Here is a 72,089-nt window from a genome sequence, read left to right as displayed (position 1 = left end):
AACGCTTTGTTTCTTGTATCGAACCATCTCAGAATGACAGGTCGTTTCTTATTTGTGGACGGACGACCTCATCTATGTATTCGTTCAATAGCTATCGGGTTCAGTTTGAGAAGTTCTTGGAAGATACTTTTATATACGGCTGTTTCCGGTGATTCGCCGTTTTCACTCTCTGGTTCTGTAAGGCCAAAAATAATCAAATTTGTTCTTCTACTGTGGTTCTCCAATTCGTCTATTTTCTTTTCAAGGGTCAGAGCAACTTCGTTATTATGTGAAAGACGATTTTGGCATAAAGTGACCTCGTCTTCAAGTTTCGATTGAGAGTGTAGATCTTTTTTCAATTTCTATCAGGCGGTTTTCTTTGATATTCCTAATGTCAGCGGAGACTTCCTCAAATTGTTTCAAGATTTGAGCAACTTCGGGCCCGCGGTTAATTTCAATGTCCCCTCGTAAAAGCAGTAAATTCCGGAGGCAAAAAACATCAAGCAAGCAACACAGCGATGGGCACGGCAGCACTAGTAGAAACGGATCCCTTGAATGGTAACACATGCCGTAATCCTTTATCACCTGCACAAGGAACAGCAGAATGTTCAACCGCATTCTTTCGGTGCCACTGTGCCCAGTGGTCGCGTATTCCAATGGGTGGCCCTTTATACTGGTTCCGCACGGTGTCGCCACTTGCATAAGCTACGTGGCGCCCTCTGCGCTTGCTGTCCTTGTATAATGAGGTGGTCTGATGGGTGGCAACAGAAGTTGATCAGCAGGTTGATGGCAGATGATATCGCCGCGCTCGTACATAGCCGCCGTGACCACGTTGTGCTCCAGGCAGTGTGTAGTGCGCAGGAGGCAGAACTGCACAAAGAACAGCAGAGGGTTTAACCGCATTCGTTCGGTGCCACCGTGCCCAGTTAGTGTACAGATATCCTAGGCCTTGTTTTCAAGACTGCAGTGTCCATAAATAAAAAAAAACTTAATTTCAAAATCCTTATGTCATTGTCGCCATGCCTTCGTTGTCACACTGCGTTTGTCGTTCTACATTAGTCACTGCGTCGTAGTCCCGCTCACGGGCGACCTTAGCAAGCGACTGCCACATAAAGGGGGCCGCTACCACTGGCAGTGTCCCTTACATGTTTCCAGGGCAACGGAAACCTCGGTATATCTATTGTGCTTCACATGTAGCTGAAGCAAGGGAATTCTTTTGAGGACCCCTACTGATTCTAAGAAACGTGACCTAAAGAACACACTGCTACCCCATTATATTCTTACTATATATTCTTATCAGTAGTTCATCCAGTTCTACGGATTTAAATCTACTCCTCTTAGTCGTGCCTGAAGGAAAATGATTTCATGTCTAGCTTTTTATCGTGTTCGCCGAAATACAGTGAAGTGATGCATGGCTCAGGTCACTGCCGCTACAGGAATAGACGTGCAGTTTTATCACATCTCCAAATGTAATATTGTCTACAGCGTTCCTGACACCTGTCATTTTGTCATCCGCATATTAAACCGTTGACTTTTGTATATGTCTAAAAACAGAGCCTTGTTGGCCACCTCCACTGCAGGAAATGAGGTCAATCACCGTGTATATATTGAGCTGGGAAAAACATAAAAGCACGTAGTCAATGCTTTGCTGTCATGAAGCTGTTGCCGTTAGGTACAATCCTCGGCGGCGGCCCACCGTTCCTTTCTTCAAACTGCGGACGAACCCACTGGTATGCACGCAGAATTAAACACCCGGTCAGCGTGTGCTCGAAGGTGCGCCGCCATCGCGCGCTCATACTTGCACGCAGAGGCTGAATCCCTGTGCAGAAGCAAGCACACTCTCCGCGAAACGATAGAAACCACACCTCGGGTCAGCTTGCCATTGACCTAATGAATTTATATGCCGCATTGTTTTTCGCGCTCTTCATCGTGGCATCCGGTATTTTAAGGTGACATCGTTAATCTTCAATGGAAGCGTTTTTTAAAATAATTTGTTGCGCTTAATGAAGCCACATAACTTTTCTGCCTTTGAATCTTATACGTATTTCTCGAGAATGTGGCCAAACGAACACTGAGCACGCCGAAGGTTTTAGTATGAGCACCTTGATCTATCACGATCATGTGGTGTACTTTATTGGCTTCGTCAGGTTCTTACGGACAAGATTCGATTATTTTTATAAAGCTCCGCTTGCACCTGCCAATAAGTTGTGCGCTCTTACATGGGGAGCTGTTTTATGTAGGAACATTCACAAGTTTCTACAGGAAATGACACTACGTCGTATAGCGAATGCAAAACATGATGCGCAAAAAAATTTGTTTTTTTTAACATGGCATAATTCCTCGAACTTATTTATGACTAGAGTGTACTAATAAAATACATGAACAGCTTAAGGAATAGGAAAAGAAATCTTCATTACATTGCGTGTCGTGGCACAATCATCCGACATTTCTTATACACTTAGAAATTGAAGCACCTGACTGACTCCCGTTTCCGGAATTGGTTGCGGAAGAAAGAGGTTAAAATAGCGCAGAGCTACACCTTTACGTTACCTGGTAAATGAAAACACTGACATGAAATACTTGCCCCCGGAGAAATGGGAGACAATTGCAAAACAGTTGCTGCTCTTAGACATACAAAGGCTGCTAAATATTGAAAAATTATTGCATCGCATTAAAATATTTATGCTATATTTTTTTAGATTTGTTAGTAGACACGTTTATTGTTCCTGTAATGATGTTTTTGAGTATTTGATATGATGTGCTTTGCGTTTTCCCTAGGCTACTGTTCTGTGGGCTAAAGTTCATGGTAGTCTATAGTGGCTTACTATAGCAGAACAGTAGGTTACAGGTTCTTGAGTATTTTACATGTGCCGCGCGTTCCTTTTCTCTGTGACATGACCATCTAAAATATTTAAATATTTCTTTTGCTAGTCACTGAAATTTATTTTCCTATGTCTTTGTTTCTGCCAATTAATGGAGCAAGAGGCCACTCAAGCACTAGCTCTGGAGCTTTTACTTCCTCCCCTTGCACTACTCCACCGACCCAGCAAACGAGCTAGGCCTCTGATGACCCAGTCGAGGCGTGAAATACGAACAAGGCACCTGCAAGGACGGGCATCCAGCGCTCCCAGGACGCAATCAATACAACACCGGCGCCGCAGGTGACGAAAGAGCAACGCGGTTTTCAGGACCCCGCCAAAATGGAGAAGCAAAGGTCATGCGCGCAGACAAGGGTACATGAATAAAATTTGCATTACCTCTTAACTCACAGAACACACATTCACTACAATGGGCATGCAGAATGGAATACGAGGACACTTATCCGTGGTCCATTGACACAACTGAATTATTATCTTGATATGCGCCAAAGACGTTCTGTTTCCAGGAGAGACATATAAATTCGAGACAAATGAATTTTCCCCGGCAGTGCGCAATATTTAACAAAGTCCACGACAACGCTGCTGCCTCGTCTGGTGGGAGGCCAATTATTGTCAACAGGTCTGTCGCTTGCAAACATATAGCTTTTCAAACGCGTCTTGAGGCTGTGTCCGAGCGAGCAGGATTATTTAGAAAGGTCCTAACAACTTGCTCCATTCCCGTGCCGCCCAATTATGAACTTGCTAAAACAAAATTTCACAGTCTCATTCACCAGCTCCCAGAACAATACGTGATCACCGGCACCGTTAATGCTCATAACACAATATGGGGATACTTTCACTACGACACCAGAGGCCGCCTTATAGAAAATATTCTCGGCCCGTCTGGTATGTGTCTCTAACAAAGAAGAGCACGCGTATTATAATACAGAAGATAATTCTTATTCCTCAATAGATTTTGCACTAAACTCTGCAAGCATCTTTCTGTACTTAGAATGGAGTATAAAGAAAAATTTATCTGAAAAAAAAATCCATTGCGGAGTGATCACTGCCTTATACCACTGAAGCTGATACAGGAACACGAATGCTCTCCAAATCACCTTTGCTGAAACTTTTCATCGGCCGGCTCGTTTTATATTATAAAAACAGGCTATTGACCACATCATTTTTACTACACTTAATATAGACGACTCGTATAGTATTTTACATCGTTTATAATTGACGCAGCAGGAAAATACATCCCATAGAATAATGGTCACTGATGCAAAAGATCAGTTACTTGGTGGATTGATGACTGTGGACAGGCGTGTAAGAAACAGAAAGCATGGGGAATTCTCCATCGATATCCTAATGCGGAGAACCTTACTGCTTTTAAACGTAATAATTCGCAGGAAAGTGGACGCGAAGGCAAGCTAGGAGAGCAAGGCGTGAAAGGTTTATTTGCGGTAATAATTCTTACACACAGGTAGTGAAAGCCTGGGATACGCTGAGAAGGCTGAACGGGCAGCGAATACATTCGCCGTCTTTGGTAAATAAACAAAAAAATATTCTGAAGGACCAGGCCGACGATCTTCGTGACCACTTTGTATGCATTCCTAGCTATTGCGTTTTCTGAAATTCATAGAAATAAAGGAAGGGAAATCACTCGACCGTAAATGTAGCCCGAACGAACCTTTTAACTATCCTTGCTGCGTTGCCAAAAGACGTCATAGCTCTGGTCTGTGTCCCGACAAAGTTATGCACGAGATGAATAAACACCTTCACCGAGACACAAAAATTACCCTACTCGCACTTTTTAATGCTCTTCGGACAGCTGGACGTCTTCGACCCTCTTTGAAAGAAGCTATTGTGATCCCTGCGTTGAAATAGGCTTACGATCCCGGCTCAGTTACAAACGATCACCCGATAGCGCTAACAAGTTGTCCCTGCAAGTTGTTAAAAAGATGATAAAGCATCGCCTTCTACATCACCTTGAATCAAACAAAATGCTTGATATGCGCCAATTCGGACTTAGGGAAGCTCGGTCAACAACCCAGCACTTCGCGCCTTTCGAGGCTAATATTCGTGATGCATTTGTCAATAAACAGTTCATTTTATATATTCTTTATGGCATGGAAAAGACTTGAGACACCACGTCGCACTACAGAATCTTCGGAGAGCTGTCACGAACGGCCATCAGGTGGGAACATGCTAAATCTTACTGCGAGCTACCTCTCTAAACGTTCTTCTGGCGTAAAAATAGGGAACACAGTCTCGCATTCATTCAAGCCGGAATCTGGGGTATCTCAGAGAGGTGTCATGAGGTGTACGTTTTTATTTGGAAGAGGAACACGATTCTTTATTGGTGACCTCCAGCCGTTTTCTACTAAATTTACGTAGGCGACGTACATATAGGTTTTATATGCTATAGCCTTGCAATCAGCGAGAGGCACCTTTAGCTCGCGCTGAAGAAAGTACCCAAATGGGTCGACGAAAAGTGGTTTACTAATTTGTTTATTTATTTATAGTACCCTCCAGGCACACGCAAAGGATTACAGAGGGGAAGGGCTAATAGATAAAGATAACTATATAAAAAACAAAGCTATAACATTATAACAGTGCCTAAACCAATGTGAAAACAACGCAAGTTAGAGCGACACATAAGCATACCATAAAAATACATAGACAATATTATACAGGCAGCTAAAACAGATGAACTATAAATGCGTGGTACACATACTGGTAGAGAATACAAAGTGTACTGTTTTTAGATTAGGTAGGTAGTACAATGGAAATAATTTATAAGCCCTACTGGTCAGAAGAAAACTGAAGCTACTCTACAGGTGTAAATATGTTAAAGTCAAGGTATACTAGATCACGTTAGTAAGTGCCTTACGTAAGTCGTCGGTGTTAGTAATACAGACTGAGTGTATCCGGTAAGTGATTACATTCCTGGCATGTTTTTCGATGAAACGGTTTACCATAGGTCGACGTTCTGTGGGATGGGATGTTCATTTAAGACGATGGTCCAAGCGTGCAGAAGGAAAAGTGATATAGCGTGATTTGAGCGTGGGAATCATATCATATATTTATGGAACGAACAAAGGCGAGCGATTTTTCCGTGTTTTATGAGGGGATATATATTGAGGGCATGTTTCCTGCTAGTTACGCTTGCTGTGCACTGGTAATTAATAAGAATAAAGCGAACGGAACGATTTTGTATAGTTTCTAAGGTGTTAGTGTTAATTGGTGAGGGCCCCATATTGAGGATGCGTATTCTAGGTTAGGTCGATTGTTGGTAACGTATAGCTGTTGTTTCAGAGAAGGAGGTACCAGCGGGAACTTGCGCTTCAGGTAGCCCAACATGCGATGAGCTTTGGATGTAATAATTTCAATATGTCGCATCCATGAAAGGTTATTTTTAATGTGCGCTTCCAGGTACTTATGCCCTAATACTGACTTCAGTAAGATGTTCTTAACGTAGTAATTAGGAGAAGTTACTTGGTTACGCGAGGTTCTCATGATTTACGTTTTGAGGCGTTAAAATTCATGTGCCAGAGGGAGTACCAGCTCGCTGCGTTATCTAAATCTGATTGTACTGTAACCATGTCAGAATCATTAGTTATCTTCCGGTAACTTACGCAATCTACGGCAAATAAACAGACAAAACTGGTGATTTGATTAGGCAGGTAATTAATATAAATGAGGAAAAGTAAGGGTGCCAACACAGTCTTGATGTACACCCGATGGCACTTGAACCTCTGTTGAGTCATTGTCATCAATAGTTACATATTTAATACGACTAGAAAGAAAGCTAGAAATCAATTTGAATATTAAAACGGCAATATTTAGAAGGCTTAGCTTATAGCTAACTAGCTTGATTGACTTTGTCGAAAGCTTTAGAAAAGTCTAAAATGATAGTACGTCGCAAAACCAGAATGCAAAAACCCATCCAAATCATTAGTAAATCTTAATAGTTGTGTTTCACAAGAACTTGATTTCCTCTAACCGCGTTCACGACAGCTGAAAAAATTAACTGGTTGAAGGAAGTTTGCATGGTGGGTGAAAATTATATGTTGAAAGATTTTTCAGCGTACCGATGTTAACGACATTACTCTGTAATTCAGTAGATTGTTGGTTCCTCGATTTAAAAAGCGCCATGTGCTTACAGGTTTTCCAGTCAATGAGTAGGGCACTGTGGTTAACTGATATACTAAAAATGAGGGTAAGTATGATGGAGGCTTTATTCTGTAGTGCTCTGGAGTAGCTTCAAAGTCAAAGTCAAAGGGTTTATTCAGACAACGTATGGTACAGTTGCATAGGGCGCATACCAGAAGACAAGTGGAGGCCAGACAAGGAGTCTGCGCCCTTCTTGCTCCCATTCGAGAGCGCAAGCCATTCAGTGCGTAAAATAAACATTAAACGAAATGAAAATACAGAGTGGTTGGCTAACATTGAAACTGGAGTTGTTTCATATTGAACATTTATGCACAATTGGAAAAATACTGTAAGAAACAACAGAAAAAGAACAAAAGGTGTGGTCCTGCCTGCACTGACAACAGCTACATAGTGATGCTATTATTGAAAGCTTTGAATGAGTTACTTTCCTGGATAATGTTTACAGCAGGATGTAATCGTTTAAAACACTGGAAATTCTGTAGCTAAGTTTCTGGGAGCCGTAGTTCGTACGTATATTTTCCTTGTTATAACATATGTGCCGGGTATTGAAGTTGTGTGTTTTCGTTAGATACTGATGAGAAAAAGCCGTAGGATCAGAATGCATTCGTACGTATCTAGCTAGCACTGTCTTTTTGATCATAACATTCTACAGTTTAAGCATTTGATGTTTTCTAAACAATGGGGCACTGTGGCTAAGGTATGGTGCATTATTTATTAGGCGCAAAAATTTCTTTTGTAATAAATACATGTTTCCTATGCTTGTTTTAGGTGCTGTGCCTCAGACAAGAAGACAATAGTGGAAACGTGAATGTATCAGTGTGTACTATAGTTGTTTCTTTAGCCAGATAAGCAAAAGGTCCTTTGTTTTATACAGGATACCAATGGGCCTAGAGATACCAGTGCGAACTTTTTTAATGTAGGTGACCAGTCAAGATGTTCGTGAAATATGACACCAAGAAATTTATGTGTTGCTACACGTTCGATAGATTCACCGCGAAATTGGATAAGTATTTCTTGTTTTATACACTTGTTACGAATTCGAAATATAATGTACTTAGTTATTTTAGCATTTAGGTCTAGTTCATTACCCTGCAGCCACGTGGACAAACTTTCCAGCCATACATTGGTTTCTATCTGCAGGACTTCCAGATCTTGTCCGCAGATGAATACTTTGCTATCGTCAGCGTACAGTATTATTTGTGGTGTAGTGGGCACACTAATTATATCATCTATACAAAGCAGAAATAACAGCGGCCGAGGATTGATCCTTGTGGAACTCCATAACGTATCTGACCTAAGCTGGACTTTGCATTCGTAATATTGGAATTGGAATCAACTTGGAATTAGTAACTTGGAATTGATACCATCAATGCCACTTGAATTGACGCCAACTTGGGACTGTTGCCATCAATGCCTCACGACGATGACTGCTTTATCTTCGAAATTCTGGCACGGATGCCTGCTGGGTGGCGGGTAATGGGATCCATCGCCAGAAAGTTTACTGATGGCAAAGGTGGATAGTCAGTTATCTTTGCTGTGCAGAATGATTGGGAAAACGTGCTGTTAAGAAGGGAAGCGCAAAGATGATTCGGAACTTGAGCCCCTGAATTCGTTTCAAGTCAATCTACATAGAAGGTCCTGCGTCCTTTTAAGAAGAGGACTGCTCAATGATCTCACTACCGCACTGCCAGGAGGGCACATCCATCTGAACAAAGAACTCATATTCTTGGGTGTCATTGTGTAGCACACAAATTGGGGTAGTGACAGAAGATGCTTAATGAATCTCTAGAAAACTTTGATAAGATCGCCTTTAGACTCCGGTACTATGGTGTATCAGTTTACTACAATGAGTGAGCTAAGAATGATTGATCTCATTCATCATTCACCCATACGCCTGGCCAAAAGAGCTCTGCGAACTAGCCCGGTACAAAGTGCCTATGTATATTTCAATGAGTCGTCAATCCACCTGCAAAGCTCGTTGGCTAATATTATGTATTTCCTGAAGGCACACTTTAACAGTGAACATCCTTGTAACAAAACCGTAAACTATATGACTTGGGCCCCAATTTTTCACAGCCGTCCCGCAGTCAAAAAACTCACTTCACTGCGTTTGACAAACCTCAGCAAACCAATAACTGTTTCACTTATTGAAAGCCCTCTTATGGCTCCAGCCATGCCAGTACCAACGTGGATGCGGCAGCCGGCAGATTGTGACACGTCGTTTGTAAAAGTCAGATAGAACGCCCTAGAAATGCGTATAAATGCACTTCCTAGACATTCAGTCAATGTACTCGTGCCCAGAATTTTACACTGATGCTTCAAGGTCGCATGTCGGTGCTGCTTATACTGCAGTTAGCCCATCCTCACCGGAAATCGGTTGCTCGCATCCGGAAAGAAGCATATATATGACGGAAGTCTACACGCTATTGTCGGCTGTTAGACACGTCAATGAAATAAAACTAGAGAAGAGAATAACATGTACAAGTTCCTTAAGCATCCTGAAAAGCTAAATTTTTATTCTCTGAAGAATAAATATTTCTTCATTACTGAACTTTATTCAATGTCCTCTGGGCTTTGTACGCATCTCAACATATGATAATATGCTGGGTACCTAGACACACGGCATCGATGGTAAAAAGCTCGCCGAATGTATAGCCACATCAGTAAATACAAAAAATTCTTAAATTCTTCTATAACTATCCCTTTTATGGATTTAAATCCCTTCCTTCGAGTGCCATCACGTGCTCATTCGACTTTTCAAAAAATGCTAGCAGTCATGTTTCGTTGTGTTAATACTTGCTCACCAAAATGTGTGTACCCACCCCTTATGTATTACCCCTCGTGGGTATTTAAGGTAATGAAATGAAATGAAATAAAAGGAACTGAGGGGCCATCAGCAACGTACCTGGGACACTGATAAATTATTAAACTCTGGGTTATTAAGCCAAGCGTCGCAATCTGGCCACCAATAATGTAAACACGAGAAACTATGTTCAGAATATAAGCACGACAAACTATGGTTGTTTTCTGCCGTCTTAGAATAGGCCACACCTACCGCAAGGACTCCTATTTTGTGACCGGTAATGATCCTGCTGAGCTAAATGTGGCGAGACGCTAATGGTTGTTCACGTTTCTTAGAGTGTCGGGAAGTAAAAGATCAAAAAAGCACTTTGCCCTGGCATGTAGAAAACACATTCCCCTCCACCAGTTAAGCTTTCTTCACTCTCTGGCAATAAGCTACTTTTCAGGTTTTTACGAGACATTGGTAGATTGCATGTTATCAGCCCAAGATATACGACGCACATCCTCTCATTTGAGGCCGTTTTTGCGATCGCATTTCGCTAAATAACGTGCCTCCCAGCACCTGCGTTCAAATTCTCACTGGAAAGGCAGGAATGCTACCATTACTCACACGTTTGATCATAATTCCTTTGTAATAGATGTTTTAGGCTCATAGTATGCATCACTAGTTGTTCTCAGTATATGAGCTCCTGTACATTTTACGGACTTTACAGCAACTAAATTTCAAGTCTCTCTAAAGTCAAGTTACATCTGCGATTCGCTATTGAGAATCAGAACTCAGAGATTTATCACGTTTTACTATTGAGAAATAATTCATTGTCTTTTCAATGGCTCACTTTGGCTGCAGCTGACCCTTGTGCCAATAAAATACATCCATTTTTGTCTAACTTCGTGCCATCGTCGTCACATCATCGTCGTCACAAAACCGTCGTCACGTGATTGTCGTCATGACGTCATCGTCACGTTGTCGTCGTACCATCATTACCATTTCAGAAATGGGCACCCCATTGTCATCATGCTATTGTCGTCATACCGCATTTGTCGTTCCGTCGACGACGTTGCATCTTCGTGGCTCTACCGTAATTATGTCATCATCATTCATTCGGAACAATGCAACTGTTGCAGTGGCATCTCCGACATCGAGTCGTCGTCATACAGCCACTGTCGTGCATCCATCTCATACAGTCGTTATGCCATCGTCGTCTTGCCATGGCCATCATTCCAGCTTCGTCGTCTGGTTTTCGGCACGCCGTCGTCGTCCTGAATATTCGTCATACACTTATTGTCATCCCGTTGTTTTGAACCCGTGATCGTCATGATGTCGCTATACCATCATCATCAGCCGTTAACAGCATGGTATTACTGATCACCCACTTTCCAGAGTCATATGCTGCGGGCATCTGGGCCTCTGAATTTCTAATTACGTTTCTTGGAGTAAACGTATTGATATCGCTTCCGCTAATTCTCCTAGTAAAGTGTTATCTTTAAGGCGGCCATTACAGCGTCCTACCCCTGAAGCTCACCTAATTGCTTACAAAGCTGTTGCGCGACCACTCTTAGAATAGGCTGCGATAATCTTGGAGCCCTTCTCTAACGCTAACATTTACAAATTAAGACAGGATAAAAAAACAGTGAGATTTATCCGTAATTCCTATGAACATACGTCCACCACGGTCTGTCTACCAAGAAGCGGTCTACTGTTAGTTACTCAGAGGAATCGTATTTGTCGCTTGAAATTGTTCTTCATTTAGGTGAACGGGCACTAAAATATTGACACTTCGCAGAGAATTAGTTATTCCAGTAGTTACGCTACACGCATGCGACATTCTTTGTCACTAAAACCATTATTAGTAAGAAATAACTGTTACAAATATTGCTATTTTCCTAGAACCAAAACCGACAGGAACAACCTTGCTGATAGTGTAGTAACACAATAAGCAAGTGTTAATTAGTGCTTTTATTTTGTGTGTGCGTGTTGAGCCAGATTTGGTACTTGTAAATCCTTTTGTGAAATTGATATTCTGCTACAATCTTGCGCGCGATAATATTGCTGAACAATTTTCAGCTATGTATATGTGTTGTTGAAGCCTTTGCCTAAATGTATTTCATTTCTGTATCAATTTATTACTGTACAAATATGTACACCCACCTGCACAGACATTTATCTATTTATTTAGTTAGTTAGTTAGTTAGTCAGTTACAAACACTGCAGCCCAGTATAAGGCCATAGCAACAGTGGGAACAATGTGCATTAAATTACGGAGTACCTTACAAAGAAATATTTCGGTATACAATATGAACCGGCACACTTTTTAGTATGGGGATTCAATATTAGGTTTAATACACCATCAAAACATATTACCATAGCGGCTAATTTATTAGTTCGCGCATCATAACTCACTTTTGGAACTACATGGTTATCGAAGGTGAAAACAGATTGGAAATACTAGTTAGAGTATTCGAAACTACGGTGGGATCGTTAGTAATATCGTCCTTAATCTTGAAAGAGGTACTGCACATTGGGCTAGGTAAATTTGATGTCCGAAATCTGTGAGGATTAGATTGAAGTAGTATAGGTAGCTGATTTAAGTACTATAGGTAGTTGCACTGAAAAATGGAAATCTTTAGCATTTATAGTACGTGTACAAAAGTCATCCTTGGCTTTTTCAAAAGGAATGCAAAGCGTAGAATTAGAATGCTTTTATTCACGCAGGGTACCTACACGGCGTGACTTGTTCAAGATAACCTGGTTATTCCAAGGAAGTTTATCATTTATCTTTTTTGTTTTAAATAAAACGTAATTACTAGTGCAATATTTCACTAATGTCTCTAAACAATCAACAAGACTGTCAACATGACATCCGGTACTGAGTAAAAAATAATGGTCAAAGTTATCTGCCAGAGTATCAGTCATAGACATATTGTCAGCCTTCTTTAGATTATGAAATGTGCAATGGCTAAAAAGTTTACGTGGAATAGGACAGTTGATGTGTATGAGAACTGCGTTATGATCTGAGAATAATTCCAGGATATCATATTTAAAGCCTAAGGGAACAACACTGTCACTGATAAACACTAAGTGAAGTACGGAGTTCTGCCGCGTATTCTTATCAACTAATTGTATCAGTTTAAGGGACTAAGAAAACGTTATTAAATATCTACAAATAGAGGCACTAGTGACGCAATATGTAAAGGAAGGCCAGTGAATGCCGGGAACGATAACGTCACCATGAGCGATTAACTCAGAACAGTCAAGGCTATGGTCATGTATAAAATGCGAAATGTTATCGAACAAATCACTAGGGCTATCAGGGGAGGGGGGAGCTATAAAGATAACCAATTGTTAAATTCTGCTTATACATTAGTAACTTGCACCAAACGTATTATGCATTGGGAGGACTTGGTAGATATTTACAGGTAGAATTTGAGCGTAAGAGCAGCAGTGTAACCAGGAGGTGAGAATAATGAGCCGTGAATATCTTCATGGCGCCACGTTTCTGTGATGCATATAACATGAGAAGAACATGATGAAACCAGCGAAAGAATCTATTTAACTTTTTTAGTTATGCTTCTTGTAGAAGCGGTAATCTGTGGCAGAGTGATCAGATTGTCAACATAGTGAAGATGATACGTTTGAAAATATTGCGCTAGAATCAAAACCAGGAGTTGTTACTAAACTGTTTGAGGCACTGTCCCAGTTGTAACGAACGTTACCTATAAATAAATGATCGAACCTCATTTTATTATCTGAACTGTCGTTCCGCTGTACAACCAAAGCGTCCCTAAGCTTTTTACGTAGTGGATGAAAGATATTATGAAAGATATTAGGATCTGGATGAAAGAAATAGGAAAGTTTAAGGCTGGAATTTTGAATCTTAGAAGCGTTTTTCAGCGGCACTAGCTTATCGCTGAAGTAAAACATTTCCAAAATGATAGGCGAGAACTTCCAGGGCGCAATCTGCATAAGCTATCGAAGCGTTCAATAGGTGGACTGTCAAGGAAAAGCTTACTGAAAACGTTCGCAACCTTGGAGAGCAGTGTCTTACGATTCTCGTTTGTATCCTCTGTATGCCTTAAGGATTACGGGATTTCTTCGTGAGCGGTTTTCAAGATCCTCATATTTAGCAGTTAGTTCAACAACGGTGCGCTTTCGGCAAACCGCCTCATAACTGAAGCTCAGCAGGGTCTTGATCAGACAGTGCCTTCGAACATGAGGTATTGAGAGCAGCCAAAGGAATTCGAAGGCATCGAAACGTGTATTCACAGCATTTTTTTGTTTGAGGTAAGTCTTGTGACATATTTTTCTGGCAAGCAACTCAATCGGAAAGAATCTTCAAAGAGAAGGGTTATGGGTTAAGAATACATTGGCAGCTCAGCCGAGTCTCAAGGCCGTTAAAGAGGCTTCCTTGGGATTCGTCAGGTTTGCCAGTTTTAGACGCCGGTCTCCTGGGATCAGCGTTAAGCTCCATGTCACCGCTGAAGATAAGACGAATAAGGTAACCGACGACATAGCAAAACTTGCTCATGAGTCTGCTACCCCAATAACTGTGTGGTCAACACAGCGTTCAAGACCGCAGTATTCATAAATAAAAAATGCAGAATTTAAAAATTGTTATGTCATTGTCGTCATGCCTTCGCTGTCGCACCGCGTCTGTCGTTCTGTATTAGTTACTGCGTTGTAGTTACCCTCATAGGCGACCTTAGCAAGCGACTGCTTCATCAAAAGGCATGGGTACCGCTGATGGCCTACGTTACACGTAGCCAGGGCAACGAAGCCTCGGAATATCTACTGTACGTCACATGTAGCTGAAGCAACGGAATTGTCGTAAGGACTGATTCTAAGAAACGTGACTTAAAGAACACACTGCTACCCCAGTATATTCTTAGTATATTCTTATCGGCAGTTCATCTAGTTCTACGGATTGATATCTGCTCTTCTTAGTCTAACATGATGGCAAGGGATGCTAAGTCAAATTTTTTATCGTTTTCACAGACGTACGGTGAAAAAATGCATGCCTCAGGTCACAGACACTATAGGTGAATAGACGTGCCGTTTTTATTACACCGCCAAGTGTAATCCTGTCGACTCCGTTCCTGACACCTGTCATGTCGTTATCCGCATACTAGGCCGTTGACTTTTGTTTATGTCTAAAAACAGCGCCTTGTTGACCCCTCCACTCTAGGAAGTGACGTCAATCGTCATTTATACATTGGGCCGCGAGAAGCATAAAAGCGCGTAGTCAACACCTTGCCTGTCGTGGAGCTGTTGCCGATAGGTGGAAGCTTCCGTGCCGCTCTGCCGTCCACTTTTTCCAAGCAGCGAACGAAGCCAGTGCCATCTTCGCTGACCTAAGCGCCTGCCAAGCGTCTGTCTAATAGCGCGCCACCTTAGCGCGCTCATACTAGCATACAGAGGCTCAACAACTTCGCACAAGCAGGTATAGTCTCCGTGAAACGAAATCTACCAGATCTTGGAGCAGCTTTTCATTGACGCAATGAATTTCTTTGCCGTAACGTTCCTCGCGCTCTTCAGCGCGGCATCTGGTGATACGAGGTAAGTTGCCTAACTTTCAATTGAAGCTGTCTTCCATAAATTACTGCGTTTCGTTAAACCACAGCACTGTTCTGCTTTTAATCACGTACGCATTTCTCGTGACTGCGGCCAAACAAACGTCAAGCATGCTGAAGGTTCTTGCATGAGCTTCTTGGTCTATCACGTACATGTGGTGTGCTTTATTGACTTCGTCGTGTTCTGACAGGCGAGATTAAATTAATTCTTCACAAAGCTCTGCTTGCACGTCCCATTAAATAATAGCTATAAATTATAACTGTTTCATGTAGGAACATTTCAAAAAATGCAGCAACATTCAGAAGTTTCTACACAATATGACAGTACGTCATACAACGATTGTATGGGGGCGAAATGCGAAAATATCCGTGGTATTTAGAATTAGGTGCGCGTTAAGAACCCCAGGTGGCCGAAATTTCCGAGTCCTCCACCACGGCGTACCTCACGATCAGAAAGTGGTTTCGGCACGTAACGCTTCATAATTTAAGTTTAATATAGCGAATGTGACCTACCTGCCAATATACGGCGATAAGCGCAAACGTCTTATTTCCGAAGCGTTCCACATTCATGTTAGCGGAGAAGCGGGTGTAAGCCTTCCCTCTATCGCTCTTTCCGAAAGAGATTGCCTTCCTTTCGCATTAATTGTATTTTTCTCCCCTGTGCATGCTGAATTCTGTTGATTCTGTGCTTTGAGATAGCGATGAAGTATTTATATGCTGACCTAAAGAATAAAGACACTTGGTTGTTAGTCATCGCTGGTGTCCCTCTCCCCGTCCTGTTGTTTAGCGCTGTTTTACTGGTCGTAATGCGAGACGTCTCATCCATGCTTTTATTGCTTTGTCTTGTGTGACGACATTGTCGCTCTCAGTTATATGAAAGGTCGGGCCGGCACAACACAAGAAGTCTCGAAGAAACTTCTTTAGCAGCTTGTAATGCTGACGGCTGCAGATTTCGAGTATGCCTCTAATCAGACTTAAAATTTCGCTCCCTTCACACTACGTACCATTCGTTATTCCACCTCAGCCACCATTTGGTAACGATGAAATGTTTGCGGAACCAATTATGCCGTTTTGATTCACGACACGGTTGCCGATCGTTCCCAGCAACCGACTCACCTCTTCTTCGTTCTTATCTATTCGCCCAGCCATATGTCCCGTTACACACACACACACACACACAGACAAAAACACACACACGCAAGCGCGCGCGCGCACGCACGCACACACGCGCACGCACACACGTACGCGCACACACACGCACACACGCATGCACGCACGCACAACACACATACTTTTATATCTAGAAGTTTCTCGTGAGTTAGAGCGCCATCCGAACCCAACCCCGTGATACGTATATGCGATTATGTGAGGTGCTCCAAGATGTTCTTCTGGGTGGTTTATCTCTCCTTTGTGGTCATTGGGCCAATTTTCTGCTTTCCTTATGTTTAACCACAAGCTGTCATTTCTCATAAGTTACAATCGAAAACAAACGAAAGAAGTATCTAAATAATGAAACAAATGATAAATAATGACCCCTTCTTATTCCACAGTTCTGCTTGACATCGCCTCCGATAAACTTTGTATTTGACATAACAGCATTTGTATAGTACAGTGAAAGCTCGTTAATTCGAACTTCAATAATTCGAATTTATGGATAATTCGAACTGTACGATTTGGTCCGGCCAAGCTCCACAGAAGTCTATGTATAAAGAAGTCCGTTAATTCGAACACGAGAAGGTTCCCTCACGGATAATTCGAACTACGTTCGCCTGGCACACGGCCAGAGAAACGCCCCTACTGCCTACACAGAAGGCTGTATTGCCTCCGAAACGGAGAGAACGGCGAGAGAAGGCAAAATCGGAAAAAAATCTAACCGACGCGGGGTCAGCTAGAAGGCAGCAGCGGCTGCCGCCTCTCCGTTCTACGTAACCTCCGAGACTTCTTGCCCGCTGCGAATCTCGGAGGCTTCGCAAATCTTGTACAGCTGCTAATGCTGTGCGCAGATGGCACGGCAAGCGCCAAAACACAGCGAATCAAGTACGTCGCAGCTGCGCTTGCAATCAAGAACCAACGAATCAGGGCCTTCGCCACCTTCACATGTTCAGCGTCTTTGTCTCGGCAGCCTTCATCGGTTGTGCACCTCTGTTTTCAGCTTGGGAGGCATCGGCCGTCGCGATTCATTGTGATGGTGTTACCCTCGGGTAGCATTCGTTTCATTGGACATCGGTGGTGTGGCACAGTCGGACCCAGAGCTTCGACTCGAAGATGGCGTGTGCCCGCGGCACACGCCAGCACTTTTTGACTCGCCAAATTTCTGACATGCCCTACTGCTTCCAAATCGCAGTAAACTGTTGCTCTCCTTCACTTTCGTTAGTTCGAACTTTCGTTAATTAGAACTGAAGCGGCTTCCGCTTGCGGTTCGAATTAACGAGCTTTTACTGTATTTGCCTTCGTCCCCAGGCCTCGACAGAGCAACGAAGTAATAATCAGTGGACATAACTACAGCGCGAACCAATGGGACGGTGGTGCCGTCGTGACTATACCTCTGAAAAGGAGCAATGTGAGTATACATAAAGTGCTCTTCACAAACGCGCTACTCAGATTTACTTTGTTTCTTGTGTTGCACGGTTTACATGCACAAAGGCAAATTGATGAAAGGGCCTCACAAGCCAGTCTGAACCCAAGCGAGCACGAGCTTCATCCTTGCGCGTAGCGCCCACAAACTTGGTTCCGCCGCTTTCTTCTCTACACTGGCACACGGGGAAAAGAAGAACCATCCTGTTGGATCAACGCGTAGTTAGTGTAGCTGGGTCGTAGTCTGGTTTAATGCGACTGACGTATCTATTTCCTCGAAGAAATAGATCAGGGCTTGGTGTCATAGGCTGGACATTCCATTTCACGGACGAGGAGAGGGTGACTATGCGGTAAGGCTTCAATATTGGCCAAGCAGTTTACTAGAAAGCGCATCACTGTTCGGTTAAACCTGAAGCTAACCGAGGGCACAGGTAGAGAAAGCAGGATGAAGCCGGTCACCGTCGTGTCACAGTTCTTGTCGACCATTGTTGTGTGTCGTTAATCAACGGGTGAGATGTACACAGAACTCCGCTTACTTGGAGACACAGCAACAGGTGTGCATATGATGTGGAGCAAGGCCTGTACGAAAGCAAAGTGTTCAGCAGGCACGATTGCTCGCCTTCATACAATGCGAAAAAAGCAAGGAGCGGCTGGTCGCTTGCGTAAGGGGGTTCTACACGTATGCAACGAAAGGGAGGACGGTTTGTCAGTTCGTCTGGTCATATGCAGTGCACATTGTCAAGTGTGAGGATTGAAGCGTTCCGGTAAACAACTAGCTTGTTGACGGGTGTATGGTCGACGTGCCATGAAATATGTGGTAGACGTACAGTGCTTGCATACGGTATACGTTCAATGCTTGAATACCATAGTACAAGAACGCAGATTCTGTGTAGCTCAAAAGTTTAGGGGGAACATCCTGCCGAAAAACTAAGTTGCATAGCATGAAGAAAGCAACTTCTCTTGCGGTTGATGCGATTAGAGCTGCACTCTGGGCGTGGCGCGTGAGCTGGCTGAGGCTAACGGAGAATCTCCTGCTCTGAGGAGCGGTGGAAGGAAGCCGTCCATAGAGGTCAATAGCGACCTGGTCTGAAGTACGGCAAGTGCAACGTCCACGCAGACATCCGCCGGTAGCCCGTCGCGTGGAGCCTTCCATTATTGGCAAGTGAGACAAACACGAACTTGCACACGAAGTCATAGTTATTTTTTTAAAAGTTATTTTGCAATATCGTCGATGTTTTCCCAGTAGTTTTAAGCACAGAATCATCAAAAACGTTGAATTTTATCAATATCTTCAAACATGTAATATATGTCGAAGGGGACTAATGCGAAGGCAATGTATAACCATTTAGACTTTAATATTGGGTCACCTATATAATTGAAAAGTTGCTTTGCCACACTTTACAGAATCAATACTACGGGGTCATCAGTATCGGAACACCACCGCAAACTTTCAATGTTGTCTTCGACACAAATTCTAATGTAACATGGCTGCCTTCAGTTGGTTGCAGCAAGGCACAATGTGGTAAGTATATTTTCCTGCAGCGTTAAAACAATACGCTTAAACAAATATTTTGACAGAGCTTTTTTTATAATGGCCTCTTTCTTTCACATAAGACCGGTTGTAGCTGAACTGTACAAGAACGCTTAGGGTGCTATATGAATTCGCGGCGCTCGTACTGCTTAAATCTTCTTCAACAAAATAGCTTGTCGAAAGAAAGAGCAACCTTCTTTCCGGAGCTCGAGATCATACAATGAGCAATGCTGCTTCTCTAACAGTTATCCTGGCGCAGTTGTCGTTGCCACGGATATTTATTTTTTAATAAAGCAACTCTCGGTGGCCAGCAGATGCGAATAAATTGTTTGTGCACAATATTGTGCGCTCTCGCAAATTGTTGCACCTTGATAAGCAAAAAAACTGGCGGAACCCATCTCCCGATGAATGTCGGCGTCACTGCAGTTGGCGTTGAGACAATGTAACGATACGCTCTATTGCAACCGCCATAACGCACCGAGCATAATGCGTGTATTGACCGGGATGCACTCCGAAGCTTCCTTCTATAATGTCTGGGCAGAAATGTGCGCGCCTGTTTAGAACAGAGAACGATGCGACAGGTGCGTTTCGTCTGCCATGTGCTGTTGGTCGGAACCATGGCGAGCGCTGAAGTTACCTTCCAATCACGCAGCTCGGCCCTGAGATCAAAGCCTGCCACTACTCGTCGACTATCCGGGTGTTCATGCCAAACTGCGTTGTGACGCTATCTGACGCCGCAGGCGATTATTGTCGAGATATTGCATTCCGCATACGTGTCCATTAGGGACCCTGTGCCTGTCAATACACCCCTGACTTAAGGACAACAGGTGCGGCGCTAAGCAGACGAAGATGCAATGCGAGAAACACAAGGTATACGGGTACCAACTTCCAAATGTTTATTCGTCATAAACCACGCCATTTCATACATGACACAAGGTGCAAATTAATCATAGTAAAAATCAGCTAATAAGGGTGGTAGGAGCTAACATCCACTCTTTAGCCTGTGATCACCAGTGTGGATAACAACGTAACTGCAGTGACCTGAACTTAACTACCAAGGCAGGCGCATGCGCTTTACAGGCGTAAACCGAGTAGAAAACCAAATGGAGCAGCTGTACGTTCTAATCTTTGCGGTGATTACAGGCTACCTTTCATAAATTACATGCCATTGTTCGATACTGCTTGTGATGGCGTGCTAACAAACGTATTGCCTTCACTTTTTGTTAAGAACGCATCGAGAACCTCGATTTTAGTGTGGTTTCTTGCTTTCCCTAGAAAGATTGTTTGGTCCAGAACTGGCACACAACCATAGTGCTTCCAGTAGTATGCCAAGTGCCCACCCATGTTGCTGTTAACCGCAAACCGGTGTTCTCTCCTACGATCGTAGAAGCATTGTTTGGCTTACCCACTATACACCCTGCCCCTGCGTACGGAAATATTGTAAACCAGATCGCTAACACAATCCGTGTGGTGGGCTTCTTCAAGCCTATAACCGGCAACTTATTCGCCATCAACGGGCAAACCTTGGCCACTTTCCACGGAGTGAAAAACACAGTGCGCACATTGTATCTGACTGCGACCTTCTTCACATTGTGTGACAGTAGATGTACCTACGGTATTACGAGCGTATTCATCTGTTTCCTTGGCTCCTGCACTTTTCTGTGCGTGTGTTATCTTCTGCAGGAGGCTTTCGTGCAACCCGCAATATCATCTGTTTCGGAAATCTAGTTTTCCTCAAGACGCTAATTTGATTTCTAAAACCTGTAACGAGATTGTGCTCGCATGACTTCATTAATGCGGAATTGAGGCATATCTTAGATACTCCCCTCTTGACCAGTTAACTTTGTGCGTTCTAAACTGGTAGAAGGCTTTTCGTTGTCCTTGAGTTATACATCCAGCACACGTGTACCTTTGTGAGGCTTGAAGTGAATTGAAGATATTGAATTGAGTTATCCTGCTGCAATTGCTAGCTGAAACCTAGTCTGCCGGATTCTGCCAAGAAGGTGTTTGTTGATTTTTCCCAGGCAACGTCGAGGCTAGTGTCAGTTAGATTTATTAGCCCAAGATATTCAACCACACACTTATAAATCCTAACCGCATTACAATCGGTGATTTTTCGTAAATGCATTTGTGAACGAATGAATAATAAATAGCGCGCCAAACCAGAGCTACGAAGAGGCGATGCATATACCGTCTTTTCCGAAAGCATTCTCGAAATACTTCAAGCACAATAGGAAAGACGATATGAGCGTTCCTGCTTTGAGTATGCAGGATAAAATTATAAGCGCTGATCAAGAAAAAGCGGATGTTTAGAACGAATAGTTAAAATCAGTTTTTGCTGAAAATGCACCTGACGAGATGACAGCAGACCCATTTGCCCAGCCTTCAATGACAAACTTTCAGATTGATGGTAATGATGTTGACTGCTTGCTACGACAGGTAGATACATCGAAGGCAGCTGGTCCTGATGGATTATCGCTGGTTCTTTTCCAGAATTATCATAGTATTTTTGAAGATTATTCGAGCATTATGTGTGAAATAAAGCCTAATACTGGAATTGCTCCACAGGATTGGAAAGTTGAAAACGTGATGCCGGTATACAATTGAGGTGACAAAAAAAACGTCGAAAATGACAGGCCCATCTCGTTAAAAGCAATTTGCTCTAAGCTATTTTAGCACATCATTTACAGTGAAATGATCTAATACCTTGATTCTATTAGCTTCTTCGTATTATCTCAGCTTGGTTTTAGGTATGGACGCCCCTGCACTACGTAGCTAGTCGAACTTGAACCTTACATTTTACACTCTTAAGACATTAATCCCCATGTGGATGCAATGTTTCATGGTTTCCGCAGAGCTTTCGACACCGTATCACATAGCCTATTAGAATTTGCGATGCTTTCTGCAAAAGCAAGCCTTAAAGTTAATATTTCGGTAAAAAAAAATTACTTACACGGTTTCCAACAAAGTGTAGTTATTAACGCCTCAAAATCATCTGCGGTAACATTGACGTCTGGTGTGCCACAAGAGAGCCAATTGAGACCGCTGCTGTTCTTAAATTTTATTAATAGCATCGTTGAAGATGTCACCTCTGCCATTAAATCACGGAGAGATGCTGAAACGTTGCAGAGAAACTTGCGCCCAACATCGTAATGGAAAATGAGCCAGAACGTCCTCAAATGTTGCCGCATAGCGGTCACCAACCGTATCCATTAATTAGAAACAAACTATACCATTAACAGTTGAATGATTCTGACAGCCATATGTGGAATAACCACAAAGAAGTTTTAGTGACAAGGGCAAGTAAGATGGTGTATTCTGTACGAAGGAACATTAAGGAGGCTTCATCAACCGTAAAACAAGCCCTTACTGTTTGTATGTACGATTCATTGTAGAATATGATCGTGTTTTTTGGGACTCCCATAAGGAGTACCTAATTGAAAGAACAGAAAAAACTGCAAAATCAAGCACTATTTTTAAGTAATAAGTATAAATATTTTCCAAGTATTTCCGAAATAAAAAGTGAATTGTGATGGGTGCCACAACCAATAAGAAGAAAGCAACTGCAGTTTAAATTTCTTCATAGTGACTATTATAATAATAAATACATTATTCTCCACCAATACCTCCCAGAACAGACGTACGTCCCGCTTCGTCGAGATAATTTCCGAAAATATTAGACTACCCGTTCAAAATACACAATTCTGGTATGGAACCGCCTCCGAGATGATATCGTTAGCAAAACCAATAATGAACTCTTTTTCCGTTCCATATAATAACATCGGCATCGATAATGTCTACACGAACAGAAGTATTCTCCCGAAGTGTTTCTATTGTTTAGTATGTATGTTTGTGGTAATGTTTATATATTCTGTATGATTTCGCATAATTTGCGTGCTATATTCTGGTTTTATCACAAACCTTGAACAACAATCTATGGCTATTTGTGTTATGTTGTGATCCATGCACCCCCCCCCGCCCCCCAACGCTATGCGTTATGGTTATGGTTATGGCGTTATGGTTATGGTGAAAAGTGTAAAAAATAAATAATTAATTAAATACATAATAGCAGCGGGTAAAACACGTAATGGCGGGCAGTGCATAGGCTAGTAAAATCTCTAAAAACTGATCAGAATTGATTGCCGCATTGTTCTGGAAGCAAACTGCAACCGTCGCTTCTATAGTTTCACAACTGCGTTAAACAATCCAAGCTGAGGTACGTAATAAAATAAATTGGTGCACGTCAATCGAAAAACCACTTGTGCTTGCTAGCTTGCCTTCTTCTAGATCTTGAAGTAGATCTGTCGGGCTACGTACCAACAAAGTTTCCTGTACGACCACAACGGTAAGGATGCGTTGCAGGAAACTTCGAACGTCTTCTTGCCAAGTAAAGCACCTTTCTCGGATACAATCACTCTAAGCGGGCCGTCTGGCTAATGTGTCTTACTCGTGAAGAAAGCTTCAAGCCTGTTATTACCACACTTATTACGCAGTATGGGTGGTCACTTGAGAGACCATATCAAGCGCTGGTGTTTTGCGCCATTCCAGCCCGAAACTATCTTTCTAATGAAAGCAAGAGGCAGCAGTGCCAGGGATATGATCGAGGTGCTGCTTATCAAAAGAGCAGACACTAAGTGCGTTAGCACGCCATCACGAGCAATAAGGGACAAAGCAATATCATTCATAAAAGATAACCGGTAATTGTCGCGAATTTTAGAACATGCTGCTGCCCTATTTGGTCTGCACGGGAAATTCATGTGTATTCCTACGTGCTTGCCTTGATAGTTCAATTCACGTCCCCGCAGTACCATCGTTATCCACTCTGATTATCACTGTCTCGAGACCGGGTGTTAGGTCCCACCACAATTGTTCTTTTTATTTTTAGTGTAATTTGTTTGCCCCTATATTTCATGTATAAAATGGCGCAGTTTCTCGTGAAAAACCAGTTCGAAGTTGGCGCCCGCATATGTCGTTTGTGTCTCATTTCGTCGTCGTCTGCTTATCACTTTACCTTTTGTGCTTCATTCATTAACCAACCACCGTAGCGAGAAGTTTCGTTCAATAAACCCAGTTCTTGCCATCCTGCTGCAGGAATCACGATGATGGCTTACGATTATGCAAGGAGCGTGCCGTCTGCTTCGGCCAGCGGGGCGTGCAGTGTATTGTCACACGTCACTAATGGCCTAAAGTAACACCGCTCTCCCAGCGTTATCTTCTACAGTCATCCCATAGTAAAAGCTTGAAAAGAAAATCTATATGGCTAGGACTCGATGGGTGTGATGGCCTGACGACGACTGCGTGATGACAATGAGGTTACAATGCTGGAAGAACGACGGTGACATGGAGATGATGCAGTGACAATGTCGGCGTGACGGCAGTGAGATGGCATCGCTGGTATGATGCCCACGTCATGAGGACATTGACATAAAGAAGCTGGGTTGCTGACGACAAAATGAGGATGGAATTAACGCGACAGTATGACAATGAACACATGGTGAAGATTATATGGCCATGACGGGAGGAGCACGACGGCATGACTACGAGGCCATGATAATGACTAGGATCGCGTGTTTTCGACGGCGGAGACAATGACATAATACGCTGGCAGAAAGGCGATTATATCGCGATGAAATGACGATGAAATAACGAAGATAGGCTCGTTTGTGCTGGAGCGCACCTTAACAGTTATGTGCATCATTCAGTGGCCCGAGCCGACTCAGTTTTCACTATATACGATGCTCGCTTGCACCACATCGTGTACGGGCCATTCGTGCAAAACCCCAGCCAGGAGCCAGTACCTGTAAAGTAGGGGTAAAAAGCAAGGAAAGCATCGCTTTTTTACAGGTATGTAGAAATCACGGATATACATGGCATGAAAATGCTTGGGCGAATTGCACCAGATGTACTTAACGGGGATTGCCAAAGTCGGGCAGACTTCGATTAGTTAAAGAACAGACCTCGACGAATTCCCAGAAGTGTGACCACCCCCGTGTGTGCTCTCTGCATATATCTGTCAGAGGTCGTTATGTCTGTTACATCTTACTTACCCTATACTTGCACCGCTAGACATGTGCCAATTTGACACAATGGGTATAAAAGCGTTAATTCATGTATATTTCGCTTCGAACTTCTCTAATCCATATAGATGTCTTCACAATTTGTGTTTCTACATCACACTAAACATCGCCTTCACCCTCATAGCATAGCTCCATCGACGTCCCATTTGGCCTTGACATGTCCTGCCCATGCCCATTCCTTTTTCTTGATTTCAACTAAGATGTCATCAACTCGCGTTTGTTCCCTCACCCAATCTGCTCTTTTCTTATTCCTTAACGTTACACCCATCATTCTTCTTGCCATAGCTCGGTGCGTCCTCCTCAATTTAAGTAGAACCCTTTTCGTAAGCCTCCAAGTTTCTGCCCCGTACGTGAGTACTGGTAAGATACAGCCGTTACACACTTTTCTCTTGAGGGATAATGGCAACCTGCTGTTCATGATCTGAGAATGCCTGCCAAACGCACCGCAGGCCATTCTCATTCTTCTGATTATTTCCGTCTCATGATACGGATCAGCGGTCACAACCTGCCCTAATTAGACGTATTCCCTTACCACTTCCAGTGACTCACTACCTATCGTAAACTGCTGTTCTCTTCTGAGACTGTTAAACATTACTTTAGTTTCCTGCAGATTAATTTTTAGACCCACCCGTGTCTGCTTTGCCTCTCCAGGCCGGTGTGCATGCATTGTAATCGGTCCCCTGAGTTACTAAGCAAGGCAATATCATCAGCGAATCGCGAGTTACTATTATATTCTCCAGTAACTCTTATCCCCAATTCTTCCCACTCTAGGTCTCTGAATACCTCCTGTAAACACGCTGTCAATAGCATTGGAGAGATCGTATCTCCCTGCCTGACGCTTTTCGTTATTGGAATTTTGTTGCTTTCTTTATGGAGGATAACGGTGGCTGTCGAGCCGCTATAGATATCTTTCAGTATATTTACATATGGCTCGTCTACACCCTAATTACGTAATGCCTCCATATCTGATGAGGATTCGACTGAATGAAACGTTTTTTTTTTCGTGATAAATGAAAGCTATATAAAGGGTTGGTTATATTCCGCACATTTCTCTATCACCTGACTGATAGTGTGAATATGGTCTATTGTTGAGTAGCCTTTATGGAATCCTGCCTGGTCCTTTGGTTGCCGGAAGTCTAAGGTGTTCCTGATTCGATTTGCAATTACCTTAGTAAATACTTTGTAGGCAACGCACAGTGAGCTGATCGGTCTATAATTTTTCAAGTCTTTGGCGTCCCCTTTCTAATGGATCAGGATTACGTCAGCGTTCTTCCAAGATTCCGGTACGCTAGAGGTAATGAGGCACTGTGTATACAGGGTGGCCAGTTTTTCCAGAACAATGTGCCCACCATCCTTCAAAACATCTGCTGTTACCTGATCCTCCCAAGCTGCCTTCCCGCTTGGCATACCTCCCAAGGCGTTCTTTACTTCTTCCGGCGTTACTTCTGGGATTTCAAGTTCCTCTATATGATTTTCTCTCACAATATCTTCGTGCGTGCCACTGGTACTGTATAAATCTCTATAGAACTCCTCAGCCACTTGAACTATCTCATCTATATTAGTAATCATATCGCCAGCTTTTTCTCTTAACGTATACATCCGATTCTTGACTATTCCTAGTTTCTTCTAGCTTGATATAAAGGGTTTTGTATTCCGTGTTTTGTTTTATAACATTTAGTGCACTTTTTACATAAGCTTTGGCTCAGGTAGCTTCCAGCACGTGCATTTGATAGGAATATGTTTTCTTTAGACGCTTTCCTAAACGCGCATACTTAAAGCGCATAGGTATCATTGAAATATGTTTATATTTTAATTGCCTTACAAGGGACTTCAGTTTATTAGCGACGACTTCTTTATGAATTAGTATTTCGTGCCCTTAGACATTTTACCACATGACGAAAACATGTGGACATGCCAGGCCATGATGTAGAGGTATATGGGCTCGACAAGCTGCCTACGCAACATTTTCCGTGCTCCTCTCTATGAAGCCGTAGACGCAAATGAACTTCAAAGTATGCATCGTAAATAAATATGCGTATTGTCGCGTGGTTCTTTGTCTTGCGTGTCAGTTTGGCCTTGGCGTCGGGCAGGCACGTACCCAGGGGGGGGCCGGGGGGGTCCGCCCCCCCCGATATCAAGTGGCACACCCCCCCCCCCCCCCCCCGCCCCACCCGCGCCACCACTCCTCACACATTCCTAAAGCGCCACCAGATCAATAATGAGACTTGACAGCAGTTCATCGGTCTGCATTATGCTGCCTTTTTCACTCCTTCTATATGGCGGTAGTTATCGGCACCTCTTGTAATGTGAAGGACAGGTTTCTCATAGATTCCGCACCCGCGCGATTCACTCGCGAACTCGCTCAGTTGTCACCATCTATTCAACCATCACGCGCATAGCTGTTGCTTTTGTTAGTTCAACCTTCTTTTTTTAGGCTGATCCTGTGACCAGGAGAGGGATGCGGCTGTTACTCAGCTGGTCGGTACTCTCATGGAACGGTTGCGGCCGGAGAAAACGCCAATTGCGTTTAACTTATCCCTTTGCTTCATTAATTCCTTGAGTTACGGCTCGCCGCGACGCTGGCAGATGCCCGGAACCATATACACGTGGTATGGGTTAGATAAGGTGGGAAATAAAATAATGTGAAAGAGCGTCCATCATGCAACCCTGCAATAACCCTCAAACCCATAAGCAAGATGACTGTCGCCCGTTACCTCGTCTGTTTTTCCCTAACTGTATAGCACTTTTCGGGCAAAATTGGCAACTGGAAACAAAAATCGCAAGGAGTGAAGTAGTTAAGCGATATACTAAGGGACACAGCCAAGGCAAGAACCAACTGCGAGCAGAAGCGAATAATAAAAAAGTTAAGCTTTGTTTATGAGACTATTTATGGATCAACATCTTTTTTGTTGAAAAAGGAAGTAGAGAAAACGCCGCCGGAAGTGGAGAACAATTACTTGTTTTGAATGACGCTTCTACAGTTATCGGTCGAACCGCCTCACATAGCCACTTCTCTGCTGTGCTTATGTGGGTGTTTTTCTAACCTTTCGCGGTGAGCGCAGTACGTCTAGAATCGCAGAGTCCTGTGCTCTACCCAGTTGTATGGGACTGGCGGCCGCACAGCATTACGCAATTCGCGGAACTGTCGAAACTGATCAACAAGGCGAAAATAACTGATATTCAAAACTATAACATGAGAAACACTGAAGAAGCCATAAAAAATGAACGCGGCCTGAAATCAGTAAAAAAGGAGCCTGGCATAGGACAAACCATGATGTATGCACTAAAAGATATAAAGGGGAATATCATCAGCAATCTCGAAGATACAGTAAAAGCAGCGGAAAAATTCTAATCTGACCTGTATACAGAACCAAGAGGAGTCACGATACCTCACTTAGAAACAGTAATGAACAGGATACAGAAACTGCTATTTGACAAAAACCCCATTTGAAACCCACAGAAACCCAGAAACCCACATTTGACAGCTTCTCCAGAGTATAAACACCTGGCATTTCCCTGGCATAGCGAATCTTGTTACATAAAGATGCTTGAGGTCTGCCTCGCGAAATTACGCTGCCGTATTCCCTCCCTAAATTTCAATTTATACAGGTCGGGCTTGGTTCCCTCTCCCCTTAGTTCTTTTTGTGAGAAAGAGGAGGCGATACAGCACCTTCTTCTATCTCGCCGCCGCTTTGCTGCGTTAAGAAAAAGATTGTTGGAGATACCTTTTCGAAGAATTGGCATGTACTTGATAGAACCTGCAATTTTTTTGTTCGGGGTGTCCACTTTGGAATTCAGCCACAGGGATGCATGCTTCGCTGTCCAAACATTCCTTACAGAATCTAAACGAATGCCCTGGTAAATTCTATTCTTTTATTACTTTTAAATTAATTATTCCTCATTCAACAGCACCTTCCTGATTTTATTTTAGCCGGCAATTCAACCCTATTCAGTGCTATTCGCATAGATATTAGGAAATTTATGCTCTATATTATTTTGGAATAATCCACCCATTTCTTGGCCAATCCCCCATCGTGGGTAGGAGCCACACGTGCCACAGGCTACAACAACAACAACAACAAAGGAACAAGAGATGAGGATCGCCAGTCGGCCACTAGAGACTGTGAAGGAGCACGTTTACCTAGGCCAATTAATCACAGGCAACCCTGATCATGAGAAGGAAATTCACATAAGAATAAAAATAGGTTGGATCGCATACGGCAGATATTGCCAGCTCCTGACTAGAAGCTTACCATTATTATTGAAAAGTAAGGTGTGCAATCAGTGCATTTTGCCAGTGCTGACATATGGGGCAGAGGCTTGAGAGCAAGTTAAGGACCGCGCAAAGAGCGATCGAACGAAGATTGCTAGGCACATCGTTAGGAGAGAGAAAGAGCGGTTTGGATCAGAGAGCGAAGGGGTATAGACGATATTCTAATTGACATCAAGAGGAAAAAATGTAGCTGGGCGGGTCATGTAATGCGCCGGTTACATACCCGTTGGACCATTAGGGTTACAGAATGGTTACCAAGAGAAGGAAAAGGCAATCGAGGACGATGAAAGACTAGACGGAGCAATGAAATTAGGAAATTCGCGCGCTCTAGTTGGAATCCGTTGGCGCAGGACAGGGGTAATTGGAGATCGCATTGCAGGGAGAGGCCTTCGTCCTGCAGTGGACATAAAACAGGCTGATGATGATGATGATGGTGATGATGATGGAGGTGGTGCCACCCCCCCCCCCCCGAGAAAATATCCTGGGTACGTGCCTGGCGTCGGGTCATGGCTGTGTCGCGCTGACCTGTGGGTAGAAAGTCGCCTCGTTAGGTCTTCCTTTGTCGCTGTATCATTTGTTTATTGCTCTGCTTTACATCCTCCGTCGCCGACGAAGGCGCCGCCATCCCGACGAAGCCAACCGTACCTCCACCGGTTGCTGGTTTTAGTTTTCCGGATATTGGCTTGCAGACGGGCCCTAGGCTGATACATGTATGCTCAGCGTTGCCGCGACAGGTGGCGGCCAGGTGACGGCGAATGGACGGTCGTCGAGGTCTCCACTTTGTGGCGGCGCGGTAGTCGGCGATGTCACGGTCTTTGGTCGTGGCGCGTTTATAGGGAACCCTCGTAGACCCATCTAGCTGTATGGGCATCAGTGGTAGACATCGCCCGCTTCTCCGCAGTGATAAGAAAGCGGATGATGGTCGGGGGCGTGCTAAACGCCAGTCTTCCTTTGAATGTTGAGGAGGACAACGGGTTAGAGTGCTGGCGGCGGTGGCGGTTCAAGACGAAACTGAGGCCTTAGCCGGACCTGCTCCGGGCGTGAATTACGAACGCGACGGCGGGCTACGGCGGCGTACGTCAGCAATTCCAGGTGACGCTGCGGGAATTGAGGGATCCCTATTGACTGCTCAGTTTCCTCGCCGGAGGTTTCGGCAGTCAAATCCAAGGGAACAACTTGCGAAGCTTTTTCCTCACGACAGCTCTCATGACCTCAAGCAAGTCGTTGGCGCTGCGATACAATTTTGGTGAGATCATGCGGCCCTTGAATTCTTGTTTCCAGATTTCAAAAGCTTCCTTGATACTTATGCGCTCGCGAAGAAACTCTTTGACGGTCTTCATTGCCTTTCATTACATTCTCGCAGAAAGTTCTTGCCTGACCCCACGCCTGACAAGGCGAGCTTTCTTTTCCTTGGACATTTCCGGGCTGGCGGGGCGCAATAGACGGTTCAAATCTTCCTTAAAAATGGCAACGTTCTTGTTAGGGAGCTGCAGTCGGGCTTCCCATAGAACTTCGGCCCTTTGCTTTCGGAGAACGCTCTTGAAGGTCCTGAGGAAGTTACTGAGGAACAGGTCCCACGTTGTAAGGGTGGACTCCTGGTTCTCGAATAATGTCATCGTGGCATCTTCCAAGGAAATGTACACATCACCAAGCTTATCCGCAGGGGTCCGCTTGTTGAATGCTGAGTTGCTTTTGAAAGTTTCCAGCAAGATTTACAGATCCTCCAACAAAGTTACACGGAAGGCCGGTGACTGCCATTGCAGTTGTTGACTTGGGCACGACGTTGGTGGTCGTCTCAGGCAAAAGACCTTGTTTCGCGGGCACTCCTTCCATCCTGTGGCTAGCTCGCTGGTCCTTGGCCACGTTGGCGGTGTCTTCGCGGTTCGCGTTTCCATCACGGCTTTGGTGGGCCTTTTGGTACATCAACGCACCAGCACCTCCACCAATGTCACGTGGTAATGACCGTCGAAAACACAGTAGCAAAACTGTGAATGACGGTCACTGCCATGTGACATCTGGTGGAGGTACTAAGGCGTTGATGTTGGCCGTCGTCGAAGCCAACAGGCGGGTTGCCACGCTGCCCTACATAGCCTTCGCTTACAACACGGCAGTGAAATAAACGCAGGTCACTCCGTTCATGCTTGTTTAGGGCCGGAACACGGCGACGACTACCTAAGTTATGCTGCCGCACGTCACCGCAAAGAGAATCTCGATGTTACCGCCTATCGAAAGCGCGCCAAAGGAGCCTGACAGGTTGCCCGCCTGGGCATAAAAAACCAGCACAGGCCCAACATCCGACACTACAATCTTCGACGCTACTGCATCGAGTATCTGTCCAGCGACCGTGCTTGGGTCTGGAAACTTAAACGCCGAGGAGGACTTAGCGAAGAAACTGTTACGCCTCTATTTCAGACCCTACAAGTTCATCCGACGCATTGGCACAGTGGACTGTAAGGTCGTGCGAGACGGCATTTCGAAAACACAGTGGTGCTGCGCATGACCTGAAGTCAGGCACGTAATGCTTTTAAGCCTTTATACGCTCGCTCAAGAGCTTAGGGACTTAATTTGTTTGGTATTTTGTCATTATCCGTCCTTTTTATTATGGGTGGTTTTGTTTTCACATTTGTGTTTCTTTGTAGCACCGGTACGATGTTTCATCAGAAGGGGGTACTGACACGTGTACTTCTTTATAGGGTGACCACGGTTCACCGTCTAACAAATTTTATCGCTCAACACAGTACGCGCGCACATGGATACCAGTTTCGCGAATGTTATGAGTGGTTCTACGGCTTTCTGTTGTTGCCGAACCATGTGTAATCTGATTGCATGTATGTGTGACGCGAATTGTGTAGACGTTCTGGAAGACATGCGCGCAGCAGTGATTACTCCCGAACATTCGATGAGTGATGTATAAAAGCCGTCGGGTTTGGCCCGTTGATCTGATTCTGACGGTCGCCGCTGTCGTGGTGCTTTGAGTGTAACCTGCTTTTGTGAGCACAAGTTTCCCTAATAAAAGTTTGTTTCGTCATTACCAGTTTTGCTTCTGCATTTTGACGGTCACTTTACAATATGTTGTGATGCAGCATTATTAAATTGTGTTCTTAACATTTTTATAAGCACTCCCTCCATACAAAGTTTCAACTGAGCTTACCTTATCCCCAAATTTAGGAGATCGCAAGCTGTACGACAACCGCAAGTCCTCTTCGTACTCTCACTGCGGTATATGGGTCGACGTCCCGTCTTTTGCTGGGAACGGCATCAAAGGAACTGCCGCACGTGAGACCATTGACATAGGTGGTATCAAGCTCACTGGCCAGCTTTTTGTTGAAGCAACCGTCATCGATCCTAAGGTTTGCTATTCTTTTGGAATGAACTATTTCTTTCTGGGTCAGCCACTTCGGCAGTCTGGGTTGAAATAGATATTGATCACCTCTCACGGCAGAAAACGATTGAAAAATATTTGAGGCAATGTGTAGTAATAATGATTTACTTCATTTTTTATAGGTTTACGTGCCAAACAGATGATATGACTATCAGGCACCCCATAGTGGGGAACACCAGATGGATTTTTTAGCATCTGGAGTTTTTACATGTATTTGCTGCCAAGTATTTGGGGCTAACATTACAGCATTCCATTCCACGGAGGGTCATCTTACTTTAGCACTGACCTCGCGAAATTGTGTCCTGAGCTCAAGACTTACTTTAATGTAACCGTTTTTCCAAGTGAAGGTGCCTAAAACTGCCTATTTAGTGGCTACAGAAACTAAGAGGCTAGAGTCAAGAAGAACTAAGATAGTTGCTCAGAGTAGCTCATATGTTGTAGTAGTCTCAAACAGTGCAAAGGGAAAAACGAGAGGCAAAAACTTTACAGTGATCACTTCCGCCAATATTTATAGCGTCATTCGCGCTAATACGTTGTCTGGAGTCTATAAGCGCGACTGAACGAGGACGTAGCAAGAAAGAGATACACAGAGGCAGCGCTTCACTTTCAACTATAGATTTTATTTTCGCATGCATCGATGTATATATACTGTACGAGAGGAAAAAAGCGTGACAGGAAAAAAAAAGCAACATTCAGTGGTGCGTATCGATAAACTGTACCCGTGTGCAAGGCATGGGGAAAACATATACCCCAATGCTTACAAAAATAAACCGAGGAACCGTATCTCAATTTCAGGTAGCGACACTGAAGCCTTGTTCATGCGCCTTTCCTGTAATTTTGCTATTTCGTAGGCTTCCATTATCTCCCTTGTCATCCTTCTTTGAGCCCTATATAGAATGGGAGTACTTTCAAACATGGGTTTGCAGGAACAATCTCAGCAATCAATACCCAAACGTACCAAGATTACCCTAGTGACGTTATATCGATGCTCTTTTAATCTCTCATTGATGCATATGCCGGTTTGGCCAACATACGTTCTTCGGCACGAAAGTGGAATGCCATAGACAACGTTATGAGTGCAGGTTACAAAATGTTTTCGATGCTGAGTAGAACATGCGTGCCTTTTGTTAATTTCTGTATTAACCTGTTTGCACAGCTTCTGTAGACGTTCAGGGGCAGAGAAAACCACGTCCACCTCAGATGTTGCCGCTATTCTTCAGAGAATATAGGAAATGCAATGAATGTATGCTTCCACAGCAGCTTTCTTTGCTCTAGCGGTGGCACGCCTTCCACTCGATGCGTTTTTACATTTCCTGCTGAAGACTTCCGTGACAGAGGTGAGCATACGCATCGGGTAACCGGAACCTGCCAGGAGCTTGGCCTGATCTCTAAAACTGGCTTCCACTTTGTGGTCAGATGACATTGTCATATAATTATTGCATCACGATGTTACTACTGCGCGTTCTACGAGTTCTAAATGAACAGAATGAAATGGTTGGACTGGCTTATTGCCTCTCGGCTGATAACTCCAGCAGGTCGTTTTGGGGAAAAAGTGCAATCCCAAGTCGAAAAACCTTACGAAATTGCCTATGGAGACTTCATGTTTCAAAGAAGCGCTGTCTCTGTGTATCTGTTTCTTGCTACGTCCTCGTTCAGTCGCGCTTATACACTCTATCATCGATTCTAACCAACTAGCCCCCCGCGTGTTTTGAAAAGTTATGCCCTAGCAGGAGGAGAGTGTTACGACGCATTGCAAGATACATCCTACGGTTTGCCTGGGTTCGCCTTCACAAGTAGGCAGCCATCAATGAGTTCAATCTCTTTATCTAACAAACTAATTGAGTTGGTGCTTACACAGTCTGCACCTTTCGCTGCGATCCTGCAGGCTTCACAGATTTACTTTGTCCGTTTAAATGTGTACTTTTGCAGTGTTGCAATGCGTACTCAAACCAGGAAGGCATCCACATTTTTTACCAAAGATTGGAGTGGTTGCTACTGGTCCACGATATTAAAGAATTTTTATGCTGCCGCAGCCTCTCGGTGCATCACCCGATGTTGTGCTATGTGTAACTGGCCACACGATAAAGCGATGTCGTAGACGACTCCTGTACAGCAGGCGGCGCACACGTTACGGCATATCTCGATGCATAATGGGGCTTTTGAGGCATCCGAATTTACTTTTCTGTGCACTTTTTTTTGTGTGGTGTGGAATAGACCGCACGCATCCCTGCGTGGCACGCCGTCCTTTTAAGCTTGAAGGACACGTTGTGCGCACACGGAATCCAAACAGCGGGCTTCTTTTCGTCTGTCAAGGTGCGCCTCTGCACATTTTTCTCTCTTTAGCACTTCTGCTAGGTTGCCAAGGAAAGCCTCTGCAAACCGCGCTTGAATCAAACTGGCGTTGTATATGATGCAGGCATGGAGGCACTAAGGCATTATTAAGGGCTGCAATTTGTATGCCTCACTTAACGACCTTCGAGAGAGCCGACGAGAATCGCAGAAGTCTTTTCTTTGACCTGGTGTTATATCGACTGCAGGTGTGATGCTTTTTAGGCATTATCACAAGGTCCTAGAAGCGGAACCCTCCTTTTAGTAAAATTTTGGCATGCATGGTATATGTGGTAGCGGGGAACAGACGTAGAACACCGTGCCTCTAATCTAAAGGTCATAAGTTTTAATTATGCTCAAGTCCCCCATATTTTCAAGCTTGGAGAAGTGCCTGACACCGGCAAGAAACTTATCGAGAGCCAGTGGAGCTATACTAGTCCAGGCGCAAGCAAATTAGATTCAATTAATGTTCAACAAAGGAACTCCCTTACCCGAACAATAATTGGCCGCCCTGGTGCAGTATTTTGCCACTGCCTCTCTCATGACTCCACCAATTAACCCATGGCCGTCAGTCCCTAGCAGCGGCTGAGCACCTGACCAAGGAGGTGGTCAGACCTGTGGTGCGGTAGAGGGTGTTAAGAATCTCTGTATCTAGACAGAGTACCACTGGAAATCATGGCAACGTTTAACAGATAAACCCTCTCAAGTGAGGCTGACTTAGCAGGGCTCGTTGAGGAATTATCTATTTATTTATTATTTATTTATTTATTAATACCTCAAGGGTCCAAAATAGGACATTACATGAGGGGTGGGCATGTAAAAGGCGGGATTGATGATGTGGAAATTAGAAGGATGAGTCGGAACACTCAATGGCAGATCGAAAGCGTGCTGTATCGCGGATGAGTGCAGTTTGTCTGGGAAGGCCATTCCAGTCTCGGGCAGTTCGGACGAAGAATGACTGCAGGAACGTAGTGGTGCGGGCTTGTGGTGGGATTACGGAGTTCGGATGGCCTGTTCGACGAACACGATGAGCCAGCTGAACCAGCTGGCTGTCAGGAGGTATGGAATAAAAAAACTTGTGATAGAGGCATAGGCGAGAGATGAGACGACGAGAGGCAAGAGGCGATAGGTCTAGTTTAGATTTTAGGGATGAAACGCTAGTGTGATATGAGTAATCTGAAAGAATAAATCTAGCAGCACGGTTTTGAACGCTTTCAAGGGCTTTAGTGAGATTAGTTTGGTAAGGATCAAAGATAGCACATGCATATTCAAGTTTTGGTCGCACAAGCGTTTTATAGGCAACTGATTTCACGGGTAGTTGTGCCATGAAGAGATTACGGCGAAGATAACCAAGAATTTTGTTAGCTGAATTAATTATGTGGCTTACGTGATTTGTCCAAGACAAATCTTTGGATAGGTGAATTCCTAAGTACTTGAAGGAGTCGGTAGTAGATATAGTGCAGTTGTTAATCTTGTAGGCAGGGGGAATGTAGTTAGGTCGACGATGGAATGAAACATGTACAGTCTTACTAATGTTTAGGGACATGAGCCATGTAGCACACCAGTCTTGAATACGAAAGAGGTCCTCCTGAAGAGTAGAGACGTCTGCGATGGTTTTGATAGGGCGGTACAGGACACAATCATCAGCGAAAAGACGTATTGCAGAGGTTACAGCGAATGGCAGGTCATTAATGTAGATTAAAAATAGGAGTGGCCCAAGAACAGTGCCCTGAGGTACACCAGATAGAACGGAGGAAACGGAAGATGTAAGGTTGTTAGCACATACAAACTGTGTTCGGTTAGTTAAAAAACACTGGATCCAGTCAAGAACAAGTGGGTGGATGTTTAGGCGTGATAATTTTAGTAGAAGGCGAGAATGTGGAACCTTCTCGAAAGCCTTTTCAAAATCTAAAAACAGGGCGTCAGTCGGAATGTTAGAGTCGAGGTTTAAATGAATATCAAGAATAAATAAAGCTAACTGCGTTTCACATGAGTGATCTTTCCTGAAGCCATGTTGATTAGGGTGAAAGAACTTCACTGAAGTTAGGAAGTTAGCAACATGAGAGTAAATGACATGTTCCATGATTTTGGAGCATACGCTGGTGAGTGAAATGGGGCGGTAGTTACCTGGGGAAGACCGATCACCTTTCTTGAAGACTGGAATGACCTTCCCTGTTTTCCAGTCTCTTGGAACAATGCCTGTGTCAAGTGATTGCTGAAAGATGATACAGAGGTTCGAACTACAGACATACTTCGTATTTTTTAACACTTTGGCATTATTGCCGTCGGTTCCACAGGATGATGAGCACTTCAGGCCATCTATTACCTTAACTATGCCTTCCGGCCTAAAATTAATACCTTCCATTAGTGTAATATCGTAAAATGGTACGTCTGGTAGTTCATTGGCAGGTTCTTTTGTGAACATTGAACAAAATGCAAGGTTCAAGGCATCAGGTACATTTGAGTCAGGAATGGGTGAGCCAGAATTATCACATAGAGAAATAGAGCTATTAGTTTCGGGTTTTATCGTTTTCCAAAAACGCCGCGGGTTAGAGTGCAACATGTTTGGGAAGGTAGTAGAAAAGAAATTACGTTTTGTGTGTGCTTTTAATGAGTTATATTCCTTAGTAGCTTTGTTATATTTTTCCCAGGCAGAAGAAGAACCTGAGCATTTGGCTACACGAAATAATCGTTTTTTCTTATTGTTTAAGCGCTTTAAAGTAGTGTTGAACCAAGGGGAACGCGCTCTTTCATTTATCGTGATAGTTGGAATGTAAAGACCTATTAAACGCAGTATTTCTGTTTTGAAAAGTGCTCAGTTAGTCAATCAGGCAATGCGTGGGACATTATCGGCCTTATTGAAGTTAGAACTGGTGAGGCTTATACAGTAGTGACTAACGGCCACGTCCTCTGCAAGAGAGATTTTCCAGTTAAGAGAGATTATTTGTTAGGGATTATAATCCATAATAACACACCGTGCAATATTGAATAACTATACAGCAATAAATAGAGGGGAGCAGCCATCGTTATAAAGCTGAGTAGCAGGGATAGAGTAAAGGTATTGCAAGGAGCGTACGCTGCGACCTCTAGTCATGATGAAGAAATGGAAGTTTTATGAATACGTTGAATGAGCACTGAAAAAACGTACAAGATTAGTATACTGTAGTCATGGGCGACTTCAGTGCAAAAGTGATGAAAAACCAAGCTGGGGAACAAGCACTGGCAAATACGTCATATATTTTAGGTACACTATATATTGCGAGAGGTTGGTAGAATTCCGAGAAAGGAATAGGCTATGAATAATGAATGCCTTCTTCAGGAAGAGCATAAAACTAATTGGATCTGGCAAGCCCTAATGGGCAAACAAGTAGTTACCATAGGTTAGTGAGGACTTGGATGTCTCTCAGTAGGAAGAGGTAAACAGCAAAATTAGTCGAGAAGACCTACCTAAACGCAGTAAGGGCAAAAGGAGATGACTTCAGGCTGGTGTTCGTAACAAATGTGCAGCTTAGAATAGGATGATGAAGACAATATAGAGGTAATGAATGAAACCGTATAGTGACTGATTTCATAAAGAGCAATTGAGGTGGAAGGAAAGACACCAAGGCGACCAGTAGGTATACTCTCCCAAGTAACGAAGGACGTAATGATGCAATGACAAAGCATAACATTGACCACCTCATGGGATTCGTTAGAGTTCGATAAACTGTCAAAACTGGTCAACGAGAAGAAAGTATGGAATATTCAAACTTATAACGTGGGAACAATTGAGCAAGCAGTCAAAAGTGGCAGCAGCGTGAAATCAGTGAGAAGAAAACTTGGCATAGGAGAAAGCAAGATGTAAGCCCTGAACGATAAGGAGGAGGATGTCATCAGCAATTTCAATGATATAATAAACGCAACAGAAGAATTCTATACTGACCTGTCCCTGTACACCTATAGAGTAGCCGTGCTACCTTAATTCCAAGGAGTGATGAACAGGATATTGAGAGTATTTCTATAACTAGCGATGAAGGTATGAGAGGCTTGCAAGACATGACAAGAGGGAAAGTGGCAGCAGAAGGTTTAATAACGGCCTGTTTAATCGAAGGTGGATGAGATCTATTGCTTGAAAAGCTTGCGACTCTTATACGCAATGCCTCTCGACTTCAACTGTACTAGCGAGCTGGAAGAATGCCAACATGAAACGAAACCATAAGAAGGGAGAGGTCAGACAGTTGTAGAATGATATGCCCACTATATTATTCTCAGTAGTGCGTAGCATATTCACCGATGTAATCCCCAATATCATAACGGCAACACTTCAATTCAGTCCACCAAGAGAACGGACTGGCCGCAGATTACGGAAGGGATGCTCTACAATGAATCACCACCATGCCACATATCAGGTAAACGAGGAGTCTGCGCAGTACAATAAACTTTTCTATATTACTCTCATAGATTACGGAAAGTGATATAATTTAGTAGATATATCAGCAGTCATAGAGGCATTGCGTAATGAAGGAGTACAAAAGACATACATCAATATATTCGGAAATATGTACAAAAATTCAGTGCGTAGTGAAAGTAATGGATACCTGAATAAACAATTCACAGCGACATCGGCCTTTTTAAATTGATGTTTCTGAGTTCGTGGGTTTGTCTTAGATGTTTGGCATATGCGGCCGTTGTTTGTTTTCCCAAGTTCTCGTCAGATAACAAACGACAATAATAGAATAAGCAGTCAAGACCTCGCGACAGGGTTTGCTTCGGTATATGGGCGTTTTGCTGTGATTTCCTACGTTGCGTTGTTGCTGTATTGCAGCTGTCATCAGCCGTGTGCTCATGTGGGTACTGCCCGTCGTCATCTAGGGCCCCTTGTTTGCTTCGTGTGATAATAATTGAGGAGTTTCTGTAGTATTAAATGCGTTATTTCTAAACACACTCGTGAGCAGTGGCGGGAGTCTGGGAAGTATCCGGCATCGCACTACTTGAGTTCGCAGACGCACAATAGGCGGAAGGCTGCAACTTTTCTTATTGCACTTCTAAATCCATATTACAGATTTACAACGGTCTACCCTTCGATGGTGTCGTAGGGCTTGGAACCGAGCCTGAACTTCCTGAGCACTGGTCCGTCTTCGATACGATGAACCAGCGACGCCTACTGTGTATGCCTTTATTCGGCTTTTACCTTCATAAAACACCTGACGGCGCAGATGGAGAGATTAAGTTCGGGGACTATGACCCGGATCATTATCAAGGAGATCTACGTTTACTGCCTCTTCGTGAACAAGACTGGTCCATTCGCATGTACTAGTAAGTACTCGCTTGGTATCGTACTCTATGTAAGGTATGTCATTTCAATAATTGCCCTACCAGAGACATGTATTGCTATACCAATTACTATCAATTTCCATTGTTCTTGAGTGATAGAATGCCTGCGCGAAATATAATAAGTGATTGCTCTTCAGGTTCTGCATGAGATCGTAGTAGATGAACAGCATCCCACCTAAAGCAAATAAACTGTGTATAAATAAAGGGAGGTAAAGGTATTAGGCGTCTAGGATGCGCAATAGATACCACTGATCCTAATCAGTATCATTAAAGGTGAAGTCCAGCGCTTTAATTATAGATATCTCCGCAGGTATCGCATTCTATGGAATCACTTTCTGATTCATTTCTGTCTTGCATCTCATACTCAGCGTAAAAATCACAAATTTGGCTTTATGGGGGACATTCGCTGCCAAGCCTGCTTCCGCACTGCCATACATCAATGGGCCAGAAAAGTTCATTAAGTATATCCACTGGGCCCTTGGAGCAACACGAAGCGCTCAAGGTGAGGTGCGTATCTCATGCAATCAATTTATTAGCTTCACCGTAATACTGGCAGTAAATAAGCAAGTGGTATTAGGTGTCGTGTCACTGCCAGCGAATTAAAAATACATAAAGCCATTTGCTTGACTTGACTATGAAGAAGCAGCGTAGTAAATCGTAAATAATCACTGGATCGAATTTCAACCAGCTGAAAACTTGAAGTAAATTGAAATGAAACATGCAGAATATCCTATTTGAATATCCGTATATCCTATATACGTAATTGCATCTATTATAATGGAGAGAAAAACAGATCCTTCCGAAGTCCTTCTTATATTACTTCAAGTACCCTCAAGGCTTACATGAAGCATTACAGAAGGGAGGTGCTAATAGATACAGATAACTATACAAAGAAGAAAACACAATAATCAGATAATAGTGCATAGTCCAACCTTAAGATAACGCGAGCTGCCAGCGGATCGGGAAGGAAAGATATCATCCAAGTATAAAGTCGTAATACAGATATTTCAACCTGAATGACTCGACACAACAATCAGGTAATATATACATACTAAACACTCCACTAAAAACAAATATCCACGCGGACACGTCGATTGAGCGCATGATACCTGATCCTTTCTGCGAATGTGCTTTACTTAATTGGCTTACGCGCTACAGCAAGGTGTGTTTATTCAGTTTGGTTAATGACACAAGGTTGTTTTTCTGGAGCATAAATCTCTGAAACGATCTGTTGCGAAAGCATATTTGCAAGCTTGACGAAGGTAAGCGAATCCGTAGTGCACCATAGTACCACGCTCTGTCATGGCCGCATTGGGAAGCCGGGAAAAGTAACGGAAGCTAGGAAAAGGAACTAAATTACGCAATGTACATTTTGTAGTTCCTCAGAGTTTAGCAGTGAGGGCTTAAATTTCTCTCTCTAGATTCTCTTAGCTAAATAAACATTGCTTCTCACCTTACGGGGCAACAGAGATAGGGCTGGTCACACACATAAGATTGCGTTCTTTGCCGCGACAAAAAATCAGAAGGAAACACAACTATCAGGAAAATAATCTGGAAGCCAGGTATAAAAAGAACTCTAAAGAAAAGTGCATTTCTCGTTGAGTCGTTAACGATGGCTAGATCATTGTCGATTTAAGCCTTCAGTGGTTCTTATTGACTAAATCAGGTAATTAGCATGCACGGCTTCCCGTCTATGAAACCACATGAAGGAGGTCATAATCTCCGCCTAAAATTAGAATCCCTAGATATTTTTGCTTTCTTACTGTAGCGACAAGCTCTGAAGCGCCGCCAGCAAATCTTATTGGGCGAGTTTCATTTCCGACAGCCATGTTCTTCCTGACGCTGTTCCCCTCCCGCAGTCACTTGCTAAAGCTGCTGAGAGCGAACTTCAGGGCTGGCTGGAGAGCAATTATAGTGAGCAGTCTTTCTGTGCGCGTTTATCTTGCAGTGTTTTTACGTTTCCGAAAGATATTCTGCGGTTGGCACGACCATTCTCGGAAACGCCGCGTTGCACGTGGAACCTGGCCAGACGTGTGACAGCGTTTGGCGTTTCATGGCGTATGCACTTCCTATGAAGCGCTTCGGTTCTTACACATTTAGGATTCCTGGGCCCTTATAACAAAAAACTATTCCAATATGTTTTTATTCCAATCTCCTGACGTCAAATTTGCGTAACCGCCGACTCAACCATTGGACGGCGACACGCAGGGTTGTTTAAGGAGACCAATCAAATGATTTCCTCGCTTATACGAGGTCACTTGGAGGTCACCTGGAGAAACCTGCAGGCTTACGAAAAGGGTTCTACTCATATTGGGGAGGATGCAACGAGCTATGGAAAGAAGAATGATAGCAGTAACGTTAAGGGATAAGAAAAGAGCAGATTGGCTGAGGGAACAAACGCAAGTTAATGACATCTCAGTTGAAATCAAGAAAAAGAAATGGGCATGGACAGGACATGTAATGAGGACGGAAGATAACCGATGGTCATAAAGGGTTACGGTTTGGATTCCAAGGGAAGGGAACGTAGCAATGGGCGGCAGAAAGTTAGGTGGGCGGATGAGATTAAGAAGTTTGCAGGGACGACATGGCCACAATTAGTACATGACCGGGGTTATTGGAGAAGTATGGGAGAGGCATTTGCCCTGCAGTGGGCGTAACCAGGCTGATGATGATGCTGATTAATGGCAAAAAGGCGTCGAATCAGAAATAACTATTTTTCTTTTGTTCTCTGCAGTCATGCATAATCAGTGTGATCACATCATATCAGATGAAAAGAAACCGCGGTAACACCACGGTTTTCGTGACGTCGCGTTACAGACAGACGAAGAGGGAGTTGGTAAAAAATGTTGTTCGCCAAAGGTGGAGCGATGATTGCAGAAATTGAACAGAAAAGTTTGGAATAGCTTTACCTCATAGCGCCCCTGACTGCGTACATCTTCCGCGGCCGCCTTTTAGCACGTTTTATTGACGTGAAGCGTAGTTTCCCCATTCAGCACATAGCTTCTTAAGAGAAAGCTTTAGCTCGGGTGCGTCTATCTAAATACACGTAAAAAGAGAATTCGTTTTTGTCGGCAACCACTGCACCAAATTTGACGAATTGTGTTGCATATAAACAAAAAAGCTTAAAATCTAGTGACTGCTTGTTTTGAATTTGTTATTTATGTCGTCAATCTTTAATAAAATTTGGCGAAAATCAGAAATTTTAAGAAAACGAAACTATCACGTTTACAACTCTATTTCTCAGCAACATCATTAAAATCGGTCCAGCGCTTATCTCAGAAAAACGTCTTTGCGTTTTTCATCTTTTTGAATAGGCAGCGTCGGAGTTGGACCCGAGCTAGAGCTTCCTCTCATGTCCCTATAATGCGCGTGTGCCATTCGGGCCGCGACTGCAGCGTGTCCCTAGAAGCGGCGTAGACTCCGCTTCAGGAGGTCGGGAAGGACATGGCGCACTACGCAGGCTGCGAGTGAGAGGGGGTCGGGAGAGGAGGTAGATGTCGCTACTCAGAAGAATGCAGATTTTCTAGGGAGTTTATTTATATTGGGATCTAATCGCCTTCACGAACCGCGGTATGGATTAAGATGAACAACAAACGATGTTAGCTTGCGGTTTGTAGCGCTGCGACAATGTTGTTCGACTTCTTTTTAATTTTTCTTGTTTTTCATTACAGTACACAGTAGACTGCGAAAGAGTTCCAGAGCTGCCTGTTATCGGACTTGATGCCAGTGGTTCGATGGATCTGGGTCCCGAGGACTACGTGGTTAAGGTAATAGCTAGGTAATTGGTTGGTTTAGGGTGTGTAGTTGTAACTGTAACTTTTGTTGTCTGTTTATTTCTTGTAACACTCAAAAACTAGAACTGGTGAATATGCGCCCCCCACCCCGTTGCCAGTCAAGCTGTTTCAACCTATTTTCCACCCATAAAGAAAGAAACGAGCGTATTTAATACGCTCTGTGCAACTCCCAATTTAGAGATCTTTACACACAATTTTCATTTGGCAATCTAAACGCATGATAAAAAAAAGAAATTATTTTAAGGAAAAGTGCACACTTATTATGTGGACACAAACTGTCCCTCTAAAAATACAAGCTCCACAAGTGTCGCGCACGGATATATAGACGTGTTCTTAAGGAAGAGAGTTCACACAGGACAATGCGCCGTTGCCTTTGGCTAAATGTCTATGGCGTCCAGTTTACTTTGTCACGGCGCACCTGATTTGGAACGTGCGACGCATCCGGGTAAGGGGGTGAACTACACCACGAGATCTCAGCATCTGCAATGAATCGTAACATGGCCAAATGCACCGTCGCGCAAGTTTCTTTTATCGGATCCAGTAATGCATTGAGTGACATTCTATTGTTTTGCGAGTGCATCGTATTGGGAAAACGGCTCCGCAATTGCTCAGTTTGTAAGAGCATCGCGCGCGTATAACAAGGACATGGGTTCATGCCCCATCAGCGGCCAGTTGCTTTTTCATATCCATTCATGAATAATTTCTTTAATTCAAATACTAAGTACATGTAATTTCCCAGATGCTGTCCCTGGTGTCTTCAGTTGTTGGCTTCTTGTGATATGAGTAATACGACAATTGAGCCCTCGGTTTCATTTCTTCTCGTTCATCGTGCTGATAATTCAAAGGAGAGGTGCGGTTGTTCAATGACGAGAACGTTGCCGACAACTTTTATAAATGTTATATATGATTTTTTCTGTAGAAAACTTTGGCGTGCTGTAGATAAGGGCGGCACACTTCCGCGCAGCTTGTCCATTTATTTGTATCCACGCAGAATAAACAACAGGATGCATTTTCCCCCTCTGACTTGATCAATGATTATTGTCATCCGCACCTTTTTGAAACGCTGAGCGGCACTGAAAGTAATTAAATCAACTGAAGTTGGTGCACATCGTCACGTTAGATTTGGCTAAAAGACAAAGACGGAAGGAACAAACAGACCTAAAAGCACAGTGGAATAGATTGTATTCCTCTTACTTTGGTAGTCACACTACTTTTACTGACAAAATAGCGTGAGAAAAATAAAAAGAAAGAAAGCTCCGTGCTCGTTCAAAAAGACTTCCCATCATGTTTTCTATATTGCGGCGTCGCATAATTCTGTTGCCATTTGCAACCAATCAGAATTTGCTATAGAATATATTGAAGAGCAGAGGTGGAGAAAGTTCCAAGAAGCAGCTATATTACATGTAACACATAACACGAGAGCCCTAATGATGTGTCTGACTTCTTTACATGGTTATCGCAGGTTGGCACTGTGTGCTACAGTGGGTTCGGTGTAGGACAAGAAAAAGACGTCTGGCTCTTGGGGCAGAACTACCTTCGCCATGTCTATATGTTCTTCCAGCAAGGCGGATCGAACATAAAGGAAATTGCCATCGGATACGTCCAGAAACCAAGCAACTAATCGGCGCTACGTCTACGTCGTCAAATGATAATTTGATATCAGAACTTCGCAAGTACCCGTTTGTATTTAAGAAGAAGGCAAGCTGGGGAATTTGGCGGCGTCGCATAAAAACATTTATTTTGCCGTAGTCTGTGTGATAACATATGTCTTAAAACACAGTAAAGCTGTTGGCATGACTTGTTCTTAACTTTTTCTTCTAGCATCATGAAGCAGAGGTCAATGAAAACATACCAGTGGCAGAGCCGTAGTCATCGTAACCAATGAAACTTTCCACGCACACTTAATGACCATGCTATGTTTGTGCTGATGGCTAGGCACTACAAAATCGTAACGGCCGTTACATATGCGATTTCGTTTGCGTGTGGACTTATCCGCGGTCAACACAGCCTATAGGCCGAACATCCAAAAAGGCGTAGTGTTTGTAGGCCAGTGTATCAAGTTCTTAGATATTTCACCTGTCCTAAAAATCTATTTTTTCTTGCGTGTTCCAGTGAAATACGCACGATCAAATAGTGCAATGTAACTTTTGTTTCAGATGCTCAGTATCGGAGCACGACGGATTAACGATACAGCTTGTGTAGGTTTGTCTCCCACTCATGCAAGCGCTTCCGACAAAGTCTTCAATCTATGCTGACAGACGCCTGCGTCGAGGCACAAAGGTCATCGCGGGCCTCAAACGCTCTCTTAGCAGGCGCTTAAAGGTTTAGCCGGGAAGTATTATATTCTATAAACTGCATTACAAAATTTCAAACGATTACGCTTGCAGGTCGCTAATCTGGTGCCAATAAATTTGCCTTCAGTCTAAATGTGGTGATAGAACGCAGCCCGAAAAAAAACATGGACTGTTACTGAAGGTAAACCAGTAAAGGTGGCCTGATAGAATACGTATCAGAAAAAGAAATCAACGAAAAGTATGAAACACTTACCTGTTGGGGAAATAAATAGCGGAACAATAGAAATTGTTCAGCTTGCCATTTTATAACAATCTGCGGGTCACACCCGCATAGTTTCCGGAAAACTGCGGTGATCAGTGACCCCCGGTGCAAAAAAAATTATAATATTAATCTGGCAGGGACAGCAGCAATCACATACCTTATACCAGCAATGCGCACATGCTGTCTCGACTAGCAGCGCCAATGAGTTCATCTTGCATGCGTTGGATGTACGCCTTCAATGGCCAGGCGGCACAGGTAGGTGATATTTTTACGCATACCCTAGTCGGTCTGACGTGATATTCATGCTGTCAGGTTTCTGTTCGAGACCATCGACTCATAAGAAATCCGAGCGCTGGTCCCGATCCGGATGCATCATGCCAATCTGCAAAAGTAACAGCGCCTACGTGAGGGAGGAATTCCCTTCATCACACCAAAACGGCACAGCGCATACAAAGGACTACACACAAGAGGGCCATTTCTGAGCTAGATGTGGGAGGAGTGACGGCTGCCGGCGCGAGCAATTCCCCGTAGACATGCCCCGCTCACACGGGCGAGGCTACAGGGGAGAGAGATAAGTTTTGGCAGACTACTGTGGCGGGTTCTTCTCTCGACAGCACTCTTCCTTTCTTCATGTACACTTTCTTGGACGCTTCATATGTAGTGTCCCAAAGGGACGGAGATATTATACCAGCAGCCCCCCCCCCCCCCCCCCCACAAAAAGAAAAAAATCTGAAGGGCGTCGTCACTTACCTTAACCGTCGTCCTGGCGCACGTAGAACCTTTGCATTTGTGACGGGACCACCAACCTCATCAAGGAAGTATTTGTGATACCGTTGCCACCCTATAGAGCAGCCAACTTGGTCAATGTTTTCTGACAACAGCACAAAATTCGGCTTCCTCCCCCGCCAAGCGCGGATCGCTTGTTCCGTCCGGAGAGAAGTTCTCCTCTCCCCAGGGGTACACGGTGGCGGCACCACATATCCTAAAACTGTGACGTCGATATAACCTAACGCTCACCTCCCGCGCCGAAAGCAATTTCTAGCCCATGTTAGCACCCCTCAAAGGTTTCCTCAGCACGCCACGTAGCAAATTTCAATTTTAGGCAGGAATATGTCAGATGCCCTTTAGGGAGTGTTCTACCGCAAGAATTGTCCAGATTGGTTAACTAATATTGAGATACAAATATTTCATTGCCGCGAACCCATGATCTCGGGAGCCGAGTAACGGCGCCAATACAGACACCCGTCACTTGCCCCTTCTAGCCTCGCAGCAAGATGGACGAGTTCCTAAAGGCTGAGTCACACCGTTGACATCAGGAGGTCGCCCAACCATTTGCAATCATTTGCGAAAAGCAACTGAAAGGCGACCAATCATAGAGAAAGGAATATGGACCAATGCTCCCACCGGCAAGCCCGGGCGAGCGCGACATCCAAGTCACAATTCCGCAGCTTATCGTTCTGAGCGACAACTCTAGGGATCTACGCAGTTCGCGCGCACTTCGCTGGTTCAGGCAACAGCCAGAGATTCTGATTCGAGCGAGGAATAAGACGTCGTCACCGTGCTGATGTGCTCTGCCGTGCGTGGTGGCAGCGCGGAAGCCTCCGACGCAAAAGCGACACTAATTTGTGCTCGCCCGCGCCTCCGTTCGCTATGGGTGGCCGAATGCGCATGCCGCCTCCTGCCCGAACTTCGCGCGCTTGACGTCCTCAGGAGTGATATCTAAAATAAGTAGTAATTTCTAGTTCCCGTTGCGTGGGAGTCAAAGCATAATTTTTGAGCTTTCTCTTGCTGCTGCTCAGTTTCCTGCGAGGGCTACCGCGTACATTTGAAACGTTGCTGGAAATGCCGCACCCCAGCATGACGAGGCAAGACACCAACTGCATTCCTGTAATCTGCCATGGTGGCGCGGAGTTTGTATTTGATGCGATGCGGTAGAACGCCGAATAAAACACTTGCTAACGTAACCTTTGGCGCGCCGCTGATTGGTTTAGCAGTCTTTCGACCAGGGTCGAGCGACTGAAAAACTTGAAAAATTGATCAGCGAGAGACTGACCCAGAATAGTAACTTTTTGAGAAAAGCGAACGTGTGCGGCCTTTTGCGACTAATCGGAATGCGGCGTGGATGTCACGCGACCAGCGTCAGCTGTCGGTGTGAATGCGCCTTTATTGAACATGTTCCTTGTGTGGGCACAGTAAGCAGATAATTTGGACCATGTGGGGTTCTTTAACGGGCATCTAAACTTAAGTGCACGGGTGTTTTCCCCCCACCGAAATTCGGCCGCCATGGCCGGGACTCGATCCGGCGACCTCGCGCTTAGCAGCCCAACCCCATTAAGCAACCACGGCGGGTGTGGGGACAAGCAGACAAAACGGAAGTGCTTCTCTCTTGCTACGGTACAAAGTAAAGCAAATACACGCAGACATTCAGTTTATATACGTTATTATTTCTCTGAACTATCATACGTCTCTTGGAGTAACAGAATTAACAAACTGATGTTGCCTTGAATAAATGTTGAAGTGACGTGCCGCTACGAGCGATGTCACACCACAGACATATACGTAGACGCACTTGCGCATATACGTCACCTCTTCGGCTATGAGCGCGGCGCCTTGTCGGGAAGTAGACGCTCAAAGAAAATAATACTCTGCCCTGGCATATAGAAAACACGTTCCCTCCAACAGTTATTGCTTCTCGGCATTGAATCGCTCTTTGACGATAAGTTAGTTTTAACAATTTTACTAGACATTGTTACGTTGTATGTTATAAGCCCAAAGTATACGTAGCACATCCTCTTATTTCAGGCTGTTGTTGCAATTTCTGTAACGCACGTACCTCCCAGTCAGTGTGCTCAAGGGCCCACTCCTGAAGTACGAGTGCTGCTGTTATTCACATGTCTGATTCATCATCCCTTCGAAGTAGAACGTTTATGCTCATAGTGCGTATCACTAGTCGTCATTATTGTAACCCCTGCACAATTGACTTACTTTACAGCTACTCATCTTTGCGCCTCTGTACAGCCAAGTTGCATCTGCCTTTTGCTATTCCGATTCATTGCACCGACGTTTGCCATGTTTCACCATCGCAGATCCATTCATTGTCTTTTGCATGACGCTCTCGGCAATACCTCCCACTTGCCCCAATAAAATGCGTAAATATTCATCTAACTTCATGCCGTCGTCGTGTCATCATCGTCATCACAAAGCCGTTGCAATGTGATTGTCGTCCCGACGTCATTGTCGCGCTGTCTTTTTACTACCATTACCATGTGAGAAACGTCATCCTATTGTCACCATGCCTTCGTCGTCCTAAAGCAGTTGTCGTTCCATCGATGACGTGGCTTCTTCGTGACTCTACGATAATTATGTTGTCGTCAGTCAATCGTCATAATGTCCCTGTTGTCATGCCATCATTGTCATTAAGTCGTTGTCACAGAGTCACTGTCTTGCATCCATCTCATACAGTCATCATGCCGTCCTGGTCAAGAAATGTCATACACTCGTCGCGTTCCCATTGTTCTCAATCCGTCATCGTGATGATGTAGTTATTGCATCGTCATAATTTCAAAATCGCTATACCGTTGTCGTCATGACTTAATTGTCACACCAGGTTTGTAGTTCTATATTGGTCACTGTGTTCTATTCATGCCTATGGGTGACCTTAGCTAAAGCCCCTGCATCCACGCAGCCCCGCCGGTTTCTTAAGTAGCGACAACATTTGTTTTGCGCCGCCTTTTCCCCTCACACCAAATCTGGTTCCGGCATTTCCGGTTTAAAAATTTCTGGTTCCGGCGTTTCCGCTTCCTAGAGTTGCGCTGCGTGAATGTCCGCTTTGACTGCTGTTAGGCGATGGTGAGACACCCGCGTGTGCTTAGCAGAGCTATGGCAGTCACCATAATAAGAATGCAAGGGGGCAAATCTGTTGTATTCCGCTGTTGTATTCCGTAGTCCGCGGTCGCTGTTTTCCAAATGCACGAAAAACGGCAGTGGTCTCCATGCACCCTGGCACTGCATTCCACTGTACGTTGTCGCTCGTGGCACAACCCGTCGTAGGTTGACGCGAAGCAGCGAATACGAGCAGATCGCTGATTACAATATTACAATAGGCGGTGTTTTTTGGATGGAATCGCATTCACAGTGTAAACCGCAGCTGGTACATTTAAAGCCTCTCCATCGACGCGGAAGTAAACAACACTAAAAAAACATAGCGTCACTTCCACTCGGAACAGGAAGCTGCAGCTACGTAAGTTCCGCTTGACGCCGGAAGCGAAGGCGGTGAGTGGGAGAGGAGCGTGGAGGAGGAGGGCAGGTTGGCGGTACTTAACCTGGTCGGCGGAAACATGTATGGAAGGGCTTTAACCTAAGCAAGCGACTGCGATGTCAAAGGGGGCCGATATCGCTGGCAGTGTCCCTTACATGTAGTCATGGTAATGGAAGCCTCGGAATATCCAATGTGCGTCACATGTAGCTAAAGCAACGGGCGTCTCGCAAGTCTCTGGAATACCACTACTGATTCAAATAAGCGTGACCTAACGAAACACACTGCTACCCTATAATATTCTTATGAAATTCTTACGTGTAGTTCATTCAGTTCTACGGATTGACGTTTACTTCTCTTAGTCGAACCTGATGGAACATGCGTTTAAGTCTAAATTTTCACCTTGTTACCAGAAAGCATGGCGAAGTTTTGCATTCCTCGGGTCACTGCTGCTATTGCTAAATAGATATGCATGTTTCTATTACATCTCCAAATGTGATCCTATCTACCCAGATGTTTGTTCGGTGTCTTGACGCTTAATGAATGTCCAGAAAACTATGATAGGATAGCTTTTCTGCACGATTCTGTGGTGTATCAGTCTACTACAGCGAGCAATATCTACCCATGCACCTGGCCACAGGAGCTTTCCGAAGTAGCCTGATAAAAACTCTTTATGGAGAATACATTGTGAAGTCACTGCATATGCAAAGCTCGTTGTTCAATTCCGTTTATGTCCCTAAAGCACACTTTAACAGTCAACATCCTTGGAGCAAAACCGTAAAAGATATGACCTGCGCCACACATATCGACAATCGCCCAACAGCCAGAGAACCTTTTTCACTGCCTGTGAGCAACCTCATCCAAGCAGTGACTGTTCCACTTGAAAACCCTCTAATGGCTCCCGTCATGGCAGTAGGAACGTGGCTGTGGCAGCTGTAATTTGTGACTCGTCTTTCGTAAAATTTACAAAGTACCCCCCAAGAAATACACATAAAAATGCACTTCCTAGAACTTCAGTCAATGTACTCGTACCCAGAATTTTATGCTGATGCTTCAAGATTGCATGCCGACGTTTCTTATACTGTAGTCGGTCCATCCTTCTCGGAATCTAGCTGCTCGCAACCGGAAACAAGCATGTTCATGGTGGAAGACACATAAAGGAATTAAAACTGCAAAAGGGAATGATATCTACTCGTGCAATAAGCATCGTCAAAAGCTGAATTCTGTCGGTAAATAAATTTATTCAGTGTTCTGCGCTTTTTACGTATATCAACAAAATATTATAATATGATGTGCACCTGGGCACAAGGCATCGCGGGTATTAAGCTTGCCGAATATGAACCCAAATCAGTAAATACAAAAGAAGGTTATTCTTCTGTAAGTGTTCATGTCATGGATTTAAAACCTTTCCTTCACATAAAACTGTGGGACCATTGGAAACGTACGCGGGTCACTGTGGAATTTTGAAACTCTAGGTTAAGTCAAGCATCGTAAACTGGCCACCAATAATGCAATTGACAAACTAAGGATATTTTCTGCCATCTTAGGATGGGCCGCGCCTACGACACTCACTCCTACCGTGTCACCGGTAATTAACCTCTTGTCTGAGATAAGTGTGGGGAGACGCTAATGGTCGTTCACGTTTCGGGAGAGTGTCGCGTAGTCGAAGCTTAAAAAAAGCTCCTTGCCTTGGCACTTAGAAAACCCATTCCCCTCCACCCAGTAAGGTTTTTCCACTTGGACAATAACTTAGTTTTATTTTTACGACAAATTGGCACATTACATGTTATCAGCCCAAGATGTACGTTGCACATCCTCTCAATTGAGGCGGCTTCTACTGTTGCATTTGTGTAAAGAACGTGCCTCTCAGCCACCATGTTGGACGACTCCCTGTTCAGGTAGGAGCGCCACCGTTACTGGCACGTTGGATTCTTCATCCTTTGTAGTGTGACTTTTATGGTCATATTGTACTTTACTAGTCGTCATTAGTTTCTCACGTGTATATTTTACGCACTTTACAGCGACTAAGTTTTAAGCCCCTTTGTAGCCAAGTTACATCTGTCATTCGATATTCAGATTCAGTCTTAAAGTCAGAATTCCTTCATTGTCTTTTCAATGGCGCTCTTTGGCCATACCGGGCCCTTGTGCATATAATATTCATCAATCTTCATCTAAGTTCGCGCCGTCGTCGTCAAATCTTCGTGATCATAAAACCGTTGCCATTTTATTGTCCTCGTGACGTCGTCGAGCTGTTATTTTCATCCGTCATCCTCATACCGCGTTTCAGTCCATCGATGACGCTGCTTCTTCTTGATACAAATTAAAATTATGTTGTCCTCATTCAATCTTGATTATGACGCTATTGTCATGTCGTGATTGAGTTGTCTTCATACGATCACTGTCATGCATTCATCTCATAGTGTCTCGCTATACCGCCGTCGTCTTGCCATCGCAATCATTCCAGCTTCGTCATCCAGTTATCATCGTCATGAATATTCGTCATACATTTGTCGTCATCTGTTTGTTCTGGAGCGGTGATCGTCATGATGTCGTTATGCCGTCATCATCAGCCGTTACCGGTATGGTATTAATGATCACGCACATTCCGGAGTCACTTACTAGAAGTAACTGCGCCTCTGAATTTATAATAACCTTTCTTGGAGTAAGCGTATTGATTTGGTCTCCGACAATGCCCTTAGTAAACTGTTGTATTTAAGGCAGGCATTTCGATGTGCCATCCCTGAAACGCCCCTACTTGCTTCTAAAGCTATTGCACAATTGTTACAATATGCTGTTATAACTTGGGACCGGTTCGCTAAAACTAACACTCACGGATTAAGAAAGGTTAAAAAAGCAATGACAGTTGTCGATAATTCATGTGGTCATTCATCCATCATAGTCGTTCTAAGAAGATGCGATTTACCATGAGTTACTCATAGGAATAGTAGTTCTCGCTTCAAATTCTTTTTCCAGTGGGTAATGGGTTCCACAATACTGACAATTCGCAAATACTTAGTTATTCCAGTGGTTACACTGCACGCATGCGACGTTCTTTGTCAGCAGAAGCATTATTAGCAAGGACAAAATGTTACAAATTATCGTATTTTCGTTGAACCATAACCTTCTGGATAAAGCTGTCTGATAGTGTTGTAACACAGAACTCACTGTTATTATTTGAGGTGCATATTCAATAATTAGGAATCTTATATTGTGTGTAGGGGTTCAGCCATATTTGTTGTTTGTAAATCCTGCATTGAAATTATATTCTGTTACGGTCTTACGCGTGATAGTATTGGTGAACAATTTTCTCCTGTTTATATGCTTTTCACACATTTCATTCATTCAAATATCTTTATTCAGTGCCCTGTGATTTGGTGGGGTGGGCCTAGACCCCGCCTAGGTTTCAGCCAAAGGTTGTTGGCCCTTGGCAGCTTCCTCGGCTGGCTGGAGATTTGCCTGCATGTATTTCATTTCTGTCTGAATATTTTATTTATTTATTTATTTATTACATACTGCAGACCACATTGTGGTCCTTGCAGGACGGGCAGACATTGCGTACAAGACATATACAAGATGCGTTCGTATACATTCGTAAAATATATAGGCTTTACTATGATATATGGCTCACAGAAACCCTTTGTGAAAAGGATCAAAACACTATACCTAAATCAATTATTGGTGCAAACAGAACGATGGAAAAAAAAAAGGCAAGGGAATTGCACATCAAAGGCAAAGGAGTTTGATAGTCGAGAACCTGTCCAGCTCATTCAACAGGAAGAACACATTCTATGCAGAAAAAAAGACAATAACAACTTACATAAAACACAGTCACAAGTTGTAAGGGGTGGGCAGCGAATTCCATTCAGAAATAGTCCGGGGAAAGAAGGGGAACTTATAGCTGTCTGTCCTAGCATAGATAGGATTCAATGTATCCGGATGGTGGTGTCGTGTATATCTAGTGGCGAGATGACTTACATATAGTGAAGGGTCCAGAGCCAATTTGTGATTAAATCAATTATGTAAAGAATCTAGCCTGTGTTGCTGTCTTCTTTGTTCAAGCGAAGGAATGTGATTACACAACATCAACTCTGACGGGGAATCCGAACTTTTGAACTTAGAATTAATAAAACGAACAGACTTTCTCTGTATTCTGTCAAGTTTTTTTAACATTGACTTTAGTATAGGGATCACACGCAACGCAAGCATATTCAAGTTTTGGCCGGATATAGGTTAGGTAAGTGAGTAGCTTAACGTTTGAGGAGGCATTTCTTAGTTTGTGTCGCAGATAGGTCAGCTTCCTAAAGGCGGAGGAACATGTGTTGTCAATGTTTTTGTCTCGATCCATCAAGCCTCCCTAACGACTGGAAAATTGGGAAGGTGGTCCCACTTCACAAATCCGGTAATAAGCACTTGCCTCAGAATTATCGTCCCATTTCACTCACTAGCACATGCTGCAAATTACTAGCACATATAATTTTTAAACACATCGCCACCTTTCTTGATGATAACTGTTTTTTTTTCTTCTGCGCAGCACGGTTTCCGTCAAACATACTCCTGCGAAACGCAGCTACTCTCATTCACTGATAAATTGCATCGCATTCTTGACCAGTCAACTTGCGCGGATTGCATCTTTTTAGATTTCGCGAAAGCTTTTGACAAAGTATGCCATCAATTGTTGCCTTATAAATTAAGTCACCTTAATCTCGATCCACATGTCTTTAGATGGACTCAATCTTTCCTTCTCAACCACAGGCAGTTTGTTTTCACTAATGGCACAACCTCACCGCTTACTAACGTACTGTCTGGTGTACCGCAAGGATCTGTCCTCAGACCCCTTCTATTCCTAATTTATATTAATGGCCTTCCGTCCACCCTATCTTCTACCAGCCACCATTTTGCTGACGACTGTGTAATTTTCCGAGAAATACGTAACCTCAACGACAATAATACTCTCCAGACCGATCTTAATTTGGTCTCTAACTGGTGTAAAACTTGGAAAATGGAATTAAATATTCACAAATGTAAGTTCATGCGTGTTTCTCGCTGCTCTAACACTCCCCCTTCTTCTTATTGTCTTAATGGCATTCCTCTTGATTCCGTCACATCATATAAATATCTAGGTGTACATATATCACGAAACTTAACATGGAATGCCCATACTGAATACGTTACCAATAACGCTAATCGCATGTTAGGGTATTTACGCCGCAACTTCTCTGCTGCTCCTTCGTCCTTAAAACTCCTACTTTATAAATCACTAATAAGACCTAAACTTGAATACGCGTCATCTATAATCCAGGAAAGTATGGTGTCTGGAAGGTTAATGTTTCTTAATTTTAAATTTAGCTCTTTGTGAATTACCCTATCGATTGCTTTACTGAAGTCTAAAAACACTGCATCAATTTGACCGTTGGCATCCAAAGCTTTGGCATTTGAATCAATTATTGTTACTAATTGTGTGGTAGTGGAGCAACCTTTTCTGAAACCATGTTGAGCACTTGTTAGTAAAAAGTGTTCATCTAGAAATTCATTAATCCGACTGGTGATTATGTCCCCGAAAAGTTTGCAGCAAGATGACGTTAATGATATGGGGCGGTAATTCTCGAGCGATAATCGATCGCCTTTCTTAAAGACCGGAACAACTCGAGCCATCTTCCAATCATCAGGCACGTTCGCGCATAACAAAGATCCTCTGAATAATACAACTAAGAATTTCGCAACTGTTTCAGCGCATCGCCTAGGAAACACATTCGGGAGGTTGTCAGGGCCAGGGGTTGTTTTGGTTTTTAAATTGAGTAAAATAGACAAAATGCCATGGTAAGATGGAAAGTTCGCCTCATGCTCTTGAAACACTGCAGAACTCAAAGGTGGTCCTGACCGTGCACGGGAGAATACGCTATGAAAATAAGTGTTAAAAGGTTGTGCGATGGCATTCAAGTCGTTAAGAATGGTTGCATTAACTGCAATTTCCGTAATAGCCTTCTTGCTATTGCCAAGGTATCCCAAAAAATTATCCGGTGCGTTTTTATAAAGCTGGGCAATGTTGTTGAAAAATTAAAATGTTTTGAATCGCGCATGGCGCATGACAGCATTTTTTTTTTATTTCTGTGATAACGAGTGTGCGTGGATGCTTCCTTTTTATTGGTTTGATTTTGGGGTATGAATGTATCTATGCAATGCCTGCACATTGTAGTAAACACGGTCCAAAGTGCAGACACATCACTACCACTATATTTCCATGTTTAGTTTAGTTTATCTACATGTTAGTTTCCATGTAGTCGACTATGCTGGCGTAATTCGTTCTGGTGTTCTCTTTAAAAGATTTGGTATTGGAAGTTTTAGGAAGAGTCGTTTTGACAATGGGCAAGGAAAGTGCAATAAGGTAATGGTCAGATAAGCCAGCTTCGATTGACACGGTATGCTCGGAAAAGGTTCGGTTAAAAAAAATTACACCTAATATAGAACATGATGACCCTTGCACACGCGTGGGTTCATTAACCACTTGAATAAGAACATGTGTTAGCATAATGTCAAAAATAATGTTAGCATTTGCATCAGCTTCATTGTTCGCTTGGAGAAGCTCCCAATTGACACCAGGCAAGTTAAGATCGCCGATCAGAAAAAATTTCTTATTTTGGTAGAGAGACATGTGCTCTTTGAGTTTATTCACGTAATCTGGTGTAGCATCAGGTGGTCTATACAATGCGAGCAGCACAAAGAATTGAGCCCAGCACGATAACCTGATGCATAGGTACTCTACTTCGGGAGTATCACCGATAAGCGTGGCTCCGATTTGATCTTTAACTAGAACCGCTATACCTCCGCCTCTGCGCAGTCTATCCTTACGAAAATACTTTTTAATGGGGTGGAAAAACAAGTTCATTTGTTATATCGCTGCGGAACCAGGTTTCTGTTAAGACTGCGATGTGCGGATCGTGTTGTAGCAAGTGAATTTCAAGGGAATCTATCTTGTTCACCCCGCTACGAGCATTAAATTCACGATACGCAAACGTTTATCCTTTGCTGAAACTGAATTTCTGTCGATGGCAGGTTCGTAGATTTATAAACACGAAAGTTCTGAAACATTGTCTGAATCATCGGCGACTCTCGTGCCTATTTCTGCGCTTGCGCGTGACGACGGGTCGTGGGGCGGTATGGTTTTCTGCGTCGTTTTTTATACCAAGAATTCGTTCACTTGTTTCCTCGGTCCAAATGTAAGCTGTCCTAATGATGTAGAATTTGTCAAAAGCTAAGGAAACTTTATCACCCTTCTCGGGGTTTTCTTTCGCACTTGCCCCCAGCTTCCTTCTAACTTCTCTAACTTTTCGCGAATAGTCTTCACTTATTGATATAGTAGTGTTCTTCAGCTTGTGGCATTGTTTAAAAATTAAGGCTTTGTCTCTTCTATCAAAAAATCTCAGGATGACAGGTCGTTTCTTATTTGTGGACGGACGACCTAATCTATATATTCGTTCAATAGCTGTTGGGTTCAGTTTGAGAAGTCCTTGGAAGATACCTTTATTTATGGCTGTTTCCAGTGATTCGCCGGTTTCACTCTCTGGTTCTCTTGGGCCAAAAATAACGAAATTAGGTCTTCCACTGTGGGTTCTCCAATTCGCCTATTTTCTTTTGAATGGTCACAACTGCGTTAATATGTGAAAGACGATTTTGGCATGAAGTGACCTTGTCTTCAAGTTTCGATTAAGCGTGTACCTCTTTTTTCAATTTCTACCAGGCGGTTTTCTTTGATATAATTAATATCAGCGGCGATTTCCTTAAATTGTTTCAAGATTTGAGCAACTTCGGGCACCGGTTTAGTTTCAGTGGCCCCTCCGAAAAGCAGTAACTTCCGGCGGCCAAAAACATCAAGCAAGCAACACAGCCATGGGCACGGCAGCACTAGTGGAAACGTATCTCTTGAACGGTACCACTTGCCGTAATCCTTTCTCACCTGCACAAAGAGCAGCAGAAGTTTTAACCGCATTCTTTCGGTGCCACTGTGCCCAGTGGTTGTGTATTCCAATGGGTGGCCCTTTATACTGGTTGCGCACGGTGTGGCCACTTGCATAAGCTGCGTGGCGGCCCTCTGAGCTTGCTGTCGTTGTATGATGAGGTGGTCTGATGGGTGGCAACAGAAGCTGATCAGCAGGTTGATGGCAGATGATATCGCCGTGCTCGTACGTAGCCGCCGTGACCACGTTGTGCTCCAGGCAGTATGTAGTGCGCATGAGTCAGAACTGCACAAAGAACAGCAGAGGGTTTAACCGCATTCGTTCGGCGCCACCGTGCCCAGTTAGTGTACAGATATCCTAGGCCTTGTTTTCAAGACTGCAGTGTCATTAAATAAAAAAAAACCTAATTTCAAAATCCTTATGTCATTGTCGTCATGCCTTCGTTGTCACACTGCGTTTGTCGTTCTACATTAGTCAATGCGTCGTAGTCACGCTAACTGGCGACCTTAGCAAGCGACTGCAACATAAAGGGGGCCGCTACCACTGGCAGTATCCCTTACATGTTGCCAGGGCAACGGAAACCTCGGTATATCTATTGTGCTTCACATGTAGCTGAAGCAAGGGAATTGTTTTGAGGACCCCTACTGATTCTAAGAAACGTGACCTAAAGAACACACTGCTACCCCAATATATTCTTACTATATTAACGCGATAGCGTTAAGGAGCTCGTGTCGCAGAAAAGCCGGTGTCGTCGGCGTCGGGTGTCGGCGTCGGCGGCGTTGACCGTGAGCGATAAATCACGGCAGGCGCTTCATAAATAAAAAGCAACTTCCAAGATTGGCCCGGTGGGAATCGAACCCAGGTCTCCGGAGTGTGAGACGGAGACGCTACCACTCAGCCACGAGTTTTTTTTTTTTTCTTTATTGCCTGTTTACATAATACAGAAAACAACAGAGGGATCTCAAAACCTTTTGAAATTAATCAACTCATCAAACAGTGTAACCCAATCCGGTGTTTCTGGCTGGGCTCGGTAAAGCTCTCGCATATACGCTACATGTTCAATAAAATTTTCCCTTACAGGCCGAGCGTTAGTGTCGGCATGTCTTACCGACATTCGGGTTTTCCATATACTATGGAGGCTGAGTACAATTATCATGTCGCAGGGAATGTCGCCGTGATTCTCAACTGGTAAATATCGGATTCCATGTGGTGTAATAGGTAAGTCCTTTTTGATAGTTCGCTGAAGGATGTCCCAGTGAAAAATGGGATCCCAGCATTCAATAAATACATGTTCTATTGTCTCTGGTTTTTGGCATAGTATGCAGTTGACTGTCCACGGTACAATTATTCCTTTATCTTGTAGCCACGTTTTTACAGGTAGAGTGTTTGTATGGAGCTTGAAGAAAAAGGTTTTTACATGTGGTCTTATCGGCATTGCTCACTCAGCCACGAGTTCGATGCTTCCAAGCGGTGCAAACGCGCCTCTAGTGAATGCGGTGTTGCCTTCGAAACGAGCCGTGGAAAGTTATACTGCGGTGTATATCGGTAATTATGAACATGTAACGTACAGAAGTCACAATTACACGAGTTGCGAAGTGCGTTTCCGCTGCATTTCTTCTGCGCTTTCCGCACACGCAGAGCCATCTTGCGGCAAACACAGAAGACCCCCTCCTCTCAATGTACGGCGCTGCCCCGACAGGAGGAGCGCCGCGCGCGCATTGGGACCGCTGCCAGGCGCGTCGCGGGACTCCCTCTCCCCTGACGACGCTTCGCCGTGCTTCCGGTTTTTCTTATCAGTAGTTCATCCAGTTCTAGCGATTGATATCTACTCCTCTTAGTCGTGCCTGAAGGAAAATGATTTCATGTCTAGCTTTTTATTGTGTTCGCCGAAATACAGTGAAGTGATGCATGGCTCAGGTCACTGCCGCTACAGGAATAGACGTGCAGTTTTATCACATCTCCAAATGTAATATTGTCTACTCCGTTCCTGACACCTGTCATTTTGTCATCCGCATATTAAACCATTGACTTTTGTATATGTCTAAAAACAGAGCCTTGTTGACCACCTCCACTGCAGGAAATGAGGTCAATCACCGTGTATACATTGAGCCAGGAAAAGCATAAAAGGGCGTAGTCAATGCTTTGCAGTCGTGAAGCTGTTACCATTAGGTACAATCCTCGGCGCCGGCCCAACGTCCCTTTCTTGAAACTGCGGACGAACCCAGGGGTATGTACGCATAGCTAAGGGCCCGGTCAGCGTGTGCTCGATAGCGCGCCGCCATCGCGCGCTCATACTTGCACGCAGAGGCTGAATCCCTGTGCAGAAGCAAGCACACTCTCCGTGAAACGATATCAAACACACCTCGGGTCAGCTTGCCATTGACCTAATGAATTTATATGCCGTACTGTTTTTCGCACTCTTCATCGCGGCATCCGGTATTTTAAGGTGACATCGTTAATCTTCAATGGAAGCGTTTTTTAAAATAATTTGTTGCGCTTAATGAAGCCACATAACTTTTCTGCGTTTGACTCATATACGTATTTCTCGAGAATGCTGCCAAACGAACATTGAGCACGCCGAAGGTTTTAGTATGAGCACCTTGATCTATCACGATCAGGTGGTGTACTTTATTGGCTTCGTCAGGTTCTTACGGACAAGATTCGATTATTTTTATAAAGCTCCGCTTGCACCTGCTAATAAGTTGTGTGCTCTTACATGGGGAGCTGTTTTATGTAGGAACATTCACAAGTTTCTACAGGAAATGACACTACGTCGTATAGCGAATGTAAAACATGATGCGCAAAAAATTTTGTTTTTTTAACATGGCATAATTCCTCGAATTATTTATGACTTGAATGTACTAATAAAATACATGAACAGCTTAAGGAATAGGAAAAGAAATCTTCATTACATTACGTGTCGTGGCACAATGATCCGACGTTTCTTATACACTTAGAAATTGAAGCACCTGACTGACTCCCGTTTCCGGAATCGGTTGCGGAAGAAAGAGGTTAAAATAGCGCAGAGCTACACCTTTACGTTACCTGGTAAATGAAAACACTGAGATGAAATACTTGCCCCCCGAGAAATGGGAGACAATTGCAAACAGTTGCTGCTCTTAGACATACAAAGGCTGCTAAATATTGAAAAATTATTGCATCGCATTAAAATATTTATGCTATATTTTTTTAGATTTGTTAGTAGACACGTTTATTGTTCCTGTATTGATGTTTCTGAGTATTTGATATGATGTGCTTTGCGTTTTCCCTAGGCTACTGTTCTGTGGGCTAAAGTTCATGGTAGTGTATAGTGGCTTACTATAGCAGAACAGTAGCTTACAGGTTCTTGAGTATTTATATGTGCCTCGCGTTCCTTTTCTCTGTGACATGACCATCTAAAATATTTAAATATTTCTTTTGCTAGTCACTGAAATTTATTTTCCTATGTCTTTGTTTCTGCAAATTAATGGAGCAAGAGGCCACTCAAGCACTAGCTCCGGAGCTTTTACTTCCTCCCCTTGCACTACTCCACCGACCCAGCAAACGAGCTAGGCCTCTGATGACCCAGTCGAGGCGTGAAATACGAACAAGGCACCTGCAAGGACGGGCATCCAGCGCTCCCAGGACGCAATCAATACAACACCGGCGCCGCAGGTGACGAAAGAGCAACGCGGTTTTCAGGACCCCGCCAAAATGAAGAAGCAAAGGTCATGCGCGCAGACAAGGGTACATGAATAAAATTTGCATTACCTCTTAACTCACAGAACACACATTCACTACAATGGGCATGCAGAATGGAATACGAGGACACTTATCCGTGGTCCATTGACACAACTGAATTATTATCTTGATATGCGCAAAAGACGTTCTGTTTCCAGGAGAGACATATAAATTCGAGACAAATGAATTTTCCCCGGCAGTGCGCAATATTTAACAAAGTCCACGACAACGCTGCTGCCTCGTCTGGTGGGAGGCCAATTATTGTCAACAGGTCTGTCGTTTGCGAACATATAGCTTTTCAAACGTGTCTTGAGGCTGTGTCCGTGCGAGCAGGATTATTGAGAAAGGTCCTAACAACTTGCTCCATTCCCGTGCCGCCCAATTATGAACTTGCTAAAACAAAATTTCACAGTCTCATTCACCAGCTCCCAGAACAATACGTGATCACCGGCACCGTTAATGCTCATAACACAATATGGGGATACTTTCACTACGACACCAGAGGCCGCCTTATAGAAAATATTCTCGGCTCGTCTGGTATGTGTCTCTAACAAAGAAGAGCACGCGTATTATAATACAGAAGATAATTCTTATTCCTCAATAGATTTAGCACTAAGCTCTGCAACCATCTTTCTGTACTTAGAATGGAGTATAAAGAAAAATTTATCTGAAAAAAAAATCCATTGCGGAGTGATCACTGCCTTATACCGCTGAAGCTGATACAGGAACACGAATGCTCTCCAAATCACCCTTGCTGAAACTTTTCATCGGCCGGCTCGTTTTATATTATAAAAACAGGCTATTGACCACATCATTTTTACTACACTTAATATAGACGACTCGTATAGTATTTTACATCGTTTATAATTGACGCAGCAGGAAAATACATCCCATAGAATAATGGTCACTGATGCAAAAGATTAGTTACTTGGTGGATTGATGACTGTGGACAGGCGTGTAAGAAACAGAAAGCATGGGGAATTCTCCATCGATATCCTAATGCGGAGAACCTTAGTGCTTTTAAACGTAATAATTCGCAGGAAAGTGGACGCGAAGGCAAGCTAGGAGAGCAAGGCGTGAAAGGTTTATTTGCGGTAATAATTCTTACACACGGGTAGTGAAAGCCTGGGATACGCTGAGAAGGCTGAACGGGCAGCGAATACATTCGCCGTCTTTGGTAAATAAACAAAAAAATATTCTGAAGGACCAGGCCGACGATCTTCGTGATCACTTTGTATGCATTCCTAGCTATTGCGTTTTCTGAAATTCATAGAAACAAAGGAAGGGAAATCACTCGACCGTAAATGTAGCCCGAACGAACCTTTTAACTATCCTTGCTGCGTTGCCAAAAGACGTCATAGCTCTGGTCTGTGTCCCGACAAAGTTATGCACGAGATGAATAAACACCTTCACCGAGACACAGAAATTACCCTACTCGCACTTTTTAATGCTCTTCGGACAGCTGGACGTCTTCGACCCTCTTTGAAAGAAGCTATTGTGATCCCTGCGTTGAAATAGGCTTACGATCCCTGCTCAGTTACAAACGATCACAGGATAGCGCTAACAAGTTGTCCCTGCAAGTTGTTAAAAAGATGATAAAGCATCGCCTTCTACATCACCTTGAATCAAACAAAATGCTTGATATGCGCCAATTCGGACTTAGAGAAGCTCGGTCAACAACCCAGCACTTCGCGCCTTTCGAGGCTAACATTCGTGATGCATTTGTCAATAAACAGTTCATTTTATATATTCTTTATGGCATGGAAAAGACTTGAGACACCACGTCGCACTACAGAATCTTCGGAGAGCTGTCACGAACGGCCATCAGGGGGGAACATGCTAAATCTTACTGCGAGCTACCTCTCTAAACGTTCTTCTGGCGTAAAAATAGGGAACACAGTCTCGCATTCATTCAAGCCGGAAACTGGGGTATCTCAGAGAGGTATCATGAGGTGTACGTTTTTATTTGGAAGAGGAACACAATTCTTTATTGGCGACCTCCAGCCGTTTTCTACTAAATTTACGTAGGCGACGTACATATAGGTTTTATATGCTATAGCCTTGCAATCAGCGAGAGGCACCTTTAGCTCGCGCTCAAGAAAGTACCCAAATGGGTCGACGAAACTTGGTTTACTAATTTGTTTATTTATTTATAGTACCCTCCAGGCGCACACAAAGGATTACAGAGGGGAAGGGCTAATAGATAAAGATAACTATATAAAAAACAAAACTATAACATTATAACAGTGCCTAAACCAATGTGAAAACAACGCAAGTTAGAGCGACACATAAGCATATCATAAAAATACATAGACAATATTATACAGGCAGCTAAAACAGATGAACTATAAATGCGTGGTACACATACTGGTAGAGAATAAAAAGTGTACTGTTTTTAGATTAGGTAGGTAGTACAATGGAAATAATTTATAAGCCCTACTGGTCAGAAGAAAACTGAAGCTACTCTACAGGTGTAAATATGTTAAAGTCAAGGTATACTAGATCACGTTAGTAAGTGCCTTACGTAAGTCGTCGGTGTTAGTAATACAGACAGAGTGTATCCGGTAAGTGATTACATTCCTGGCATGTTTTTCGATGAAACGGTTTACCATAGGTCGACGTTCTGTGGGATGGGATGTTCATTTAAGACGATGGTCCAAGCGTGCAGAAGGAAAAGTGATATAGCGTGATTTGAGCGTGGGAATCATATCATATATTTATGGAACGAACAAAGGCGAGCGATTTTTCCGTGTTTTATGAGGGGATATATATTGAGGGCATGTTTCCTGCTAGTTACGCTTGCTGTGCGCTGGTAATTAATAAGAATAAAGCGAACGGAACGATTGTGTATAGTTTCTAAGGTGTTAGTGTTAATTGGTGAGGGCCCCATATTGAGGATGCGTATTCTAGGTTAGGTCGATTGTTGGTAACGTATAGCTGTTGTTTCAGAGAAGGAGGTACCAGCGGGAACTTGCGCTTCAGGTAGCCCAACATGCGATGAGCTTTGGATGTAATAATTTCAATATGTCGCATCCATGAAAGGTTATTTTTAATGTGCGCTTCCAGGTACTTATGCCCTAATACTGACTTCAGTAAGATGTTCTTAACGTAGTAATTAGGAGAAGTTACTTGGTTACGCGAGGTTCTCATGATTTACGTTTTGAGGCGTTAAAATTCATGTGCCAGATGGAGTACCAGCTCGCTGCGTTATCTAAATATGATTGTACTGTAACCATGTCAGAATCATTAGTTATCTTCCGGTAAATTACGCAATCATCGGCAAATAAACAGACAAAACTGGTGATTTGATTAGGCAGGTAATTAATATAAATGAGGAAAAGTAAGGGTGCCAACACAGTCTTGATGTACACCCGATGGCACTTGAACCTCTGTTGAGTCATTGTCATCAATAGTTACATATTTAATACGACTAGAAAGAAAGCTAGAAATCAATTTGAATATTAAAACGGCAATATTTAGAAGGCTTAGCTTATAGCTAACTAGCTTGATTGACTTTGTCGAAAGCTTTAGAAAAGTCTAAAATGATAGTACGTCGCAAAACCAGAATGCAAAAACCCATCCAAATCATTAGTAAATCTTAATAGTTGTGTTTCACAAGAACTTGATTTCCTCAAACCGCGTTCACGACAGCTGAAAAAATTAACTGGTTGAAGGAAGTTTGCATGGTGGGTGAAAATTATATGTTGAAAGATTTTTCAGCGTACCGATGTTAACGACATTTCTCTGTAATTCAGTAGATTGTTGGTTCCTCGATTTAAAAAGCGCCATGTGCTTACAGGTTTTCCAGTCAATGAGTAGGGCACTGTGGTTAACTGATATACTAAAAATGAGGGTAAGTATGATGGAGGCTTTATTCTGTAGTGCTCTGGAGTAGCTTCAAAGTCAAAGTCAAAGGGTTTATTCAGACAACGTATGGTACAGGGGCATAGGGCGCATACCAGAAGACAAGTGGAGGCCAGACAAGGAGTCTGCGCCCTTCTTGCTCCCATTCGAGAGCGCAAGCCATTCAGCGCGTAAAATAAACATTAAACGAAATGAAAATACAGAGTGGTTGGCTAACATTGAAACTGGAGTTGTTTCATATTGAACATTTATGCACAATTGGAAAAATACTGTAAGAAACAACAGAAAAAGAACAAAAGGTGTAGTCCTGCCTGCACTGACAACAGCTACATAGTGATGCTATTATTGAAAGCTTTGAATGAGTTACTTTCCTGGATAATGTTTACAGCAGGATGTAATCGTTTAAAACACTGGAAATTCTGTAGCTAAGTTTCTGGGAGCCGTAGTTCGTACGTATATTTTCCTTGTTATAACATATGTGCCGGGTATTGAAGTTGTGTGTTTTCGTTAGATACTGATGTGAAAAAGCCGTAGGATCAGAATGCATTCGTACGTATCTAGCTAGCACTATCTTTTTGTTCATAACATTCCACAGTTTAAGCATTTGATGTTTTCTAAACAATGGGGCACTGTGGCTAAGGTATGGTGCATTATCTATTAGGCGCAAAAATTTCTTTTGTAATAAATACATGTTTCCTATGCTTGTTTTAGGTGCTGTGCCTCAGACAAGAAGACAATAGTGGAAACGTGAATGTATCAGTGTGTACTATAGTTGTTTCTTTAGCCAGATAAGCAAAAGGTCCTTTGTTTTATACAGGATACCAATGGGCCTAGAGATACCAGTGCGAACTTTTTTAATGTGAGGTGACCAGTCAAGATGTTCGTGAAATATGACACCAAGAAATTTATGTGTTGCTACACGTTCGATAGATTCACCGCGAAATTGGATAAGTATTTCTTGTTTTATACACTTCTTACGAATTCGAAATATAATGTACTTAGTTATTTTAGCATTTAAGTCTAGTTCATTACCCTGCAGCCACGTGGACAAACTTTCCAGCCATACATTGGTTTCTATCTGCAGGACTTCCAGATCTTGTCCGCAGATGAATACTTTGCTATCGTCAGCGTACAGTATTATTTGTGGTGTAGTGGGCACACTAATTATATCATCTATACAAAGCAGAAATAACAGCGGCCCGAGGATTGATCCTTGTGGAACTCCATAACGTATCTGACCTAAGCTGGACTTTGCATTCGTAATATTGGAATTGGAATCAGCTTGGAATTAGTAACTTGGAATTGATACCATCAATGCCACTTGAATTGACGCCAACTTGGTACTGTTGCCATCAATGCCTCACGACGATGACTGCTTTATCTTCGAAATTCTGGAACGGATGCCTGCTGGGTGGCGGGTAATGGGATCCATCGCCAGAAAGTTTACTGATGGCAAAGGTGGATAGTCAGTGATCTTTGCTGTGCAGAATGATTGGGAAAACGTGCTGTTAAGAAGGGAAGCGCAAAGATGATTCGGAACTTGAGCCCCTGAATTCGTTTCAAGTCAATCTACATAGAAGGTCCTGCGTCCTTTTAAGAAGAGGACTGCTCAATGATCTCACTACCGCACTGCCAGGAGGGCACATCCATCTTAACAAAGAACTCATATTCTTGGGTGTCATTGTGTAGCACACAAATTGGGGTAGTGACAGAAGATGCTTAATGAATCTCTAGAAAACTTTGATAAGATCGCCTTTAGACTCCGGTACTATGGTGTATCAGTTTACTACAATGAGTGAGCTAAAAATGATTGATCTCATTCATCATTCACCCATACGCCTGGCCAAAAGAGCTCTGTGAACTAGCCCGGTACAAAGTGCCTATGTATATTTCAATGAGTCGTCAATCCACCTGCAAAGCTCGTTGGCTAATATTATGTATTTCCTGAAGGCACACTTTAACAGTGAACATCCTTGTAACAAAACCGTAAACTATATGACTTGGGCCCCAATTTTTCACAGCCGTCCCGCAGTCAAAAAACTCACTTCACTGCGTTTGACAAACCTCAGCAAACCAATAACTGTTTCACTTATTGAAAGCCCTCTTATGGCTCCAGCCGTGCCAGTACCAACGTGGATGCGGCAGCCGGCAGATTGTGACACGTCGTTTGTAAAAGTCAGATAGAACGCCCTAGAAATGCGTATAAATGCACTTCCTAGACATTCAGTCAATGTACTCGTGCCCAGAATTTTACGCTGATGCTTCAAGGTCGCATGTCGGTGCTGCTTATACTGCAGTTAGCCCATCCTCACCGGAAACCGGTCGCTCGCATCCGGAAAGAAGCATATATATGACGGAAGTCTACACGCTATTGTCGGCTGTTAGACACGTCAATGAAATAAAACTAGAGAAGAGAATAACATGTACAAGTTTCTTAAGCTTCCTGAAAAGCTAAATTTTTATTCTCTGAGGAATAAATATTTCTTCATTACTGAACTTTATTCAATGTCCTCTGGGCTTTGTACGCATCTCAACATATCATAATATGCTGGGTACCTAGACACACGGCATCGATGGTAAAAAGCTCGCCGAATGTATAGCCACATCAGTAAATACAAAAAATTCTTAAATTCTTCTATAACTATTCCTTTCATGGATTTAAATCTCTTCCTTCGAGTGCCATCACGTGCTCATTCGACTTTTCAAAAAATGCTAGCAGTCATGTTTCGTTGTGTTAATACTTGCTCACCAAAATGTGTGTACCCACCCCTTATGTAATACCCCTCGTGGGTATTTAAGGTAATAAAATGAAATGAATTAAAAGGAACTGAGGGGCCATCAGCAACGTACCTGGGACACTGATAAATTATTAAACTCTGGGTTATTAAGCCAAGCGTCGTAATCTGGCCACCAATTATGTAAACACGCGAAACTATGTTCACAATGTAAGCACGACAAACTATGGTTGTTTTCTGCCGTCTTAGAATAGGCCACACCTACCGCAAGGACTCCTATTTTGTGACCGGTAATGATCCTGCTGAGCTAAATGTGGCGAGACGCTAATGGTTGTTCACGTTTCTTAGAGTGTCGGGAAGTAGAAGATCAAAAAAGCACTTTGCCCTGGTATGTAGAAAACACATTCCCCTCCACTAGTTAAGCTTTCTTCACTCTCTGGCAATAAGCTACTTTTCAGGTTTTTACGAGACATTGGTAGATTGCATGTTATCAGCCCAAGATATACGACGCACATCCTCTCATTTGAGGCCGCTTTTGCGATCGCATTTCGCTAAATAACGTGCCTCCCAGCACCTGCGTTCAAATTCTCACTGGTAAGGCAGGAATGCTACCGTTACTCACACGTTTGATCATAATTCCTTTGTAATAGATGTTTTAGGCTCATAGTATGCATCACTAGTTGTTCTCAGTATATGAGCTCCTGTACATTTTACGGACTTTACAGCAACTAAATTTCAAGTCTCTCTAAAGTCAAGTTACATCTGCGATTCGCTATTGAGAATCAGAACTCAGAGATTTATCATGTTTTACTATTGAGAAATAATTCATTGTCTTTTCAATGGCTCACTTTGGCTGCACCTGACGCTTGTGCCAATAAAATACATCCATTTTTTTCTAACTTCGTGCCATCGTCGTCACATCATCGTCGTCACAAAACCGTCGTCACGTGATTGTCGTCATGACGTCATCGTCACGCTGTCCTTGTACCATCATTACCATTTCAGAAATGGGCACCCCATTGTCATCACGCTATTGTCGTCATACCGCATTTGTCGTTCCGTCGACGACGTTGCATCTTCGTGGCTCTACCGTAATTATGTCGTCATCATTCATTCGGAACAATACAACTGTTGCAGAGGCATCGCCGACATCGAGTCGTCGTCATACAGCCGCGGTCGTGCATCCATCTCATACAGTCGTTATGCCATCGTCGCCATTCCAGCTTCGTCGTCTGGTTTTCGGCACGCCGTCGTCGTCCTGAATATTCGTCATACACTTATTGTCATCCCGTTGTTTTGAACCCGTGATCGTCATGATGTCGCTATACCATCATCATCAGCCGTTAACAGCATGGTATTACTGATCACCCACTTTCCAGAGTCATATGCTGCGGGCATCTGGGCCTCTCAATTTCTAATTACGTTTCTTGGAGTAAACGTATTGATATCGCTTCCGCTAATTCTCCTAGTAAAGTGTTATCTTTAAGGCGGCCATTACGGCGTCCTACCCCTGAAGCTCACCTAATTGCTTACAAAGCTGTTGTGCGACCACTCTTAGAATATGCTGCGATAATCTTGGAGCCCTTCTCTAAGGCTAACATTTACAAATTAAGACAGGATAAAAAAACAGTGAGATTTATCCGTAATTCCTATGAACATACGTCCACCACGGTCTGTCTAGCAAGAAGCGGTCTACTGTTAGTTACTCAGACGAATCGTATTTGTCGCTTGAAATTGTTCTTCATTTAGGTGAACGGGCACTAAAATATTGACACTTCGCAAAGAATTAGTTATTCCAGTAGTTACGCTACACGCATGCGACATTCTTTGTCACTAAAACCATTATTAGTAAGAAATAACTGTTACAAATATTGCTATTTTCCTAGAACCATAACCGACAGGAACAACCTTGCTGATAGTGTAGTAACACAATAAGCAAGTGTTAATTAGTGCTTTTATTTTGTGTGTGCGTGTTGAGCCAGATTTGGTACTTGTAAATCCTTTTGTGAAATTGATATTCTGCTACAATCTTGCGCGCGATAATATTGCTGAACAATTTTCAGCTATGTATATGTGTTGTTGAAGCCTTTGCCTAAATGTATTTCATTTCTGTATCAATTTATTACTGTACAAATATGTACACCCACCTGCACAGACATTTATCTATTTATTTAGTTAGTTAGTTAGTTAGTCAGTTACAAACACTGCAGCCCAGTATAAGGCCATAGCAACAGTGGGAACAATGTGCATTAAATTACGGAGTACCTTACAAAGAAATAATTCGGTATACAATATGAACCGGTACACATTTTAGTATGGGGATTCAATATTAGGTTTAATACACCATCAAAA

At 43.4% G+C, this 72,089-nt stretch overlaps 1 protein-coding gene across 2 annotated transcripts; it reads left to right on the top strand.

Moving 5' to 3' along the window:
- The first annotated feature begins 15,134 nt into the window (after positions 1-15,134).
- LOC135918132 (lysosomal aspartic protease-like) lies at positions 15,135-46,397 on the top strand. Of its 2 annotated transcripts, none has more exons than XM_070527225.1 (8): positions 15,135-15,369; positions 17,844-17,943; positions 19,362-19,479; positions 33,007-33,188; positions 40,590-40,843; positions 41,230-41,368; positions 44,533-44,628; positions 46,118-46,397. In XM_070527225.1, exons 1-8 carry the CDS (start codon positions 15,311-15,313, stop codon positions 46,274-46,276), a joined length of 1,107 nt encoding a protein of 368 aa, XP_070383326.1. In that variant the 5' UTR covers positions 15,135-15,310; the 3' UTR covers positions 46,277-46,397. The 2 variants fall into 2 exon arrangements, with proteins under 2 accessions (XP_070383326.1, XP_070383325.1); XM_070527224.1 differs by lacking the exon at positions 15,135-15,369 and adding an exon at positions 17,631-17,752.
- The last annotated feature ends 25,692 nt before the right edge of the window (positions 46,398-72,089 follow it).

The sequence above is a fragment of the Dermacentor albipictus genome, chromosome 10, assembly GCF_038994185.2.
Source record: "Dermacentor albipictus isolate Rhodes 1998 colony chromosome 10, USDA_Dalb.pri_finalv2, whole genome shotgun sequence".
NCBI lineage: Eukaryota > Metazoa > Arthropoda > Arachnida > Ixodida > Ixodidae > Dermacentor > Dermacentor albipictus.
This window is presented reverse-complemented; position numbering and strand designations above follow the sequence as displayed.

Coding starts and splice junctions, on each gene's coding strand:
- LOC135918132 (XM_070527224.1), top strand. CDS start 17,649: ATGGCGTGTGCCCGCGGCACACGCCAGCACTTTTTGACTCGCCAAATT. Junction 19,480..33,006: donor TTGCAGCAAGGCACAATGTG/GTAAGTATATTT, acceptor CCCCAAATTTAG/GAGATCGCAAGCTGTACGAC. Junction 40,844..41,229: donor TGGTCCATTCGCATGTACTA/GTAAGTACTCGC, acceptor TCTCATACTCAG/CGTAAAAATCACAAATTTGG.